Source organism: Podarcis pityusensis, assembly GCF_964106645.2.
Source record: "Podarcis pityusensis genome assembly, chromosome: 13".
In the NCBI taxonomy this organism is placed as follows: domain Eukaryota; kingdom Metazoa; phylum Chordata; class Lepidosauria; order Squamata; family Lacertidae; genus Podarcis; species Podarcis pityusensis.
In genome coordinates, this window is record NC_138038.1 from 9,179,067 (window position 1) to 9,240,014 (window position 60,948).

A 60,948-nucleotide genomic window follows, 5' to 3' on the forward strand; every position below is an offset into this window, starting at 1 on the left:
TCATAAAGACCAGGCAGGCTTTCTCCCAGGTAGACATATGTATGCTAATACAAGGAACATTATAGATATACTGGAACTTTTGCAAACAAACATAAACACTAAAGCAGTTTTAATCTTTATAGACGCGGAGAAGGCCTTTGACAACATATCCTGGAAATTCATGAAGGGGAATCTAAAAGAAATGGGAGTGGGACGGGGGTTTGAGAATGGGATTGAGGCAATATACTCAGAACAAAAGGCTAAACTGATAGTTAACAATGTGGTTACAGAAGAGTTCAAAATTGAAAAAGGTACACGACAAGGCTGCCCGATTTCCCCACTACTATTTATCTCGGTTCTGGAAGTGCTCCTGAACATGATTAGAGGGGATCGGCTGGTGGAAGGGATCCAGGTCGGAGCGAAACAATATAAACTTAAAGCGTTTGCAGATGACCTAGTTCTGACATTACAGGAGCCGGAATCTAGTACGAAAAGAGTATTACAATTGATTCAAAACTTTGGTCGAGTGGCGGGATTTAAATTAAATAAACAAAAAACCAAGGTATTGGGGAAAAATTTGACAGATACTGAGTCGGAACGGTTTCAGAGGGAGACAGAGTTAACGGTGGTCAAGAAAGTGAAATACCTAGGGGTAAACATAACAGCAAAAAATCTGAGTTTATTTAAAGATAACTATGAAAAATGCTGGTTAGAAATTAAGAGAGACTTGGATAGTTGGTCAAGATTAAAACTTTCTTTGTTAGGCCGAATAGCTGCCATCAAGATGAATGTATTGCCAAAAATGTTATTTTTATTTCAGACACTACAGATTGTAGACAAGACAGAGTGTTTCCGGAAGTGGCAGAAAGATATTTCCAAATTTGTCTGGCAGGGCAAAAAGCCCAGAATTAAGTTTAAGATATTAACGGATGCGAAAGAAAGAGGGGGCTTTGCCCTGCCAGACCTAAAGCTGTATTACGAAGCGGCAGCTTTCTGCTGGCTAAAAGATTGGCTACTTCTTGAAGATACGGATGTATTAGATCTAGAAGGTTTTAATAATGCATTTGGATGGCATGCATATTTATGGTATGACAAGGTTAAGACAAACAAGGCCTTTAAGAACCATATTGTCAGGAAAGCAGTATTTAATGTCTGGATAAGATACAAAGACTTATTGGAGAATAAAACTCCGAGGTGGCTGTCACCCCTAGAGGCTAAGGCCCGAAAAAGAGCCAATATGGAGGCCAATTGGCCAAAATATTGGGAGATATTAGAAAGAGATGGTAACAATTGGAAATTGCAGAGTTTAGAGAAAATGAAAGATAAAGTGCGAGACTGGTTACACTATGCTCAGATTAAAGAAGTATTCAAAAATGACAAAAAGTTAGGATTCCAGGTGGAGAAGTCAAAGTTGGAAACTGAACTGTTAGAACCTAAGACTAAAGTACTTTCAAAGATGTATAATTTGTTGCTGAAATGGAACACACAAGACGAAATGGTCAAATCGGTAATGATAAAATGGGCACAGGATATTGGGCATAATATTATGTTTGAAGACTGGGAAAGGTTATGGACCTCTGGGCTGAACTTCACTGCATGTAATGCTTTGAAGGAAAATGTAATGAAAATGATATATAGATGGTACATGACCCCAGTCAAATTGGCCAAAATATACCATTCGTCTGACAATAAATGTTGGAAATGTAAGGAAAATGAAGGAACTTTTTTTCACCTCTGGTGGACTTGCCCGAGAGTGAAGGCCTTTTGGGAGATGATATATAATGAGTTAAAAAAGGTGTTTAGGTACACCTTTACTAAGAAACCAGAGGCCTTCCTCTTGGGCATTGTCGGCCAGAGTGTGTTAAAGAAGGACAGAACATTTTTCATGTATGCAACAACGGCAGCAAGGATACTGATTGCTAAGAACTGGAAAACTCAAAATCTACCTACGCTGGAAGAATGGCAGATGCAGCTGATGGACTATATGCAATTAGCTGAGATGACCGGCAGAATTCGAGACTTGGGAGAAGAGAGGATGGAAGAAGACTGGAAGAAATTCAAGACTTATCTGCAAAAGTATTGTAATTTGGCTGAATGTTGATTGGGATGTCAGAGTAGAAGTAATTGCCTACCACTAAATTAGATTTAAGTTTAAACTATACGCTAATGATCAAATCCAAGATTATGAACAAAATGATAATTTGTTTGGAAATAATTCTTTAACGATGTAAGTGTGTGCGGGAGGCGTGGGGGAGTCCAAAGTAATGATGAAAAGATGTCAAATAATCAATGTTATTTGTTTAAATATGTTTATGTATTGAAAAACTTGAATAAATATATATTAAAAAAAAAAAAAACAAATGTCTGACGCGGCTTCCAATAAGCCGTGCCTTGGTTTTCGAACATTTTTGGAAGTCGAACTGACTTCCGGAATGGATTCCGTTTGAGAACCAAGGTACGGCTGTAATATGAACAAATCCTACCTACATTTTTAACATCATGAAAGCTGTTTGGAAAGAAATGCTTTTATTCAGAAACGAGCCAGCCCCCACCTAAACCTAATCTGAAACACCCTCCTAAGCTAACCCAATCTATCTGCTCTTTCCTCACTAACACCTCTAACTTTCCTTCCTCTCTCTCTCTCTTAATGCCTCTCTTCTGATTCCATCACTGGACACTTCTGGCAGCAAGAGATGTCACGAAGGAGGGCTGGCCACTGTTCCCTGGACAACCCACCATCGGAACTTGATGCTCCTTCAGAACTTTCAGACAGAAAGTTGGTCTGATGGTCTGCCAGGTTGCTTCAAAGTTCAACATTTCACTCCATTCCCCTATCTCTGTTTCGTGTTCCAAAGGCACTGGAACAGGCCCTATAGATGATTTCCCTTATGGCAGTGTAACACAAGGAAACTTAGTGAAACGGGCATAAAAGGCATATTTTCAGAGCCCAGCACAGTGGGCCGGGGGTGGGGGCACTTGGAGGAAGGGTTTAGAAGCAACCAAAATGTCACTACACTGGCTTGGGATAAAAAATGACCACAACTTTATTGATTCCAGATGTAAGCTGGTTTTGGCATAGGCATTAGGTATGTATCCTGAATCAGCCAACTCGATTGCTGAGTCATAACTCCGTCAGGGTTGATCCTGGGGTTAAGGATCCCTCCATGTCTCAGATCAAATAGGGCAATTCCACCAGAACCCTACCCTTGGAGCCTTTTACCAGGGTGCCCCATATTTTGATCCCCTAGGTTTTTGACTAGATAGATAGATAATCCAAAGACCAGCTCACGTAACATAACACAATAAAAACAGCGTTCATAAAGATAAAATATACAATCGGAGCAGATTGCAGCAATAGCTCATAAAATTGAGATATATACATACACCTATACAACTGAGATTTGGGCTACCATAAAAAAATTGACCTTGAGGTGCCTCAAAGAGCGACTTCAGCATTTACCTAGTGAGCTATTTTATTCTAGAGGGTGATATGTGTTAAGTTGTGGGTGAACATATCAGACAACACAGCGATTCTTCAAACAGCTCTTGTTTATTCACAGGCCAGAGCAGAACTGAACTGAAGGGTTCAGCCAGCGTGCTTATATAGAGCTCCACCACAACGCAACAGTAACCATTTTCTGTAACTATCCAATTACTGAACGTCACTTTCAATCCCTTATTTGCATATGTGGACCTGAGTGAAAACTATCTACAGTATCCCCCTGCTGGCCCAGGGTGAGAACTTCAGTACATAACAATCGGTGCCTCCAGATATGGGCGCAGAATCTGGCTACCAGCCAGGTCGTCTTGTGATCTTTGCCTAAGAGGAGAGAATTAAGTTTAGACTTGTCTGAAAGATCGGCGAGCCTCTTCAGCAAAGGATCAATGGTGTCTCTACAGATCTCAACATAAAAAGGACATCTAAAAAATATATGTTCAGGGCTTCCTATTTCCCCTAATGGGCAGGCGCAAAGTCTCTGTGCGTACAGGACTCTTCTATAGGAGTCTACCAGAACCGGTGAGGGCAAGGCTGAGCTTCTAGCAAGAGCAAAAGCACTTCTTGCGTTTCTGGATGTGAGGAAATACAGATATGTTGCTGGAGCGGCTACATATCTCCCATTTTCTATGATTTTATAATCGGGGACCCTTGTACAGTCCTGTTGTCTCTCCATGTCCATGATTCTTTGCCTAACCACAGATCTAGCGTGGCCTAGGCCCATAGTTATGAGGGTTTGGGGGGCAAGGCTCAGTTTCTGAAGAGTGTTTAGAACTGCTGTCTGCCTGTCAGACTGAAACTGGTCGCTCAGAATCAATGGGGCTATTCCTCGGGGAAGCAGTTTCAGAGTTGTTGTTGTTGTTTAGTTGTTTAGTCGTGTCCGACTCTTCGTGACCCCATGGACCAGAGCATGCGAGGCACTTCTGTCTTCCATTGCCTCCTGCAGTTTGGTCAAACTCATGTTCATAGCTTTGAGAGCACTGTCCAACCATCTCGTCCTCTGTCGTCCCCTTCTCCTTGCGCCCTCCATCTTTCCCAACATCAGGGTCTTTTCCAGGGAGTCTTGTCTTCTCATGAGGTGGCCAAAGTATTGGAGCCTCAGCTTCACGATCTGTCCTTCCAGTGAGCACTTAGGGCTGATTTCCTTCAGAATGGAGAGGTTTGATCTTCTTGCAGTCCATGGGACTCTCAAGAGTCTCCTCCAGCACCACAATTCAAAAGCATCAATTCAGTTTCAGAGTTAGCCACTTATATATTGATGTGAGACTAATATGAGCTTCGACTTTCATCATGCCTGTTTCTAGTCTGACCCATGCATCTGAAATGCATCTAGGAACTTGTAGAAGGGTTCTGAGGAGTTTGGATTACACTCTTACAAGGGGAATGAACGAGGAGGGTAGGTTTTTGACTAAAGGATCCAACCCAATGTCTTTCTGCCAAAGTAGGGGCAGTTGCTATGAGGATAGCACACCCCCCAGACCGGTCCAATTTGTCTTCAGGCAAATTCCTCCCTGGCCCCGAATACAGCAACTGAGTAATTCCATAGCAAAGCCATACACATGCAATGCCTGCGTAACCCTTGGGCAGAGCCGCAGGATGACCAATTTCGGACGGCACTGCCTGATCACAGTGCAGCCAGTTTTTAGGCCCCGGCAGCGGACCTGACAGAAGACAGGCTCTGCCAGGTCCACTGCCAAAGGACCACCCCTGAGACCACTAGGGTCATGATTGGCCCAAAGGAGTTTAAATTTTGGCAGGCAATCCCACCAGCCCCCATGGCTGAACAAGGCCAACTGGGATGCTAGCTGGTTGCATGGACTAGAAAGTTGGCCTTGTTTGGCCATGGTAAAATACATCTTAGTGTATTTTTGATCTTTGTGGAAGCCACCCAGAGTGGCTGGGGAAACCCAGCCAGATGGGCGAGGTACAAATAATAAATTATTATTATTATTATTATTATTATTATTATTATTATTATTGTTATTATTATTATTATTCTCCTGTGGCTGTGTGGGGTCTCAACGGCCGCTGATGTCTGGATACAGAAAGTGGTCTTTCTATTTTTGTGCCGTCCTCCAGAGACATACCAGACCTCCATACCAGACTGGTACATTGATACCACCCACTTTCCTATCTCGAGCCTGTTATAAAAAGAAAACACCTTAAGTCTCTTTCGTCTTAATCAATCCACCTTTGTAGATTAGTTGAGTCAGTCATGTTCACAGCGAGTGCTATTTTTAACTTTGATGCTTTCTAGCCTCAGATATGAGTCACATTCTTGTACAATTTAGATTTTGATTGTATGTCTTTGTAACTTTTATCCGGTTGCTCTTTTTAAAAATACAAAAAGCCATTTGTATTTGTTGTACAGTGGTACCTCGGGTTACAGACACCTCAGGTTATAAACACTTCGGGTTACAGACTCCGCTAACCCGGAAGTAGTACCTCAGGTTAAGAACTTTACCTCAGGATGAGAACAGAAATCGCGTGGCGGCCTTATAATTGCACACATGTGCTTAAAGGTGTGTGGACAATGCCTGATAAAATCTCCAAAGACAGGAATTTCAGAAATAAGACTTCTACTATTCAGGTGTGGGGTTAATCTTCAGAATTCTGCTTAAGCTATTTGTTTTTCTCTGTGACTGAGCAGAAGTAGAATGAATTAAAAGCTACAATCTATGTTATGAACAGTTACAGTCACCATGCAAATGTGCTTAATTTGCACGTGGAACACATCTATTATATATCATAATCTGGTCTAACGTAGTGTGGGTTTTTTTGAAGGTATGTATATCTTGCCTAGGGATGTGGGTGGTGCTGTGGTCTAAACCACTGAACCTAGAGCTTGCAGATCAGAAGGTCAGCGGTTTGAATCCCCACGACAGGGTGAGCTCCCGCTGCTCAGTCCCAGTTCTTGCCAACCTAGCAGTTCGAAAGCATGCCAGTGCAAGTAGATAAATAGGTACCGCTCCGGCGGGAAGGTAAACAGCATTTCTGTGCACTGCTGTGGTTTCGCCAGAAGCGGCTTAGTCATGCTGGCCACATGACCCGGAAAAAATGTCTGCGGACAAACGTCAGCTCCCTCGGCCAGTAAAGCGAGATGAGCGCTGCAACCCCAGAGTTGTTCGCGACTGGACTTAACTGTCAGGGGTCCTTTTCCTTTACCTTTATATCTTGCCTACACTCCCAAGCAGGTTCATGTTTGTTGTCGTTGTTTAGTCGTTTAGTCGTGTCCAACTCTTCCTAACTCCATGGACCAGAGCACGCCAGGCACTCCTGTCTTCCACTGCCTCCCGCAGTTTGGTCAAACTCATGCTGGTAGCTTCGAGAACACTATCCAACCATCACAGGTATGAAGTTTACGGCATGTAATGCCCTAAGAGAGAATATTATGAAAATGATATACAGGTGGTACATGACCCCAGTCAAGCTTGCAAAAATCTATCATTTGCCCGATAATAAATGCTGGAGATGTAAAGAAACTGAAGGTACATTCTTTCACCTTTGGTGGACGTGCCCAAGGATTAAGGCTTTCTGGGAAATGATATATAATGAACTGAAAAAGGTATTTAAATATACCTTCCCGAAGAAACCAGAGGCCTTTCTTCTGGGCATTGTCGGCCAATTGGTGCCAAAGAAGGACAGAACTTTTTTTATGTATGCTACAACAGCAGCAAGAATACTTATTGCAAAGTATTGGAAGACACAAGATCTACCCACTTTGGAAGAATGGCAGATGAAGGTGATGGACTATATGGAATTGGCAGAAATGACTGGCAGAATCCGAGACCAGGGGGAAGAGTCGGTGGAAGAAGATTGGAAGAAATTTAAAGACTATTTACAGAAATATTGTAAAATTAATGAATGATAGAATGATGTTGGATAGTAATTAAGCGGTTTCTAGCTGTAATGCTTTAAGAGAATATGAAAAAAAGGGTTATAAATGGGTTAAAATCTAATGGTAAGGATTTGCTGAACCAATAAATCAAAGTGGAATACAAAAAAGGGAGGTACGAGGAGGTCCGGGAAACAAGCTAAAGGAAAATAAGTAACTGAAAATATGTGTGTTTTTAATTGTTTTTATTTTGTATTTTTCTCTTTTCTTTTTCATTTCTATTGTAATATTTTAAAAAAACCTTAATAAATATCTTATAAAAAAAAAAAGAGAGAACACTATCCAACCATCAATGGTTCATGTTTACATGAGTATAATCTCATCTTCACCCAAGGGACAAGCAAAGATGTCATGTCTGCTTGGGAGAAGGGTGCTAGATTTCTGCAAGACCTTTGAGTGACTTCCAAGTGCAGGTTGAATGGCTAGTGCCCTCTGGGCAGCTTATGTGCTTAGGGGACATCTTTTCAGTGCACAGTCTTCAAATGCAGCCCCACATAACTCCGCCTGTGTGTCAAACAAATGCAGCATTGTTTAATTTCTTTTTAAAACAGTGCAAACAGCGTCGAATGTTACTGGGCATTGCACGCAAGGCATGCTACTTAGCACTTTCACAGCTGTTGGCTCCTGACAGGCAGAAGCATGTGGTTTCTAAAAATACACACAAGAACACACATTATCTTTCCAGTAGGAGGGTGTAAAGTAAATGTTGTGGCTGTCGCAGGCACAATAATTTTCATTTTGGGGGGAAATAATATTGTGTTATTTCATTGGGCTAATGAAACAAACTGTGATCCTACAGGACCAAACTCTCCCCACCCATCCAAGGACACTTTGAAGCTGTTGTTGTGTCTCCCGCCCCCTTTGCTATGGAAATTTGGTGTTAGTTGGGAGGTGCCGAGGCAGACCATTTATAGGATTGGTCATCTGGAAGCTGGGAAGCCTTTAAAGAGCAGGAGTGATGAGAGATTTGAGTCACTTGGAAGCCCTCGTCTTACGAGCTTGGATGCTTTGATATAACAAGAGGGGGCATGGAGAACGTGGACGTGTTCACCTGCGAAGCCAAAGGCAGGGGGCTGAAGGCAGTGAAGGAATTTTGGGCAGGAGATGTCATTTTTGCAGAACGAGCATATGCTGCAGTTGTATTTGACAGGTAAGGAGGACCAAAATAAAATGGAAGTGTGTTCCTGAAAATTTGGACCTCGCTGCTGACAGTGAATGGAAGAGGAAGCTGATGTGGAAACAGCTGGCTTTAATTCATCACAGTCTTAGCAGGGGGACTGCTGTGACTCCTTGTCTAATTTACTAATGAGAAGCATTTCAGGAAGAGAGATGCATTTGGCTGTTAGCTAGAAGGTTAGTGGTTCGAGCCCACCCAGGGACAGCTGTGGGCAGGATTCCCGTAAGGGGTTGGACTTGATGACTCTCGAGGTACCTTCCAGCTCTACAATTCTATGATTCTGGTGGCGCTGTGGGTTAAACCACTGAGCCTCTTGGGCTTGCCGATCAGAAGGTTGGCGGTTTGAATCCCCGTGACGGGGTGAACTCCTGTTTCTCGGTCCCTGCTCCTGCCAACCTAGCAGTTCGAAAGCACATCAAAGTGCAAGTAGATAAATAGGTATCACTCTGGCAGGAAGGTAAACGGCGTTTCCGTGCGCTGCTCCGGTTTGCCAGAAGCGGCTTAGTCATGCTGGCCACATGACCCGGAAGCTGTATGCCGGCTCCCTTGGCCAATAAAGCGAGATGAGCGCCGCAACCCCAGAGTCGGCCGCAACTGGACCTAATGGTCAGGGGTCCCTTTATCTTTACGACCCTATAGCCAGAATAGAGCTGGTGCAGAGTGGCAGCTCAAAGACTGAGCTGCGTCAGAAAGTTCCCAGTTAAATTCTCACCTCTGCTGTGATCTCACTGGGTGGCCTTAGACAGGTCACTCGTTCTCAGCCTCAGTCTCCCCCATCTGTGCCATGGGGATAATAATACTGATCTGCCTTACATGGCTATAGGAATTACTGAGATATGAAAATGCTTTAGCATTCAAAGCATTGCATGGTTGGCAAACATTTATCACCATGGTCACCTGCCACCAGCAGTGTCAAGCATATGAATGACTTGCTTGTACTATTCCTCTGAGGCTACCAGATTGCGTGCTACAGGGATATTTCCGCCCATAGCTGTCAACGTTTCCCCTTTTTTAAGGGAAATTCCCTTATTCCGAATAGGATTCCTCGCAAGAAAAGGGAAAAGTTGACAGCTATGTTTCCGCCTCTCTTTTATTAATACGTTTACTGTACTGAATTTTACAGAGATATGTCTCTCAAGGGGTGGGAGTAGGATTAATCGACCTTTTTATTTATTTTATTTTATTTTATTTTATTTAACAAGATTTATATAACAAGAAAACCTCTAAGCTGTTTACAGAAATATAAAACTTTAAAAATCTAAATTAAAAAGTCTAAAACAGGAACTTAAAATCATTCAAAATCAACAGCAGCTACAAAAATTAGAAAACACATGTAACTTCTGCATGTCTTGCCCAAAGACCCCCAAGATGCAGTATACCAATGAATATTTCCTCATTGAGTTCCTACTTTCCCTCTTATTCTCTCTTTTATTCCTTCTTCTCTGCTACTAAGTGGATGCTTAGTGTGATTGTTTTCACATAAATATATTATGTGATCAAGGATTCCCCCAAATTACTGGGAATTAATCAATTATTATTATTAATAATAATTTTTATTAATTTCCAAGGAAAAGGATATAAGCATAACATTGTCAAAACAATTGGTCCCCCCTCTCCCACCCTTCCTCTGGAACAGAAGACGAATGCAGCAAATTTGCACATAAACCTATATGTGTAGTTGGCAGATACCAGCCATCAGGGCGCTCATTTGAATACTTTATAAAGGGATGCCATGTTCTAGCAAAATCATCCATATCAGTTGCATCATTCGGGGTGTGAACTCTTAGTGCGTTTCTCAGATACTTCCTGTTTCCATGGTGTGATATGAAACGACCAAGTCTTTCCCAATCTTTTGCTATGAGCAACCGTGTCGCTACAAGAAGAAAAACGATAAGTTCCTTGTGCAACAATTTATGTTGAGTATCTTAAAAAATTCTTGATAAACCCAAGCATGGGTTGCATTGTACTTCCTAATTCGCAATTTTGCTTGTTTCCGTAAATACCCTTTTCCAAAATGGTTGACCTATCAATTAACTGAAATGCTTTTTGAATTGAGCAGTTGTGATGTCCCAACTGGCTCCACTGACTCACTCCACCTTGAAACAAGGCACTTGCAAAGGTTTCTATAACTCCCTTCTCCCTGGTGTGAACACTATAACTCCTCTGTGCACTGTTGTCAGGAATGGTGAATTTGTAGTACATGTTCCCCTTAAGTAAAACCCAGCCTCAAGTGTCTTCCTTGAGACATTGATCTCCTGTTGCAGGCCTGTGTTAACAACCTCCCAGGGGGCTGCCTGTAAGTTAGTAAAGGTAAAGGTAAAGGTAAAGGGACCCCTGACCATTAGGTCCAGTCATGACAGACTCTGGAGTTGCGGCGCTCATCTTGCTTTATTTGCTGAGGGAGCCGGCATACAGCTTCCGGGTCCCCTGCTGTTGCTGACTACTGTATGCACAAACAGATGGTGGTAGTTTCCCCCCTGTGCTGTTGCACAACTTAGAAACCATGGCTGCTCGACTGAAGACTCATCTTACACTTTTGCTTTTTCCATGACTTTCCCCAGAACACAGGACATCCAGAATTGTGCGTGAGCCTTCTTTTGATGAACATTTAATCTGGCTCATTCACCCTGCATGGAAGAAACCAACCATGGCTGGGGATCTGACCATGTGGTCTTGGTCTGCTAGTTTTAATCACTTGAGACGATTTTATTGGTCTGGCACATCACTGGGATGAATTCTGGTCTTCATTGTGAAGTGCGTACAGCTTTTCTGTTAAGGAACAAACTCCTTAACAGAATTGCTCGCAAGTGTCAAAAAGAAGCCGAGGCTGTCTTGGTGTTTCTGGGTAATAATCCAACACAGATTTAAGAATATTCAATTCTGTACTGAATCAGTGAGTTCCAGTAGCTTCTGAGAACAGAGAAATACATTGCACTGGGCCCAATCCTTGGTGCTTGCAACATATCAGTTGCACAACAGCAAAGAAAATCTAGGGCGCAAGAATGTCCAACATGTGAGTTGATTGCAAGGGATAGCCAGCCGTGCATTCCCAAATCTTTTCTAATCACAGGGATCTAAAAGTTATTGGTGATATGTCCACATGCCTTAGGACTTCAGTCTCTCCACTGAATGTAGCTGGTAGTCTCCAGAATGCAATGTACTGGAAATCAAGGAGCACATTCTAGAGCTTGGCTCTGTCTCTAATGCGTTGACAGCTTATTCCAGTATCTCACGTTACACTCAAAGCATTCATGTTGGGAGGGAAGCTATGGCAGCTTGTCATAATGTAATGAGCTACTGTCCTGTATCCAATTAAAAGCTTGCATCATTGCTTCGGAGGATTATGATGAAGCAGTTTTTAACGGATGAGATATTGTTTGGTAAAATATAATTGAGGTAAAGGTAAAGGTAAAGGGACCCCTGACCATTAGGTCCAGTCGTGGCCGACTCTGGGGTTGCGGCGCTCATCTCGCTTTATTGGCCGAGGGAGCCGGCGTACAGCTTCCGGGTCATGTGGCCAGCATGACTAAGCCGCTTCTGGTGAACCAGAGCACCGCACGGAAATGCTGTTTACCTTCCCGCCGGAGCGGTACCTATTTATCTACTTGCACTTTGACGTGCTTTCGAACTGCTAGGTTGGCAGGAGCAGGGACCGAGCAACCCGTCGTGGGGATTCGAACCGCCGACCTTCTGAGTCCTAGGCTCTGTGGTTTAACCCACAGCGCCACCCACGTTATGAGAAACCATATATAACTATATATGTGCCATATATAACTATATATATATATATATATATATATATATATATATATATGGTGATGGGAAACCATATATAACTCTGAATATCAGTGATCATACCCTTTAACCAAAGCACAACTATTTTGTGTAATGTCAACCCTGATATAGCCAAAGGTTAAGTATGCAGACTGAATAGCTCCACACTTAACAATGCTATCCTGTTTGCTATTTTTGTGTGAAGATTGGGGCATTTGAGGGTTAGAGTGGTCTGATCTCCCCAGAGTCATGTGTTATGTCTTTGTCCAATTTGAAATGCACCACAAATTTTGAAACAAGGAAGCCTTGCTGCAGAACCTAGCAGTGGGGCATAAGGTGCAATCGTATCTGCATATCTACTCTGTAATAGGGGCAAATGAATGGGTCACTTTGGGTCATAGCTGTCAACCGTCCCTTATTTAGCGGGAAACTCCCTTATCCCAGCGCCGTGTCCCGCTGCTGTCCCTTATTGATGATGTCCCTTAAATTTCCCGGGTTTCATGCTTGCCCAGTTCGGGATCCTCCGCCGCGCGAGACAGAGCGCACTGGTGCCGTCGTCCTGGCGCGAGGAGTTCCATCGGCCCATCCCTGCCCGAGAGGGGGGGAGGGAGAGAGACTCTCGCCCACGCCGCCCACGAGCCTGGAGGCGGCAGCGGTGGTGGCAGCTGAGGAGGCGGCCTGAGGGAGGAGGAAGAGGAGGGGATGGGGAGGGACGCAGAAGGGCGGCGCTTCAGTGGCCACCGCGGCACCGCAACTGCCTTATGCCAGATTGACAGCATCTGTCAATCCTACCAATGTATGTAACTCTTTACAATAGCAAAATCCCTTATTTTGGCTGCTGATCCCTTATTTTCGAGGCTGCTGGTCCCTTATTTTCAAATCTGTAAGTTGACAGATATGCTTTGGGTTTCTATCAGTTTCTCAGTTTTCCAGTTCTTCACATTTCTGAATTACCGGTAGTTGGCCAGTTCTTTTTAATTTCCTTGTGGAAATTTGTGAGTATTTCAGTGGCAATTTCTCTTAATGCACACCTTTCATTGCAAGCAATTTCCCTTAATATAATTCATTTTATAGACTTTCCCCACTAATAAATGCCTTCCAATAACAGACCAATCTTTGGACACTTTATTTGGTTGGAGCACTGCACCACAAAATTCAGAGAAGCATGAATTTCAAAGGATCGCTGTGTTTCGGTTTACATATTGTTTTTCAAATTACAAATTGGGTAGGGTTTGCATTAAGATCCTAACCATATGGAATTTCCCCACCATCCCTACTTGGTAGTAACAACTGGTGCACATCTGGGAAATGAACATTTTAAAAGCTTCGAAAATAAAATGTTAAATGTTAAAAAATAAATGTTCACTAGATGGTGAGGCACTACTCTGTGAGAGGGAAGGTCTTACTGTTTTGTTCTCTCCCCTGCCCTCAGTTCTGTAAAAGTCTACATGAACACTCCTGCCAGGAGATGTCATTTCAATATTCTATATATCTTTAACTGGATACCTCAGGTTACAGACGCTTCAGGTCACAGACGCCTCAGGTTACAGACTCCGCTAACCCAGAAATAGTACCTCGGGTTAAGAACTTTGCTTCAGGATGAGAACAGAAATTGTGTGGCGGCAGCGAGAGGCCCCATTAGCTAAAGTGGTGCTTCAGGTTAAGAACAGTTTCAACTTAAGAATGGACCTCCAGAACGAATTAAGTTCTTAACCTGAGGTACCACTGGGATGCACGTGGCGCTGTGGGTTAAACCACAGAGCCTAGGACTTGCCGATCAGAAGGTAGGCGGTTCAAATGCCTGTGACGGGGTGAGCTCCCATTGTTCGGTCCCAGTTCCTGGCAACCTAGCAGTTCGAAAGCATGTCAAAGTGCAAGTAGATAAATAGGTACCGCTCCGGCGGGAAGGTAAACGGCGTTTCCGTGTGCTGCTCTGGTTCGCCAGAAGCGGCTTAGTCATGCTGGCCACATGACCCGGAAGCTGTACGACGGCTCCTTCGGCCAATAAAGCGAGATGAGTGCCGCAACCCCAGAGTCGGTCACGACTGGACCTAATGGTCCCTTTACCTTTACCTTTACCTTTACTACTGTAAAACCCTTTTTCTATATTTTGTTGATCTGAAATTATTTGCCAAAGGGGATTGAAGAGGCATGGATAGAAGCGGAAAGGAGGGGCAAAGTGTAAGTGGGGCCTTCCCAGCTGATCTTGGGGGGCTGGGGGCTGAGTGAGGGCTGCTTGGCATATTCCTCACTTGGGTGGCTACCTGGAAGTTCCACCATCTTGCTGGAGGTCTCCCTTGCTTCGAAGTGGCACTTCAGAGGGATAGTTTCCTGTGTGGGGTCTGAAGTCTGGCACCTATGAAGACTGAAAAATGAGTGAATAATAATAATAATAATAATAATTTATTATTTGTACCCCGCCCATCTGGCTGGGTTTCCCCAGCCACTCTGGGCGGCTTCCAACAAAGATTAAAAATACATTAAAATGTCACACATTAAAAACGTCCCTGAACAGGGCTGCCTTAAGATGTCTTCTGAATGTCAGGTAGTTGTTTATCTCTTTGACATCTGATGGGAGGGTGTTCCACAGGGTGGGTGCCACTACCGAGAAGGCCCTCTGCCTGGTTCCCTGTAGCTTTGCTTCTCGCAATGAGGGAACTGCTAGAAGGCCCTCGGCGCTGGACCTCAGCGTCCGGGCAGAACGATGGGGGTGGAGACGCTTCTTCAGGTATACTGTGGTATACTGTGGCTGTGGGTCCCAGGAGTCAAGTTGTTGTTACTGGCATCCATCTGTCTTGAGAGACAATGGAGTGGGCCACCAGGGGAGAAGTCAAACCTTAGAGACTTACTTCTCTGTGGCACAAGCCTGGGCAGCGTGGATGGAGGTCCTGAGCTGCTCCGACGACAGGACCCCTCCTCTCAGCCTCGCTGATGTGGTCCAAAGGAAAGCAGAGCAAAACGTTTGGCCCCAGTTTAGCTGCATGAGTTGCTGGAAGGAGGCGTACAAGGCTCCCTCAGGTTTCCATGCCCTGACAGGTTCTGCTGCCAAGTCAGCACTCAAGCAGAGTGTGATGGCCTGGGATTCGGACTCAGAGGTTGAACCTGAGGAATCCCAGCCTACACAGGAGTCCCCGCCTCCAGAACCAGCTGAGCCGGGCCTGGGGCCTGAGCCTGAAGGGTCCTCACCTGTGCTGGATCCTCAGGTGCAGGCACCAGCTGAGTCTGCTCTGGCCCCTGAGGTGATGGAGGACCCATTGCCTGCAGGTGCTCCACTCTCAGCCCTGTCAGGTGAGGAGGAGGTTGCCTCTGGGTCCGGTAACCCTCCAGACTCTCTTGAGCTGCAGAGGCTCAGGGCAGAGGGAACTAAGTTCCCGCAGGAGGAGTGCTCGCCTCCAGGCCAGGAGAGGCGAGTCACCTGTGAACCGGGGCCGCCCTATGCCTCGGGGCAGATAAAAGCCGGCCAGCCCCAGTCCCAGGTTGTGGGAGCAACATTGTTGGTAACCTGTTCCTGCCAGCACCCTGTCCTGCTGGAGCTCCTGACCTCACCCAACTCCTTGCCTTGGACCCTGCTTCTGCCTTGACGGACAGCCTACACACCACACCCTTGACCCCGGACTGGACACAGACCTCGCCGCACGGTAACCCCTCCGGGACCAGCACACAGAGACAGGTAGACTCAGAAAAAGCTTCTTTAAAAAACACACACAAAAAACGGACATAAATTTCTTGCAGATAAGTTGAGCAACCCACACAACGTTCCATTTCCCCCTGTAGGATTAAACCAGGCAAGGGTTAGAGGGGGAACCAGACTGTTCCATTAATACAGTTTCCCCTTAAGATACGTTCAGTAGACACACTGCCTTCCACAGAACTCAAGAAACTCGGCCACGGTGAAGTGATGCAAACCCTGTACCTCAGGGTAGCTAATGTTGTGTTTACTTTTGGTGTGGTGGTGACAAGATGTCCTGCTCTTGGCCTCAGGTGATCTGGGGAACTCTGCTGTGACAAGTAGCGCCCACTCACAAATGCGCTAAAAGACTAGAGTCACATCAACAGGGATGCAAAGGGTCGCTGGGCCATTCCTCAAAGGACAGAGGAGGGCTATTAATAAAGTTGTAGGGCAGGGGTGAGACGTGACTGACCCACAGCTCCTTGTCAGGAAAGGGATGCTCTGCGGACGCAACCTTGTATCTGTGTGATGGTTGCGTCTAAAACTCTGCCACAGCGAATGCTTTTAGAATACATCTGAAGGCATCCCTGTTTAGGGAAGCTTTTAATGTTTGATGCATTACTATATTTTAATATTTTGTTGGAAGCTGCCCACAGTGGCTGGGGAAGCCCAGCCAGATGGGCGGGGTATAAATAATAAATTATTACAGTGGTACCTCGGGTTAAGTACTTAATTCGTTCCGGAGGTCCGTTCTTAACCTGAAACTGTTCTTAACCTGAAGCACCACTTTAGCTAATGGGGCCTCCTGCTGCCGCCACTCCGCCAGAGCACGATTTATGTTCTCATCCTGAAGCAAAGTTCTTAACCTGAAACACTATTTCTGGGTTAGCGGAGTCTGTAGCCTGAAGCGTATGTAACCTGAAGCGTATGTAACCCGAGGTACCACTGTATTATTATTATTATTATTATTATTATTATTATTATTATTATTAAGCGAAGCACCCACGCTACACCAGCACTGCATTTATGACGAAGGAAGAATCCTCTTTCAAACCCTTTGTCTTCCCAATTTTCTTATTTTCCCTCACAGTCCCCAGCACACCCTGTTCCCTGTGACTGGAACTTGCCCTTATCAAAGATGGCAGCATGCCAGGCAGTTGTCCATCCTTGACCCCCCTTCACGTGTTGCTCATAAGAAAAGGGGGGGGCACCACACGAGTACTAACATAACACCGGTCTTGAAAGACCTACATTGGCTCTCAGTACGTTTCCGAGTACAATTCAAAGTGTTTGTGCTGACCTTTAAAGCCCTAAATGGCCTCAGTCCAGTATATCTGAAGGAGCGTCTCCACCCCCATCGTTCTACCCGGACACTGACGTCCAGCTACAAGGTCCTTCTGGCGGTTCCCTCACTGCGAGAAGCCAAGCTACAGGGAACCAGGAAGAGGGCCTTCTCGGTAGTGGCACCCGCCCTGTGGAACGCCCTCCCACCAGATGTCAAAGAGAACAACAACTACTAGACTTTTAGCAGACATCTGAAGGCAGCCCTGTTTAGGGAAGCTTTTAATGTTCGATGCATTACTGTATTTTAATATTTTGTTGGAAGCCGCCCAGAGTGGCTGGGGAAGCCCAGCCAGATGGGCGGGGTATAAATAAATTATTATTATTATTATTATTATTATTATTATTATTATTATTATTACTACTAGGATGGGCATGTAGCCATTATCTCTGGGATGAGAAGCATGACCTCATGCATTAGCATAGTTGTCCGCAAAGCAAAAAACCTACATGTGAATAGCTGCTTGCCCATAGGCTTCCATGCAGCCTGCCAGGGCCGGCTCACCCATGAGGCAACATGAGGTGACTTCTTCAGGTGGCAGGAGCAACCGGGGCAGCAGATCCTGGTGTAGATCTTTATCCCCCCGTGTTCTTGATGTTCTTTCCTGGTGGGGAGTTGGGCACTATTTTGTGGTTCACCTCAGGTTTCTTTTCCTGATTTAGGTTCTGTTCCAGCCTTTTGCTCGACTATGGAACCAGCAGAAAATAAGCTACAGAACTGATGAGAGATGATAGTTGATGATATTTTAATACAGGTCTTTGAAATGAAGATGTCGCACCTTTGCTCTCAGAAGTCACCGAAACCTTGTTTGTTAGGCAGGCTCCACTACCTTGCGTGCTGACAAGGTCGGCAGATTTATATGGTCTATTTTTTTCTCCCTGGCAAGCTGTCGCAGCCAAGACTTGGAGAAGGGCAAGTGCAGTCGCCGTGGGTTTCGTTTCAGGGACTTGAGAAGTTCATGTCCAGTGAACTTTCTGAGGAGGGGAGCTTCTGCATCCTCTGAGTCAGATGACATAGGGAAGCTGTAGCCCTCCCAGGGTTGTAGGACTTCAGCTTCTATGTCTGTAGCTCTTGTGATGGAATACAACAACATGTGGAGAACTGCAGATTCCTCCTCTCTAGAGACGAAACACTGCAGGAATGGTCATCTTCAGCATACCTGCCTTATGTGATAGAGCTCTGGCCCAGCTTCCCATCCATGCACCAGTCCATCTGTCCATCTGTCCATCTGTCCATCTATCCAACACACGGAGGCACAGAACATGCCCATGCCCACCAGGCCTGCCACAGCATCACATATCCCAAATGCCTGCACATTGAGCGCCAATGTTGAAATATATTTGCTAACAGCTGCATATGAATGGGCTCTCCACTCAGGCAGGAAACTTCTGTAGTCAATGCTTTCAAAAGCTGTATCTTTACAAAGTCCACCTTGCAGCCACCCCCCTTTGATCAAGGCTAGCCGTCTTATGGTGGTGCGGGTGGCACTGTGGGTTAAACCACAGAGCCTAGGGCTTGCCGATCAGAAGGTTGGCGGTTCGAATCCCCACGACGGGGTGAGCTCCCGTTTCTCAGTCCCTGCTCCTGCCAATCTAGTAGATTGAAAGCACGCCCAAAAGTGCAAGCAGATAAATAGGTACCACTCCAGTGGGAAGGTAAACGGCATTTCCATGAGCTGCTCTGGTTCACCAGAAGCGGCTTAGTCATGCTGGCCACATGAGCCGGAAGCTGTACGCCGGCTCCCTCGGCCAATAAAGCGAGATGAGCGCCGCAACCCCAGAGTCATCCGCAACTGGACCTAATGGTCAGGGGTCCCTTTACCTTTACCTTTACATAACATAAATGTTCTGTGGGGAGGTTACACTCAAAGTCAGTGCCAAATTGATTATCTCTGAGCAGAGATGGAAGGATCGGTTGGATATTCTCGGTTTCTCGTACAGTTCTTCATGTCCCTGCAGCAATCTGCAAATTCTCTTTCTAAAAATCCCCACGGAAATTTGGTTTGGGGTGGGAACTGCTTTTGGGAATGAGGGTTGGTACAGGAGATAACGTTTGTCATTTGTCCAAGCTGATGGGCTCAGAAAAATGACCTAGGTTCTTCAAAGATTTAAGAGCTCATGTAATTTTCTACTTAACCTAAGGTGAGCTTAGGGGAGCGCACCCACCATTACTCTTCTCCCAAAGTAAACTATTTTGTGATTAAACATTTTTGATGCTCTGCACTGAGGAAGGCAGGAACAAGTTTCAAAACCACTGGGTGAAATGTTGCAGAAGTGCACCCTCTACTTCTGCAGCTGCCTTGCTGCCTATCTAGTAGGTTTTATTACCGGTATGTATGCCGGTGCTTTTATCGTATGCTGGTCTGTGACCGTATTAAAGATCTGGATTGGACTGGAAGTGCTTATGTATCTCAGTCGGGCGCTGACTTACATGGCCTGCAATGCACTTGCAACAACATGGTAATGTGATATATAGTATCTCGGACAAGTGAAGTAGTGATCTAATAATTCCTTGCATTAATCCTAGCAACAATGCAGTGAGTCGTGTGACTTATTTTCAGGGAGATGTGAAATAGAAGTGCAGTCATGCAACTCATTTCTATGTATGTTTGCTCACAAATAAGTCCTAAGGAGTAAAATGGGATGCAAGTGTCCCTCCTGCATTACAACTTGTGTTTATCATAGCCTCCTCTAAGATGGTTTATTTCTTCGGGCAGCAGTTGCAGTTGTTTTTATCCCAAGCCTTTGTCTCCTTGCTGCCATATATGGAGACAAGCTCTGCTGCCCCTTTTCGCCCTACTGACTTGGCAGCTGATGGAAACCAGAACTTCTTGAAGTGGCCGAATCTCAGTTTCTTGTTTTCCCAGTCCAAAGTTCACTTTCTCACCGTTTCACATCAGTCTGACTTTTTTGAGAGTCCTCTTGAAAATTCACCCGCATTTTTAGTTCCCATTTCGTTTGCAATTTTGCCAAATACACACATAAGGTAAAGCTAAAGGGACCCCTGACCATTAGGTCCAGTCGTGACCGACTCTGGGGTTGTGGCGCTCATCTCGCTTTATTGGCTGAGGGAGCCGGCGTACAGCTTCCGGGTCATGTGGCCAGCATGACTAAGCCGTTTCTGGCGAACCAGAGCAGCGCACGGAAACGCCGTTTACCTTCCCACCAGAGCAATACCTATTTATCTACTTGCACTTTGACGTGCTTTTGAACTGCTAGGTTGGCGGGAGCAGGGACCGAGCAATGGGAGCTCACCCCGTTGCGGGGATTTGAACCGCTGACCTTCTGATCAGCAAGTCCTAGGCTCTGTGGTTTAACCCACAGCGCCACCCGCATCCCTTAAATACACACATGCTTGCAAGCAATTTCCCAGAACACAATGCATCATTGTATGTTATTTTTTACTTTAGTATGCCTTTTGATAACTACATCACAGCATTTGGAGAAGTGCTGGAAAACAGAGGGATGGACTTGGTTAGGGGGCAGAACAGAACAAAATAAACTTATTATTTATTTACCCTTTCTAATGCACTGGAACTTCAGTTTTTGAATGTAATCCATTCTGGAAGACTGTTCAACTTCTGAAATGTTCAAAAAATGAAGATCAATGGGCGGTCAGCAAAATCCATTGAAAAATTGAAAAACATGCAGTGCAAGCCTTTGACTTCTGAGGCACTTTCGAAAACGGAAGCAATTATTTCCAGGTTTTCGGCATTTGGGCTCCAAATTGTTTGGCTTCTGAGATTTACGATAATTTTTATTGTCATTGTCCCATACAGAACAACGAAATTGAAAAAATCTACATCAGACATTCAAAAACCAACAAGCCTGCTATCCCAGCCTGGTTAACCCCCTAAAAACTCTGACACCCCATAATTAAATACAATATACTCCCACAGAGACTACCTTACACTGCGTTTAAAACCAAAATCACATTTGGATAAAAACTGTTTCTCAGGCGGCTAGTCCTAGTCTTTACAACCCTGTACCTTCTTCCAGAAGGCAGAAGCTGAAAGAGATCATTTCCGGGGTGCGAACTATCCTGCACTATCTCTGCAGCTTTCTTATGACACCTGGAAGCATAGATTTGATCCAGAGTGGGAAGAGTGCACCCAATTATTCCCTCCGCAGTCTTTACAACCCTGGACAGCATTGTTTTTTCCCCTGACTGTGCAACTCCCAAACCACACACAGAGACCATAAGTTAATACTCTCTCAACAGTACAATGGTAAAATGGCATCAAGAGGTCCTTTGAGACCTTTGAGATGCTCAAAAACCGAGGTTTCACTGCATGTCTTTTCCTGTTTTGACCTACATATCTCCTTCCCCAATTCTTTAAGCATGCTGGAGCAACTCCAGAAAGTTGTCTGTTAAGTCTGATTATGAAGATAGTTTTGCCTGTTTGTACAACATGAAGCGTAAGGGACGCGGGTGGCGCTGTGGGTAAAACCTCAGTGCCTAGGACTTGCTGATCGTAAGGTCGGCGGTTCGAATCCCCGCGGCGGGGTGAGCTCCTGTCGTTTGGTCCCAGTTCCTGCCCACCTAGCAGTTCGAAAGCACCCTTAAGTGCAAGTAGATAAATAGGTACCGCTTTATAGCGGGAAGGTAAACGGCGTTTCCGTGTGCTGCGCTGGTGCTGGCTAACCAGTTGCAGCTTCGTCACGTTGGCCACGTGACCCGGAAGTGTCTTCGGACAGCGACGGCTCCCGGCCTCTTGAGCGAGATGAGCGCGCAACCCTAGAGTCGGACACGACTGGCCCGTACGGGCAGGGATACCTTTACCTTTACCTTTACAACATGAAGCAGCTGTGTGAAGTTGTGGCTTGGATACAGAATTTGAACACACTGCTACTGAATAATGGAGCCTCTCAGAATGTGGCCTGACGAAAGGAGCCCTTGACGGAAGCATCCCAAACACCTCACCACAAGACAAGGTTAAAATGTAATTTGGGAGGAAAACAACAGAAGTGCCCAAGCAAACACACACAAAGCAGGGAGTGCCAGCAGTGACTGGAAGGATGTTTGGTTCTTTTAAAAGTGCAACCACAGGGAAGTGTGTGGCAGTAACAAGAGTCTATTGTAGTTTATTCCCCTTGGGTTTTTCATGTTCCCATCCAAACGGAAAGCTACACTATAGCTGTAGGTTATGAGAAAGCTAGAGCAATAATTCGCCAATGAATTTGGGATGTGGAACTGCAATGCCACGTGAGCGAGATGAATAAACACCTAGCAATAAAAGATAATGGGAGAGGATTTACCCCAGCAAATTATTTGTCAAAATTACAAATACAGTGGTACCTCGGGTTAAGTACTTAATTCATTCCGGAGGTCCGTTCTTAACCTGAAACTGCTCTTAACCTGAAGCACCACTTTAGCTAATGGGGCCTCCTTGCTGCCGCCGGGCCGCCGGAGCACGATTTATGTTCTTATCCTGAAGCAAAGTTCTTAACCTGAGGTACTATTTCTGGGTTAGCGGAGTCTATAACCTGAAGCGTATGTAACCTGAAGCGTATGTAACCTGAGGTACCACTGTACCCAAATACAGACGGTCATTTACCCTCGCTGCCATCTGCCTTATTGCAGGGCAGATTCGAGGGTAAACCATACGTTGAACGAGTCTGCCCCTGCGGCTATATCTGTATTGTCTCTGTTACACCCAATTGCAATTCAATGTATTCCTGTTGTGTTTTATGATTTTCCTGATATTGTAAGTGAGTCTGTGACTGTAATAATAAAATTCATTCATGTTCCCATCAAGTTCTGTAGGGCAAAAGCCTCGCTTCTTGACACTGGGCCTCATCCTGAATTCTTTCCTCATCCATAGAATCATAGAATCATAGAGTTGGAAGAGACCACAAGGGCCATCGAGTCCAACCCCCTGCCAAGCAGGAAACACCATCAGAGCACTCCTGACATATGGTTGTCAAGCCTCTGCTTAAAGACCTCCAAAGAAGGAGACTCCACCACACTCCTTGGCAGCAAATTCCACTGTCGAACAGCTCTTACGGTCAGGAAGTTCTTCCTAATGTTTAGGTGGAATCTTCTTTCTTGTAGTTTGGATCCATTGCTCCGTGTCCGCTTCTCTGGAGCAGCAGAAAACAACCTTTCTCCCTCCTCTATGTGACATCCTTTTATATATTTGAACATGGCTATCATATCACCCCTTAACCTCCTCTTCTCCAGGCTAAACATGCCCAGCTCTCTTAGCCGTTCCTCATAAGGCATCGTTTCCAGGCCTTTGACCATTTTGGTTGCCCTCCTCTGGACACGTTCCAGTTTGTCAATATCCTTCTTGAACTGTGGTGCCCAGAACTGGACACAGTACTCCAGGTGAGGTCTGACCAGAGCAGAATACAGTGGCACTATTACTTCCCTTGATCTAGATGCTATACTCCTATTGATGCAGCCCAGAATTGCATTGGCTTTTTTAGCTGCCGCGTCACACTGTTGGCTCATGTCAAGTTTGTGGTCAACCAAGACTCCTAGATCCTTTTCACATGTACTGCTCTCAAGCCAGGTGTCCCCCATCTTGTATTTGTGCCTCTCATTTTTTTTGCCCAAGTGCAATACTTTACATTTCTCCCTGTTAAAATTCATCTTGTTTGTTTTGGCCCAGTTCTCTAATCTGTCAAGGTCGTTTTGAAGTGTGATCCTGTCCTCTGGGGTGTTAGCCACCCCTCCCAATTTGGTGTCATCTGCAAATTTGATCAGGATGCCCTTGAGTCCATCATCCAAGTCGTTGATAAAGATGTTGAATCCACAGCAGATCCACAGCAGTTATTAACCGACATCAGAAGCTCTGTCCATTTCAGCTTCCAAGTCCCTGCCCTGTGATCTATTAAAACATGCATCTTTAAAACCCACATTGCTCTCTTGTCTGAAGCCCAAATTATGCTTGGCACAGGGCCAGTTTAAGCTGGCCAGTATGGGCACACTATTTCTGAAGACCAGCAATGCCCACAGAGGTTTTATCACTGTTCCAACTTCTCTGTTGTCTGGTAGGTTCCCTATTTCTCTCAAGCCAAGGAACCATTTCATCATCTCTTAAAAAGTGTTTACTAGTTAACGCTTTAAAACTCAAATGCCCACATTTCCACGTGCAAACCGTGATCTATAATGGAATCTGAAAGGCAGAGAGAGGCTGGTTTGCAGCTGTTGTGTCACCTTTGACTAAATGTCCCCTACATTTGAAATGGAATTTATGGAGACAGCTGGTTCTTGTGCAAAGAGCAGCTGCAGCCAAACCGTTTTCCATGGCCTGAGAGGTGACAAAGGTGTTCTACAAACCGTTAAACAAGCACCAAGTTTACAGAGACAGAAGTGCAGCTCATTATTCCATATACAGTGGTACCTCTGGTTATGAACTTAATTCGTTCCAGAGGTCCATGCTCAACCTGAGGTGCCACTTTAGCTAATGGGGCCACCGCCACACGATTTCTGTTCTCATCCTGAGGTAAAGTTCTTAACCCGAGGTACTACTTCTGGGTTAGCGGAGTCTGTAACCCGAAGTGTTTGTAATCCGAGGTGTTTGTCACCCGAGGTACCACTGTAATACTCAACTCTCTGTATGTATAACTCCCAGTTGATCCAATTCCATCACCCGTTAGGAGTCTGACAGATTTGAGCAAGACATTTATGTTTTGTTTTGTTTTTTTATGAATTTTATTAGTATTTTCCACACAACAACATGAAAAATATTGAAAAATAACAATACACAACACACAAAACCCAACATTCGATAAACTAAAAAAGCAACAACAACTAAAAAAAAACAACAAATCCATATATTACTTATTAATAATAAATACAGTGGTGCCTCGCAAGACGAAATTAATTCGTTCCGCGAGTTTTTTCGTCTAGCGAATTTTTCGTCTTGCGAAGCACGGTGTCGGGAAAGTTTTGGAAAAGCTTCAAAAATCACCAAAGTCTTCAAAAACCTCAAAAAAGGCTACCACACCGCGTTCTATGAGTTGCTCCTCGAAGTCAAGTCGCAACTGTATTAACGGTGTTAAGAAAAAGGAAACAAACTTGCAAGACGTTTTCGTCTTGCGAAGCAAGCCCATAGGGAAATTCGTCTTGCGAAGCAGCTCAAAACACGCAAAACCCTTTCGTCTAGCGAGTTTTTCGTCTTGCGAGGCATTCGTCTTGCGGGGCACCACTGTACTAAAACAAAACAAAACATTGACTTCCACCAATCCCACAGCACCTCCTTTATGTCTCATTGTGTCTTCCTGTTTTCCTTATCTCTATCCTAACATCTAGATATAAATCCCTCTTTCTTATCCTTTCACTTCACAAGGTTATTCCAGACTCAGCCAGATTTCTGTCTTCAAACCTTGACTTTTGAGGTATTCATTTAGGCACTCCCATTCTTTTTTTACTTCACGTTTTGGTTTTTGTCTTATTATGTCTGTCAGTTTGGCTAATTCTAAGTATTCTGAAAGCTTACACAACCACTCCCCCCTAGTGGGTAACTGATTCCCTTTCCAATACTTAGCCACCCGGATTCTTGCTGCAGACGTTGCGTATAAGAAAAATTTAGTTTTGTCTTTTGGAATATCTTCATTTAAAATTGCTAAAAGCAATGTCTCTGGCCTTTTACTATATGATATTCTTAATATTTTCTTTTATTTTTTCATGGTTGAGCAAGACGTTTGTAACGTAAAGTGTTTGCCTGCCTGCCTGTGTGAATAGCAGTACATCACAAATGCATTACATCTTAGCCTGCCCCAGAGATCATTTGGGAAGTCCAAGCAAACAACTTTGGCAGCCTAGGGGCCAAACCCCCAACACAGTTTCATTTGGCTCCTCGTGATCCTATAGCCAATGAAATGATTGTCCACAGATTCACCGGTACGGAATATGTGTGTAGAGGTGGGAGGGAGTGTGGATGGGGAGCCCCTTCTTCCAATAGTTCCACTTTCTGCTTGTGATATCTCATGAATATTTTGCTCCTTTATAAACTGCGCTTTATAAATGCATGGTGCAATGTTATGAGCAGTGGTGCACAGATACCTAGTATTGCATAAACAGTATAAACCATGGAGTGCTGAGACTGGATCATGAATAATGTGCTGCTGCCACTGTTGGCTGGTATATTGTGTTCCGTATAAGTTGAGGTGTGTTTAGGAGTGGAGGATGGTTGCGGATTAACATACAGTGGTACCTTGGTTCTCAAATGCCTTGGTTCCCAAACGCCAAAATCCCAGAAGTAGGTGTTCCGGTTTGCGAACATTTTTCAGAAGCCAAACATCTGATGCGGCTGTCGGCTATTGTTCCCGGGGCACCTGCACCAATCAAAAGCTGCGCCTTGGTTTTCAAACAATTCGGAAGGCAAATGGACTTCCGGAATGGATTAAGTTTGGTGCTTTTGTTTTTGCTATTTATTTTGCGTTTTTGTTTTTGAAGTTGTTTCGGTTTATTTGTTTTTGTTGACTGTGTGGAACCCAGTTCAGTTATTGATTGATTGATTAATTTGATTGTGTGACTGTGGAAATGGATAAAAGCCTCCCATCCAAACAATGACTATCATCAGTGGAGGTAAGAAAAAATAATAATTTTAATTTTTACCATCTATAAATACTGTCTTATTTATTTTATCATACAGTACATTGATTATTGCTTTCATTTTATGGATCGATGGTCTCATTAGATAGTACAACTCTGTTAGGATATTTCCGTTCCACCTTAAAAGGGAGCAGGCTTTGTGAGTCAGAGTCTGCGTATTTCCTGTTTCCACAGGATGTTTATGTTTTATATTGCTTTCGTTTCTCTCTCTGTGTGTCTGGAGGCACTGATGCAGGCAGTCATGTTTTTCTTTGTTCTGACCAACGCTGAATAAACTTGTAAATAATGCTCTCCTGCGTGCAACTTCTGCTGTGCATTATCTGCTGATAAAGAGTGTGCATCGGCTCTAGAATGTTCTGGAGCTCATGTCGCTAATTGCTGATACTGCGTGTCTACGGGAGATCGATGGATCGTCCGGCAGCCGGCTTGGGGGCCATGATGGACTTTATCTCCCTGGCAGTATCCCAACAAACTCATGTTAAATTGCTGTTTTAGGGGTTGTTTTTAAAAGTCTGGAACGGATTAATCCGTTTTCCATTACTTTCAATGGGAAAGCGTGCCTTGGTTTTGGAACGCTTTGGTTTTGGAATGGACTGCCAGAACAGATTAAGTTTGAGAACCAAGGCAAGGTACCACTGTACTAAAATGTCTTGGGCAAAGCCTGCCCAAGGCTAATGTTTCTTCTGTTCTGTTTCAGAAGGTTCGCTGGTCAGATTTTTACAAAGCAGGATGTACAATGCAATCCATGCCTGCATTTATTAACAATCTTTAAAGATACTCAGTTGAAATTATTGCACAGGGAACTTATTGCTTTTCTTCTTGTAGCAGCAACATAGCAAAAAATGGCGAAAGATTGGATCGTCTACTTTATCACACAACAGTATGGACAATTGCTTTATCTGAGAAACTAGCTCCTGCCCTGAACGATGCAGCTGATATGAATGATTTTGCTAGAACATTGCATCCCTTTATAAAGTATTCAAATGAGCACCCTGATGGCTGGCACCCACCAACTATGTATATAGATTTATGGGGAAAGTTGTTGTATACAGTATATGGGAAAATTTGCTGTTTAAGAGGGGGGAAACCAGTTGTTTAGATAATGTTATGCTTATATCCTGTTATAAAATTGAAAAGGTAAGATTGGGAGGGTATTGTGGTATTTTACCAGTAAGAGACAAATTGCACTCCCACCCACCCCAATGGCTACAAATGAGTCTGCTTCCTTGTTTATTTATTTATTTATTTATTTATTCATTCATTCATTTCATTTCATTATTTCATTTCATTTCTATACCGCGTTATATTTTTAAGAAAAATCACAAAGCAGTTTGCAGAATATTAAAACACCAATCAAACAATATGAAGAAAGTCAAATATAGAGTATACAGTCAAAGCAACATAATTAACAGAAAACTAAAACGTTATCTTAAAGATTTCAAAATAAAACATTACAAAGGAGGTCAGCTCCAGAATACACATTTAACACTGTGACGTTAACATATATGAGAGAGTGCTGGAGGGGAAATTGTTAAATAGGTTGCTCAGACAGGACCCAGGGGGTGGAGTCAGTGGGTGTATAAAACTAGTTCTGGGAGGAGTTTGTTGGGAGTTGTTAGTGGGCAGTTGGTTGGTTTTAGTGGGTTGGCTGGTAGGGAAAGGCAGTTGGAGAAGCAGTTGGTAATAGAGAGACAGTTAGGGCAGTGGGTTCTTGAGTGTGGGGAGGTAGAAGAGATAGAGAGAGGAAAATAAGACTAAGAAAGTAAAGAGCAACAACTTTTGGAATGCTGTAAAAGTTTTGTTTGTGTCTGAAACAAAATACACTCTTCTTTATTAATTGAAAAGCTGACTGAGACTGAAGTGATTTTACCAGGGAGGACCTGGTTGGTGGCAGCGGATTAGTGGTGTATGGGTCAATAGTCCGTGAGACGACCGGGGGCTCCGTACGAACGCCACAAACACAAACCAAGTTAACAACAACAACAAAACTTACACATTTTTTAGACACCATTGTTAAGTGAAGTCAAATATAAAATGCACATTGAAAACAGCATAATTAACAAGAGAATAACATATTATCGTAATCATGGCAGGGCTGCTTGGCAGGCACCAAAAGGTGGGGCAAAAGAATCCAGTAGTTGGGGTTTGTTGTCAGGCATAGAGATGTCCCTCTGGTCTCACCAGGAACCTCTCTTCCAGCCTCACGCACCTGGTCTGCCACACCTGCTTTAAGCGCCACGAGAAGCTCCAGCGCTGCGGTCAGTGCAAGTTTGCCCATTACTGTGACCGAACCTGCCAGAAGGACGCCTGGGCGAACCACAAGAACGAGTGCTCTGCCATCAAGCGGCATGGGAAAGCGGCCAACGAAAACATCAGGTGCGTGAATAGGCTGGTCGGCAACGAATGTGTGTAATTAATTGCTCAAGGGCTATTAATAATAATAATAATAATTTTTATTTATACCCCGCCCTCCCCAGCCAAGGCTCAGGGCGGCTAACAAGCAATAATAAAAACAAGTTGAACGAATACAACTTAGAAACAAGATTAAAAGACAACATTAAAACATTGAAACATTAAAATGCAACCTCATCACAGGGGAGAAAGGAAAAAGAAAGAGGGGGAGGGGATCAAACTGGCTCCAAGCCAAAGGCCAGGTGGAACAACTCTGTCTTACAGGCCCTGCGGAAAGAAATCAGATCCCACAGGGCCCTGGTCTCATGAGACAGAGCGTTCCACCAGGCCGGAGCCAGTGTTGAAAAGGCCCTGGCTCTGGTTGAAGCCAACTAACTTCCTTAGGGCCCGGGACCACTAGGGTGTTGCTATTTATGGACCTTGAGGCTCTCCGTGGGGCATACAAAACGTAGGTACGAGGGTCCTAGGCCGTGAAGGGCTTTAAAGGTCAAAAGCAGCACCTTAAATCTGACCCTGTACTCCACCGGGAGCCAGTGCAGCTGGAAAAGCACTGGGTGAATATGCTCCCATGGCAGAGACCCCGTGAGGAGCCTCGCTGCAGCATTCTGCACCCGCTGGAGTTTCTGGGACAGCTTCAAGGGCAGCCCCACGTAGAGCGAATTACATTAGTCAAGCCTGGAGGTGACCGTCACATGGATCACTGTGGCCAGGTCAGGGTGGGAAAGGTAAGGGACCAACTGCTTGATGTGGCGAAAGTGGAAAAATGTCGCCTCGGCTGTTGCTGTAACCTGTGCCTCCATGGAAAGGGAGGCGTCAAGGATTACACCCAAACTCTTAACGGAAGGCAATGGCACTAATTGGGCCCCTGCAAGAGAAGGGAGTTGGTCCCTCATCCCCATGCCATCCCGACCCAGCCATAGGACCTCTGTCTTCGAAGGATTTAGTTTCAATCGGCTCCCACGAAACCATCCAGCCACAGCTTCCAAGCATCTGGTCAGTGTGTTCGGGGCCGAGTCGGTGTGGCCATCCATCAGCAGATAGAGCTGAGTGTCATCAGCATATTGGTGACAACCCAGCCCAAAGCTCCGGATAATCTGGGCAAGGGGGCGCATAAAGATGTTAAACAGCAACGGGGAGAGAATTGCGCCCTGTGGCACTCCACACACCAAGGAGTGGCGCGACGACATTTCCCTCCCTAGTGCCACCCTCTGTCCCCGACCAGAGATAAAAGAGCACAGCCAGTTACGGGCTATGCCCTGTATCCCCACATCTGCGAGGCAGTAACATTATCCTCACCCATGGATTTGTGCTCACGCAGGTTTAGCCATGGACAAACAGAGGAAAAACACAATGGGGCACAATCTTGTCCAAACCTTACCTGTACAACGCTGCCAATCATTGTAGACCAGGGGTTGGCAATGTGAGGCCCATGGGCCGGATGCGGCCCACGAAGACCATTTTACCAGCCTACAAGCTGCCCCCAAACTGAGCCGCCTGCTTGGCGAGTCCCCTGTGCACTGCGACCAGCACAGCATGGCCCGGAGACTCATCAAGTGGCGCCGGAAATGGTGTCTGCACATGTGCAGATACCAGAAATCACGTCTGCACATGTCCAGATGACAAAAATTGCTTCTGCGCAGGCGCAATTTTCGGCACCTGGGCATGCGCAGAAGCGATTTCCGGTGCCACGGACATGCGCAGATGCAATTTCTAGCATTGCACTGCGCCAGTCCAGCCCACGGACGATCTCCGTGGGAGTGATCCAGCCCATGGCCGGTAAACCTTGCAGACCCCTGTAGACAGCATTAGGCCAGCTGGACCAATCAGCTGGACTGATTCACTATGAGATGACTTCCTATGTCCCTATAACCACCCCATGGATTTCCAACTTGGAAATCCCTATGGGTGCATCTACTTCTTTCCCCAAAACTCATAACCTTCTGGAAATACTACTAGACTTCTAACCACAAGGTTTCTCCTTGAAGGATCTCGGTCTGGGCCACAAGGACTGAAGTGAAGCATTTAACAAGTCTTCTGCTCCTTGTGCTCTGTCCAGGGTCCTGAAATATCTGTCTAGGCTGCTTGGCGTCTTGTTCTTCCTACCCAACCCATGAGCGCGGTCTCTCCACAACATGCAATGAGTACTGGTGACAGTAGGATCAGTATTAAGAACTATCACTTGTTAAACAGCTTTTCAAACATCTGCAGGGGACCCAGATGTTTTCAGGGGTAGATCTGGTATAGTCCCACAACCTGATGAGAACGAACAGAGATCTGTGTTCTGCATGTGATGTGGCAATTTTTAAAAATATTTCAAGATGCTGTTTATTTTTATTTCTTTATTTAGAAGAATTTATAAACCGCTTACGGGAGGGGGGTTATTGGTTTGTTTTCCCTTTCCCTTTTGTTTTATTATGCATTTTGTGTTTCCATTTTGTGTTTTTATGTTGCGAACTGTCCCATGATCTTCAGATGAAGGGCGGTATACAAATTTAATAAATAAATAAATAAACAGTAAGCAGTGTACACAAAAACATGATCATGGTGCACTGACTCTAGAACACCTTCTCAAGGCAAGCCTGCCTGGTTCCAAGCCTGCTGTATTTTGGGCACCAGTTGAAGACTTTTAAAAATTAGCCCAATTATTCTAAATATTGCCATTATTCATATTTAAATATTGCTTAACGGCTGCTGCTCTATTATGTTTTATATAATATATTATATTATTATATTATATATATATATTATATATATTATATAACTTATTTATAAGCCTCTCTGAGAGCTCTTTAGGCTAAAGCAACGGCATATAAATGCCTAAAATAACAATTGCTAATCAAGGACAGTTTGCCCTAATTTCTATTGTGGGCACAATGATTTTAAATTATGTTTGCCACATAACCAGATACCGTATTTTTTGCTCTATAAGACTCTTTTTCCCTCCTAAAAAGTAAGGGGAAATGTGTGTGCATCTTATGGAGCGAATGCAGGCTGCGCAGCTATCACAGAAGCAAGAACAGCAAGAGGAATTGCTGCTTTCGCTGCGCAGTGATCCCTCTTGTTGTTCTGGCTTCTGAGATTCAGAATACTTTTTTTTTTGTTTTCCTCCTCCAAAAACTAGGTGCGTCTTATGGTCTGGTGTGTCTTATAGAGCGAAAAATACGGTATTTCCTTCTGGAGGCAAATGACATCAGTAAAAAGAAGGTGGGGAATGTCTTATTTTTCCACTGTCCACCAGTTATTATTATTTTTAACTCCTGTAATTAAATAATAATAATAATTTAGAAACCTCTGCTAACATTAAATCTTGAAACAAGAAGATACTGTATCTCAAGATGTTAAGAGGAAGATATCTTAAGCTACCGTCAGGAATTTGCACTTGTTCTCTATCAGGTTCAGCCACTGTGGGGTTCCTTTATCAACTTGTCCTATTTATAGAAGTGGCTAAAAATACTCCATTGTGATACAGGAGACGGGAAGGTATTGTGAGCTGTAATGGAAAGTATGCTTCAGGCTATGGAGTTAGTGCTTCTGGAAGGTTGCCAGCTGTGACTGTGTTTGTAGCAGGAGGGAAATACCAGCATGAATTTTCCATTCTCAAATGCACAGAGTGAAAATCTGCTTTTTTTAGCAAGACCAAACCAAGAAGGTCTTCCTTTCTATACTGTTAATCTGATGATCCAGTCAACATCGGTGAACACAATGCCAAACCCTGGTCGATGCATTAACACTCACTGGATCCCAGTCAAAGTTCGGTTTTGTTCAGTAGCAACCCCAGAGCTACAGGGAATAAAAGCTTACAAATACCAAGACAAACCACAAGCTACTGAACATAACTGAAATAATTTAAATGTAAATTATTTACCGTATTTTTCGCTCTATAAGACGCACCAGACCATAAGACGCACCTAGTTTTTGGAGGAGGAAAACAAGAAAAAAAAAATATTCTGAATCCCAGAAGCCAGAACAGCAAGAGGGATCGCTGCGCAGTGAAAGCAGCGATCCCTCTTGCTGTTCTGGCTTCTGGGATAGCTGTGCAGCCTGCATTCGCTCCATAAGACGCACACACATTTCCCCTTACTTTTTAGGAGGGAAAAAGTGAGTCTTATAGAGCAAAAAATACGGTATACCTCACCATATCTGGCTGGGTCGTCCAAGCCACTCTAGGTGGCTTCCCACACATATAAAAACATAAGGGCTGCCTTCAGATGTTTTGTTCTTTATCTCCTTGACATCTGATGGGTTTATTGCTATACACAGCTGAATTGAAATGGAAAATGGAAATGCTATGGAATGTAGAATGTACAGTGGTTCCTCAGGTTAAGAACTTAATTCGTTCTGGAGGTTCGTTCTTAAGCTAAAACTGTTCTTAACCTGAGGCACCACTTTAGCTAATGGGGCCTCCTGCTGCCGCCACACAATTTTTGTTCTCATCCTGAAGCAAAGTTCTTAACCCGAGGGACTATTTCTGGGTTAGTGGAGTCTGTAACCTGAAGCGTCTGTAACCTGAAGCGTCTGTAACCCGAGGTACCACTGTATACAGAAAATGGAAAATGGAATATATATAGCAATTAATACAAAATCAGGCAAGATATTATCAAATGATTATCAATTGAGTATGGTCTACATATGGATTAACAAATGGAATGGAATGACAAAGCAATAGGTCAAAGCCAGGGGTCAGCAACCTTTTTCAGCCGTGGCCTGTCCCATGTGGTGGACCAGACTATATTTTGGGAAAAAAATATGAACAAATTCCTATGTCCCACAAATAACCCAGAGATGCATTTTAAATTAAAGGACACATTCTACTCATCTAAAAACATGCTGATTCCTAGACAGTCCTAGGGCTGGATTGAGAACGCGATTGTAGCTGTGAGAGACAGAATAACAACAGGAAAACCCCCAGAAGACAAAAGTCAGAGATTCTGTCTCTCACAGCTACAATAAACCTACCATTAAAATTACGGACTGGTCATTTCTTCGTCAGAGGGCAAATGGGCAAATTTAGCAGGGGATCAAATACTTATTTCCCTCACTGTATGTTCAAGCAGAGAGAGCCCGCCCCCATTACGCCACCGTCGCAGGGGAGAGCAATGACGACCTCTCACCGTACGGCCAAAGCCTCCCCTAAACACAACCCCTTTAACGGGGATCCCTGGTATTGCTGCCGCAAAGAGGAGGGGGGTGGGTCACCGCTGCACGCCCCCCCCCATTCAGGGAAGATAGACTAAAGGGTTCCACCCAAGGCCTGATACCGCCAAAGTTGTGACTTTTTGCTACGGGAAAGGCAAACCTGCCAATGCAGGAGAATTCCTTTCCAGCCCTTCAACAGCGACCTTGACGTAGCAGCGCCCGCGTACCAGCGGAGAAAAGGTTAACCTGCAAAAGAAGTCTTAACTGAGGGTGGGTAGGGTGGGAGAAGCTCTGGAGCCAACTGACGATTCCCAGGTAAGGTCCTCCCCCTATTGTGTGGGCAGGTAGTCCCTCCCCCTACCTGGCCTGATCACCTTGGCAACGCCTCCCCAGGCGGGATTGGGCAACTGGCTGAGGTAGGTGGAGACCTCCAGGTATCCCAACTGGGGGAAGGCGAAGCCAAGCCTGTGCTAATGGTGCCACATAGGGTCCAGGGGGCTGCGTGCAACCATGCAAAGGGTGCCCCCCATTTAATGTGGGGAGCGGTTACTGTAACTCCTTAAGGCCCAGTGGTTAAATGCACATTTTTGACCTACTAGGTTGGCTGCCCGAATCTTGTGGAGAATAGAGAAAGAAGGAGGAGGCCTGACAGAGGGATGCTTGGTTTCCATTGACAACCTACAGAACCACGTGGATCACTTTGGAGACGAAGAGAAGAAGGAGATGAGGATCGACCTGGAGAGCTTCTTGGAGTTCTGGCCACCTGACAACAAGCAATTTGGCATGACGTACATCTCTCACATATTGGGTGTGGTATGTCTGCCTAGTGACCCAAGCCTGGACGAATAAAGGAAAAGCTACAGTAGTTAGATTGTGCTGCTCATCCCATCATTTAGTGCCACCTTATGTAGGCATAAGGGCCTCTGTTGGAGCTTTTGCGTGTGCTGATTCAGGTTATACAACAGAAGGGCTCTAATGTGGGTTTTGTGTGGTTCTCAAGACCCCAGCTGACTAACCTTGCTTCAGATTTTGGAGTACTTGTAAGGCAAGAAAACCAGGCTTCCTTGTCCTCCTAGGTCTTCCCTGGTATTTTAACATCTTCTATACTTTTTGAAGTCCACTTATTTTGCAAGCTGGTTTTAACCCTATTGGTCTCTTTTTTTTAATAATAGCTGGTCAGGGTTTTTTTTAGCCCTCTGTTCTAAACCACTGAGCCTCTTGGGCTTGCCAATCAGAAGGTTGGCAGTTCGAATCCCCGCAACAGGGTGAGTTCCCGTTGCTCAGTCCCAGCTCCTGCCAACCTAGCTGTTTGAAAGCACGCCAAAAAAAGTGCAAGTAGATAAATAGGTACCACTCCAGCGGGAAGGTAAACGACGGTTCCATGCGCTGCTCTGGTTTCGGTGTTCCGTTGTGCCAGAAGCGGCTTAGTCATGCTGGCCACATGACCCGGAAAAACTGTCTGCGGACAAACTCTGGCTCCCTTGGCCTGTAAAGTGAGATGAGTGCCACAACCCCAGAGTCGTTCGCGACTGGACTTAACTGTCAGGGGTCCTTTACCTTTGCCTTTTTCATATGATGAGGCTGTTTTTGCTCTGGTTATTCTTTAAGTATGATGTAGTATTTTTTACATTGCATTAGTTTATATCATTCTGTGCTGGCATCATCACTTTACTGGTATGCGACCTTTCTGCAAAAAACTCATGCTCAAAGCTTGTAATGACAATAACTGTAATACACTGTTAAACCTACCTATTGAATGTTGTGACGAGAGAATTTTGACTAACAAAGGCAATGAATGGATGCATGAATTAATTAATAGTCAAAGAGCAGCTTTGCCAATGGGCAGCCTTAGAACCCTACCCTAACCACAATTCACTATTAGCTGGTCTGCAGAAGCTTACCAAATTTTATTCAAGATGTAGAGAAAGAGTGCGCCTGTAGGAAAGAAAGGATTATTTCCCAAGATTGTACACATGTGAGAGGTTCCAATATTAAACATACTGTTGGATTTTATATATGGAGGGTTGATTCTAATGCTAGTCATACTCATAGCAGACCTATCATCATCATCATCATTTACATTTATATACTGTTCTTCATCATACGATCTCTGGACGGTTCACAGAATAAAATACAGGCTAAAAACAAGGAAATCCATTAAAGCAAAACAGCAAAACAATTACCTCCCTTCCCACAGACACATTTAAAATTTAAACACATTTAATCAGCCTTGTTGAAGAGGAACACTTTCACCTGGCACCTAAAAATATATAATGAAGGTGCCAGGCGAACCTCCCTGAAGAGAGCATTCCACAAGCAGGGATTCACATAGTTTAGTAGACCTAAGTTAGTCATGCCCATTCATTTCAGTGGGTCTCTGTCAGGGAACTGCCATCGGAAGGAAGGGAAGTGAAAGGGCTCACACAGGTTGGGAGAGACTCAGCAGCTGAAGAGGGAACCAGTAGGGGGAGAGGAGCTGGGCTGAGGGAAAGGGAGCTGGAGGGATGGCTCAGAGACACTTCCAGCGAAAACAGTGGGGAGGTTTCAGGACCTCCTGTAGGGACACCCACTCCTCGCCGGAAACTGTCACGCAGAGAGTCCAGAAGACGTGTTTCCGTTAAGGAGCTTTTATGTTGGAAGCGATTCCGAAAGCAACCACTGTCGGAATCTGCCAGCGACTGACGGAGCCATGTTTAAGGGGCTCCGTTACAGACAGAGGTTTGCAAACTTGACCAAACTCTGAGGGACTAGGATTTTACACACAAGCAGCTCATCGTCCCATCACAGCATTCCGACAGTCTTCGTGAGCAGCTTGTGCAGGAGAAGGCATCATGAGCAACCCAGCCGGAACCGGAGAAGCAGGAGCTGGAGCGGGTCCAAGCCTGGAAGAAAGGTACCGGGTGTTGGAGGTCCAGCTAGCGCTGCAGACGGCGAGGCTTGAGGAGAGGAGGGCTCAGGATGCAGACAAAAAGGGGAAAGACACCCAGCTCGTCAGAAAGGTACCAGGATTGGTGCAGAAGTTTGGGGGGGAGCCCAAAGACTATCATGGCTTTCGGACAGAGATGCAATATGCCCTCAATCTGCAGTTTGATGAATTCCCTGACGAGGAATCACGAGTGGCTTTCGTGATTGGGCATCTTGAAAAGGGGGCGAGAGACTGGGTTAGACCCCTGATGGCAGCGAATAGTGACGTCCTAAAGGACACGATGAAGTTCTTTCGCGCCATGGATCTGATGTTTTCCAGCGATATTGAACAGGGAGTGGTCCGCAGACAGTTAATGGCTTGCAAACAGGGGAGCCGATCTGTCCGTGAATACTGGACTGAGTTCACCATGTTGATCCATAAATTGGGGTGGGATCTATCGGCGGAACCCATTCAAATGCTCTTTGAAGAAGGGCTTTCTTCGGCTGTGAAAGACGAACTTTCCCGGGCGCCCAGGGCGGAGTCTATGGACCAGCTGACCAAATCAGCGCTGACCATAGGAGCGCGCCAGGAGGCGAGAGCATTGGAGAGGCGGGAAGGGAAGGGGGAACGTTGGAGGGAGCTTCGCATTCCAGACATTCCAGAGCCAACTTTCCCGCCGGCAGAGCCGATGGAAATCGGAACAGCGCGCGCGCGCGCAGTTTCAAAGCCCAGTGAGGGGGGAAAGAAGGAGGGAAAAGGCGCCCGGAAATGCTATCTCTGCCAACAGCCAGGTCACTTTGCCAGAGTCTGCCCCCAGAGGAAGGAATGGCAAGGGATGGTAGGAGCTGTGGAGGGAAGAGAGGAAGAAATACCGAAGCAAGTAAAAGCCAACGCCTGGCTGCCACCGTCGGGGCACAGCAGCCAGGCCAAAGAGCAGTGAAAGTGCCCACGCCAGAACCTCCTAAACCCGCCCTAGTGATAGAAGTGGCGCTAGAGCTGCCAAACGGACACCCTCTAAAGATAAAGGCGCTGTTGGACTCAGGCAGCTCCTGCAATTTCATGAGCAAAGAGTTTGCAGCTGAACACCAGATACAGACGATCCCTTTAAGCAACCCCCTGCAGGTGACCACGATCGATGGCAGGGAGCTGTTGGGAGGAGAAGTCAGCTTGCAGACAGTCCCAATGATAATGAAGGTGGCAAGGCACACCGAACTGATAGCGTTTAATGTGGCCACCTTGGGAGGAGCTCCCATTATATTGGGGATGAGCTGGCTAGCGTTACATGATCCGCTGGTGGGCTGGCATCAGAGAGTGGTTTCTTTTGGTTCAGCACATTGCTTAGAACACTGCAAAGAGGGAAAGGGTTTGGCAGGGGCCCAAGCCACCCTAGCAGGGACTGAAGTAACGGAGAACGTGAAGGTACCACGACAATACGCAGATCTCCGCGACGTCTTCAGCGAAAGGGAAGCTGACCAATTACCCCCGCATAGACCCTTTGACTGTCAAATCAATTTACTCCCTGGGGCACAGCTCCCTGTAGGCAAGCTGTACGCCATGTCAGACAGAGAGATGCAGGAGCTAAGAGAGTTCATTGACAAGAACCTGAAGAGAGGGTTCATCAGAGAGTCCAGGGCGGTGGGGGGCAGCCCAGTGTTTTTTGTGGATAAAAAAAACACGAACAAGCCGAGGCTTGTGTGTGACTTCAGGGCCTTAAATGCAGTGTCAGAACCAGTGGCTTTCCCTATGCCCAGGATTGACGACATTTTGACAAGGGTCAGGAAGGGAAAGATTTTTACTAAACTGGACCTAAGGGGGGCGTACAACCTGATACGAATAAGGAAGGGGGATGAATGGAAAACCACCATGTTCACCCCTTTGGGGGCATTTGAATATTTAGTTATGCCCTTCGGCCTACAAGGAGGCTCCGCGTGCTTTCAATCGTTTATGAACCACGTCCTGGGGCCTTTGCTTTACAAGAATTGTGTGGCCTTCTTAGACGACGTGTTGGTGTATTCTGAGAATGAGGAGCAGCATGTGAGAGACGTCAGAGAAGTGTTGAGCAGGCTGCAAGCCAACCAGCTGTGGGTGAAACTGGAGAAGTGTCAGTTTCATACCAAGGAGGTGGAATTCCTGGGGTATCGCCTGTCAGACAAGGGATTGGCCATGGATCCCGGCAAGGTCCAGGCGGTGCTGGAATGGAAAACACCCAAAACAAGGAAGGATGTGCAGAGGTTCCTAGGATTTGGGAACTTCTATCGTAAGTTCATCCGAAACTTTGCCCACCTGACGGCGCCCATTACGGACTGTCTCAGCAGTAAGAAGAAGTTCGTTTGGACTGAGGAGGCGGAGCGAGCATTTGAGGAACTAAAAAGGGCCTTCGCCTCGGAACAACAACTCCTGCATGTGGATTTACAAAAACCGATGAGAGTGGAAACTGACGCATCAGACAGAGCTATTGGGGCGGTGCTTCTGCAGCCAGGGAAGGAGGAGTCAGAGTGGAGACCGTGTGCCTTTTTTTCGCGAAAGCTGAACAAATCCGAGAGGAACTACACGGTGTATGACCGAGAACTACTAGCCATTCATGAGGCGTTCCGGAGATGGAGGCACCTGCTAATTGGCGCACAACATAAGGTGCAAGTGTGCACTGACCACAAGAACCTAGAGTATTGGAGGACGGCACGAGTGCTCAACCAACGGCAAGTGAGATGGGCCCAGGAGTTCTCCAAATTTAACTTTGAGATTTGTTACGTGCCAGGCCCAGAGAACATTAGGGCGGACGCTCTCTCACGCAAACCTGAATATTTGGAGGGGGAGGGAGCACCCGAAGAGAGACATGTCATTCCAGAGGACCGCTGGGTGTGTGGGGCGGCATTGGTGGGACAAAGAGAACTGGTAGAGGAAACAGAGAATGATGAATACGCCCAGAATAAGCTCAGAGGTCTTAGGGGTGAGGGAGAGGAACCAGGGGGTTTCGAGGAAAGAAATGGAGCTTTGTATTACAAAGGGGCACTGTATATCCCTGAAGGAGACTTAAGGGGGAGGGTACTCAAGCAGTTGCACGACAGCCCCACGGCGGGGCATTTTGGACAACACAAAACCATGTGGTTGGTCACCAGGGAATTTTGGTGGCCTAAGGTGAGGGAAGATGTACGGGAGTATGTAAGAGGGTGTGAGCAATGCCAGCGAGCCAAAGGGGAGAGGCGGGCACCGGCGGGGCTATTAGAACCCTTACCAACCCCAGAACGACCTTGGGAGGCAGTGTCGATAGATTTTATGACTGATCTGCCGAAGTCCAAGGGGAAAACAGCCATCATGGTGGTGGTAGACCTACTAACAAAGATGTGCCACTTTGTAGCCTGCTCGCATGCAGTCACGGCGGAAGAGACAGCGAAGTTATTTGTAGAACACATTTTTAGGTTGCACGGGGTGCCATTGAGGGTGGTCTCAGACCGAGGAAAACAATTTACTTCCAGGTTCTGGAGGAAGCTCATGAGCTTACTGCAGGTGGAGGTCAACTTTTCGACTGCCCGGCACCCTGAAACCAACGGGCAGGCGGAAAGAGCAAACGGGGTCCTCCAGCAATACCTGAGGTGTTATGTCAATGACAGAGAGAATGACTGGGTAGAAAAGTTGGCGCTGGCGGAATTTGCCTACAACAATGCCGAGAATGTGTCCACAGGGATGAGCCCCTTCTTGGCTAATTATGGGTGTCATCCCAGGGCTTTCCCAGGGGGAGAAGGGGAGAGATGGGGTGTCCCGGCAGCCGAGCATTTTGTAGAAGAAATGGAAGCAATCCATCGTCAGCTCCAACTCAACTTAGAAAGGGCGAAGGAAGAATACAAGAGGCAGGCAGACAAGAACCGAAGGGAAGGTGAAACCATAAGGGTGGGAGATAGGGTGTGGCTGTCAACCCAAGGGTTGCCGTTCAAAGGAGGTTGTAAGAAATTAAGACCCAGGAGATTGGGTCCCTTTGAGGTCATTCAACAGGTCAACCCAGTGGCTTTCAGGCTCCGGTTACCCAACCACATGAAACTGCACCCAGTATTTCACAGGTCGTTACTGTCACCGTATGAGGGGGGACGAGAAGGGATGGCCACTCGGGGACCGGTCATAGAAGAAAGGGAATGCAGCAGCCATGTGGCAGAAATCCTCGACGCCAGATGGAAGGGGGATCAGGTGGAGTATTTGGTAGCGTGGGAAGGAGAACCGGAGTCAGAAAACACTTGGGTAATGGCAGAAGATATCAATGACGAGGTATTGATAGAAACGTTCCATCAAAGGTTCCCAAGGAAACCTCAGCCTGTGGAGAGGTTCCGGAGGGAATACTTTGGGACCACCGATGAGGAGGAGGAGTTGGAAGGATTCTCGGAATCGGAAGGGGAAGGGGAGATGGACTCTGAGGAGGAGGAGTACTTCGAGACCAGGAACCGCAACAGGTGGAGAGAAGTGTTCGGGACATCGGAAGATGAAGGAAGTTCATTCCGGGGTTTTGCCTCCTCACCGCCCGTAGAGGAGGGGGCGAGAGGGGATGAAGGGGGCCCTGGAGGGGAGGTGGATGTCAGGGAACTGCCATCGGAAGGAAGGGAAGTGAAAGGGCTCACACAGGTTGGGAGAGACTCAGCAGCTGAAGAGGGAACCAGTAGGGGGAGAGGAGCTGGGCTGAGGGAAAGGGAGCTGGAGGGATGGCTCAGAGACACTTCCAGCGAAAACAGTGGGGAGGTTTCAGGACCTCCTGTAGGGACACCCACTCCTCGCCGGAAACTGTCACGCAGAGAGTCCAGAAGACGTGTTTCCGTTAAGGAGCTTTTATGTTGGAAGCGATTCCGAAAGCAACCACTGTCGGAATCTGCCAGCGACTGACGGAGCCATGTTTAAGGGGCTCCGTTACAGACAGAGGTTTGCAAACTTGACCAAACTCTGAGGGACTAGGATTTTACACACAAGCAGCTCATCGTCCCATCACAGTCTCCTCTGAGTAGGAATAGCACTGGCTACTTGGAGATTTTGTTGCAGACCTTGTCCTTTGCTATGCTTTGGGGTTGCATGGCAAAATACTTCTGTCCTACCTCTCAAAAGCGACGTGGGTGGCGCTGTGGGTTAAACCACAGAGCCTAGGGCTTGCCGATCAGAAGGTCGGTGGTTCAAATCCCCACGATGGGGTGAGCTCCCATTGCTTGGTCCCTGCTCCTGCCAACCTAGCAGTTTGAAAGCACGTCAAAGTGCAAGTAGATAAATAGGTACCACTCCAGTGGGAAGGTAAATGGCATTTCCGTGCGCTGCTCTGGTTCACCAGAAGCGGCTTAGTCCTGCTGGCCACATGACCCGGAAGCTGTACGCCGGCTCCCTCGGCCAATAAAGCGAGATGAGCACCGCAACCCCAGAGTTGGCCACGACTGGACCTAATGGTCAGGGATTCCTTTACCTTTACCTCTCAAAAACCATCCAGGAAATAGTCCTGAGAATACAGAACTTGGCTGCTCCTGTTCTGGAAATCCACAGATCCCCTAATCTGTCTTGCTCTTCTGTTTTGCGGAACAGATAAACTGCAATGGCTTCACTCTGAGTGATCAACGGGGACTGCAGGCAGTTGGTGTGGGTATCTTCCCAAACCTTTGCCTGGTGAACCATGACTGTTGGCCCAACTGCACGGTCATCTTTAACAATGGCAAGTAAGTCATCTCCTTCTGCGCATCAATGTGAGAAACTACGCTTGTCAACTCAGGGAATTTCCAGAAAATTAATCTACTCTGAGCTGAGAGGTTGCCTGGCCCTGTTGATTCGTTTTTTTGAGCTGCATGAAAATACGTTCTTGTGAGCGTTTCTGTTGGCTTCTAACATTTCATTGGGACCTAGTCACTGATAAAGATCCTATCAGTTCTTGGGGCGGTGGGGAGAAAACGTATTGGAAAATGGCAAATTTCCACAGCACGTGGGAAGGTTCTCCTCTGCAAGACCCACTAAAATGATTGGGAGCTGTATGTGAGCATTACTATATCAGTGGGGTTTGCACCGAGAACACTGCTAAGGGTTGTGCTCAGAATGTGTGATTTTGACAACCCTGCAGAACAATCTTGGGTCTTGACAGATAAGTTAGGGGAAATGGATAACGTGTGAAGTTTAAGCGAACACCAGAATGAAGCTGCCAAATGTTGGTCTTCAACACATCGGCATATTTCCCCACAAATCCTTTTCGGTTCATTTCTAACACAATTAAGCAACTTTGTGCATGCATTTGTGGTTCTGCAGGCTTGTTGTCATGCAAACTGCATAGCTTTGCAAGATGGAAGCCCCTCTTCACCCCCCCACCCTAAAAGCAGACAGGTGGCACCAGCCTGGGTTTTAAAGAATCTGCAGCTGTAGTTAAAGGCATAGCTGAAATATCTTTCCTCCAAAACCAAAAGCTTGTAACAGAAACTATGCATTTATCTGCCTGGCAGATAAGTGGTGCCATAATCAGAATATCCTCAGTAAGGAAGGAGATGGTTTATACCAACAGTCTGATCTACAACTACTTCTTCTTTTTTTACATTTTATCCTATTAGAGAAGTTTCAAAACAGTCAGACTAAAATATTGGGACAAAAGCATATCACAGTTTGAACAGAACAGAAACAGGAAAATGTAAGTCACAGGACAGATCTGATACCAACTAGTGCACGGGAAGTTGCTGGGCTGGGGAATTCATCTCATCTTTGCCATCACAATATTGTTGGTTCTTCCCAAACAGCAATTTTTTTAAAAAAAAAAATCTTCCCCGAAAGCTAGAGAGATCATCCACCAAGTAGCATCAAGGCACAGATCCTATGCTGAGCTTTCGAAGACCTAAGTAAACACTCAAGTAGTTGTTATGAAACAATCCATTAGCAGCCTGTTCAGTTTTTAAAGAGAGAGAAAAACTGTGGACTTGGCTATACAGCTTGCAAATAAATGTTTAAAGTGTGTTGCAAAGTGCATTATAAAAATGTGACAGTAGATGGCGATGGCGAGCTATGACAAATTCAATATATTTTTTTGAAAACGTTATTTTAAAAAGCAACGTTTTAAATATGTGTCTAGATTCCCCCTGTGTTGAGCAGGGGCAATTGGGAGTGAAGAAGTGTGTAACCATAGAATCATAGAATCATAGAGTTGGAAGAGACCACAAGGGCCATCAAGTCCAAGCCCCTGCCAAGCAGGAAACACCATCAGAGCACTCCTGACATATGGTTGTCAAGCCTCTGCTTAAAGACCTCCAAAGAAGGAGACTCCACCACACTCCTTGGCAGCCGTTCCTCTGTCTGTAGTTTCTCCAGTCCCAATGGCTCCCTCGCGGCTGCTCCCCCCATGAGATTTCAAATGGTTCTTTGTCGATTGAGAGGAAGGAAGCTTCCAAATGGGTCTTGAGATCTCTCAGCCAGGCAGTTTAACGGCACAAATATGAAAAGCACATTCAATTGTACAAAACATATAGGGAGGGCCACTGATAAAATCCATTAAGAGCCTGACGGAATGAAAAGTCTTTAGAGCCCATTTGCATAGCTGTCAACCGTCCCTTATTTGGCGGGAAACTCCCTTATCCCAGCGCCGTGTCCCGCTGCTGTCCCTTATTGATGATGTCCCTTAAATTTCCTGGGTTTCAAAGGAAGCATCTCCTCTCCCTCCCTCCCTGCCGGTCAGGGAGGAGGGAGGCTCCAACTGTGTTGCTTGGCTGCCCGGCCTGCCCCCCTCCGGCCTCCTCTCACCAGCCTCAGCCCCTGGGAGCCCCTCCCCGCTGGGACTGGCGGCAGCCTCAGGCCCTTCTGCCGCCATCCTCCTCGCGGCCGCTAAACTGAGCGTCTCTGCCGGGGCATCCCCTCTGCCCACCGCCGCTGCCGCTGCTCCTGCTAGGCCGTACTGCGGCTGCGCCGCCAAAGAACCCAGATGAGATGGGCAGCCTATGAATTGCTGAGGAGCCTTGAAAGAAGAGCGGGGGCAACTATAAAGAAAGCAGTTCAGAGAGAGGAGGAGGCGGCAGGTGTTCCAAGGGCTAACCATAGAGGGGGAAAGCGGAGGAAGGACCACAAGCGCTTCTCCCATAGATTTGTAGTGGTAGACTAGCATAGATGGTCTTATCTGCGGGTTTACTTCAGGCGCTATTCCCCCCCCCCGCTTCCTCCTGCCCCACCTGACGGAACTGAGAGCTGCAGATGGAGGACGAGAGAAAAGATACAGAACTGCAGCAGCATCTTTGTAGCTTGGACTTCGTTTTGCGCGAAAAGTGGTTGCTGCTTGTAGTTATTTAATTGCAGTGTTTCCTCAGCTGGTGTCTTGAGCAGCAACCTCTGGAAATGAAGGGCTAAAAACCGGCGCTGCTCTCCAAAATTATCTGGTCCCTTTTAACTTCGTACTTCAGCTGGTTGACTAAAATCCCTTATTTTGGCTGCTGATCCCTTATTTTCGAGGCTGCTGGTCCCTTATTTTCCAATCTGTAAGTTGACAGCTATGCCCATATGAAGGCTGCAGGAAAGGGGTGGCAATTCCGTTGCCTGCCGATAGCCTTGTAAAGTCATGGAGGAGAGTGCTGTGGCTTAGGACTCCAACTTGCAATTTGATATGCTACCTTCACTGCTGCCTCTGATCTCTACCTTGGCCCTCGAAAGCTGTATGCTAGCATTTGATGTACTAAATGTATGGATTCCATTTGCTTTTCTTCCTTTCTTTTTTTAGTGTGTTTACCTCTGTCAAACTGCAGATGTCTGTTTCTTTCTTTCAGTCATCAGGCTGTAAGATCATTGTTCCACACCCAGATGAGGTGGGTTGGCCTTGATACCATAATATTTCCCCTTTCACTGCTATCCCGCTCGAACACCCCCCGTACCGACCCCAAAGTCCCACAGGCAGTAATAACCAAGTTACAAAGATGACTTTGTTTTTACTCTTTCTACCGCCTCTATGCAAAGTCCCACTAAACCCAACCCTTCATTTTGTAATCCCTGCATTTGTAGAGTCTTTCTTTAAAAAAGTAGTCATTATGACAATAATTCCCCTTCTCCTCTGACAAACTTCCCCATACCTCTTAATGCCTGCTCCAATTTTTTCTCTCCAATTCTTTCATTGGCAATGATAGCATGAGAATTTCTAACGATGGTAACCGTAGTAGATCCAGTAGATCTTTTATTACAAGAGCAAATAACGTGGCATTGTCTGATACTCTGATTTTGGCTGCATTGACAAACACTTTCGGGCCCCTGTTTAGAATTACAAAACCTTAAAAGCGATTAAAATGGCAAAAGCCGCAGGTGTTTATAATATCAGTTTAGCTAGTTCTAGGCCGCAAGGCGACACCTGTTTCTGCTGAGGTCTTCCAAGCAAAGATCAGCCCTCTTGGTGGATCCTCTTTCTTCATGTGGGAATGAGTAGATGTAGATCCCATGGGGACAATCCAGCCAAAGTTAAGTAGTTTAAAAAAATATGTCTAATTTTACGTATTAACTTAATAACACAATAAATGCTAAATTTCATTCATTTCAATGGGAGAGAGTTGAGCACATGGTGTCTTGGACTGGCTAGATGCAGAGGTACGGTGGAAGAAACCAGCTGGGGAACCCCCAAGGGACGAAAGCTCAGAGAGTGGAGATTGGTGGTGGGACAGGGATGAATGATCAGAGGGAGCAGATTGGGAGGAGGAGGTGTCGGAAGATGAAGAGGCAACAGGGCTTAGTGAGCAGGAAGAGGCTGTGGCAGAGCACAGTTCAGACTCCGAGGCAGAAGCAGAGGCTGGGGAGGAAGAGGGCAGGGTGCTGAAGAAGTGAGGGTGTCTCCTCCTGCTACAGTGTCCAGCTCCTCTCCACCTTGTCTCCCAGAACATGGAGAGGGTGGAGAGGGCAGAGTGAAGAGAGAGAAGGCAAAAGAACCTCAGGTTGCTTGGGGAAGGAGATTTGGGGAGCTGTAGAAAGGAAAGGATCTTCAGTCCTTGAAGCTTCTTCATTGGGGGCAAAACCTACAGGCTGTGCTCATGAGCCTTGAGCTGTTTTGTTTCTTTGAATAAAGATTTAACTTCACTGACACCTTGTGAGCTATTGCTGACCTGTCCCTGACTCCTTCCTTGACACCTGGTGAACTCTCCCTATTGAAATCAATGTGTGATCTTCTTCTTTTAATCCTTTGCCATTCATTTCATATTACAATTTTCTGGTGTGCTCACCCTTGCCACTGGCTCCCTTTGTAATGATAACAAAAATTAATAAACCTAAGTACCTCAGTGAAGAAGGGCTTGCCAATCAGAAGGTCGGCGGTTCGAATCCCCACGATGGGGTGAGCTCCCATTGCTCGGTCCCAGCTCCTGCCAACCTAGCAGTTCGAAAGCACGCCAAAAAAGTGCAAGTAGATAAATAGGTACCGCTCCGGCGGGAAGGTAAACGGCGTTTCCATGAACTGCTCTGGTTCGCCAGAAGCAGCTTAGTCATGCTGGCCACATGACCCGGAAGCTGTCTATGGACAAACGCCGGCTCCCTCGGCCTGTAAAGCAAGACGAGCGCTGCAACCCCAGAGTCGTTTGCGACCGGACTTAACAGTCAGGGGTCCCTTTACTTTTACCTCGGTGAAGAGGGAGGGAATGGCTGGCAAGAGATCGTGTGCTCAATCAATTACAAGCAGCTTAAAAACACATGCTTAGAAGGGCGAAGTCCTCTGGGCAGGCTGGTCCATGTGCTTTGGAGTGTGGAAGCAGGCACATCAACCTCCTGTCACTGGTTACCTCCTCCCTTTGCAATGAGGGGAGAGATTTGGGGGCTGTGAAAACTGTAAGGGTTCTTCCAAGCATTCCTGGCGGTCAGGGCCTGTCCAAGACATTTTGGAACCACAAAATGGTATCCCTACGCCCCACCAGGGAAGAAGGGGTGGGTGAAGTTCTGCACTGGGGACAAGCAGGGGAATCAAATCAATCTTACCAGATGGTTGAAGTGGGAATCCAATCCAAGGGAGGATCCTGCTCTCAATCATGCCTAAGGATGGGAGGAGACCAGCAGTGCCTCCTCTTTGCCCGTGGGGGGCGCTACCAAGGAGGTGGCAGGACATGCCTCCAAGCAGTGTCCCACAGCTGCCCGAGTTGGTTGGCTCATCTTGGGTCATGGGTGCAAAGTAGGCTGTCAAAACTCCAATGATTTACAAGGGAAACGGTTGCTTGCATGTCTCTAGATAGAATAGCTGATTGTATATTTTAAAAAAGGCCTTTGTTGGGAGATATTGCATGCTAGAAACTTAAGTCTCCACAACTAACACATTGTTGTCTTTTTAAACCTGTGTGTATCTAATTATGAACATGGTTAATGTGGCATGTAAAGGAACATCCTTTAAAAAAAAAGAGAGAGTGGTGCTTTCAATTGAAAAGTTGCGATTGAATTTGAGTGCACTGTGGCAGATGTTTGCTATTGGTCCCTGCAAATCAGGGCTGGGGAACGCCATCATCCTTGACCATTAGCTAGGCTGGCTGAGACTGATGGGAGTTGGCGTTCAACATCTGGAAGTCTACCAGTTCCTTGGCCCTGCAGCCAATGAGCAAGCACTCATAGATGTGTATTCTTCATCTCCCCAACAAATCTAGGGTCCTAATGAACTGTTATGGGGTAGCACTGTTGAAATAAACAGCTATGGACCTGGTCAGGGAACATTGTGCAGCCTTCCTGAGCTATATGCCTAAAATAAATGAATTTTTTAAAAAATTAAACAACTCTTGTGGTACCTGAAAGTCTAGCACATTTACCACTGCATAAGCTTTTGTGGTCTCTGTCCCACAATAATAAAATTGCCATAATAAATGTGTCGGTCTTTAACTTGCCAAAGACTCTTTATTTGTGGCAACAGACTAACACAGCTACCCCTCTGGAAATTAAGGGGAAAGGTGGGGGAAACTGAAAGATCTTTACATGCAACATGCTTAGAAGAATTGTGGCTGAAAAAATTTGACACAATTCTGCAATTTGGGGAATCCCAAAGCCTATTTAAGCAGCCCTATTGAAATGACAATACTGTAGAACACATTATGTTTCGGATGGTATGGTACAAAAACACAGAGATGTGTTCGAAATGGAGATCTTTCAAAATGCATTCTTGTTTATGGATGGCATGATGTACCTGTGAGGACAGCCCAAATGCTGGCATTCCCATGGGGGGCAAAATAAGAATGTTTTCTTTCCACATTCCCCATGCATTCTCTCAAGCCTGATGCCTTTGTCCTGGAGAATGATCGAATGGTGCATCAGTTCAGCTGCTAAAGCTCAGGGAGTCTGCCTTGAGTAATGCCTTGAGTAACCAGGTGGATTCAAATTTAATAAATAAATGGGATTCCTCTGGTGAACCTGGTGTCCAGCTGTGCAAAGGCTCAGCTTCTTACCATGTAATCTGGGTGACCCATGTCCTAAAATCAGACCCAGTGCTACCTTCAAGTGATTGAAGGTTGAAAGGAAATTGGGAAATGATGCTGTCAGCGAGAGGGAAAGTGCTGACAAAGATATGACCTGTGTGCGTGAGCAGCAAAAATAGAAACCCACTGACCAGAAAATATATATTGGTGCTCTGAGCAGATGGTCAAGGCTGTATGTATGCTATGATCATATGGAAACCCAGAAAATGCACGCAATGTTCCATTAGTTGCACAACTAAGGCAGCTTTCATTTCAAAGCAACAGCTCTGATTTCTGATTCCTTGTGATGTACTCTAGCAGAAGTAGGGGGAAAGAGTGAGGTAGGGGGAAAAGCCCAATTAATTATGCAAAGTAACAAACCCCACCAACATTTTATTGATTTGCATACATTTATGCAGGTAGCCAGGGGACGCGGGTGGTGCTGTGGTCTAAACCACAGAGCCCAGGGCTTTCCTATCAGAAGGTCGGCGGTTCGAATCCCCACGACGGGGTGAGCTCCCGTTGCTTGGTCCCAGCTCCTGCCCACCTAGCAGTTCGAAAGCACGTCAAGTGCAAGTAGATAAATAGGTACCACTCTGGCGGGAAGGTAAACGGTATTTCCATGCTCTGGTTCGCTGAAGCGGCCTAGTCCTGCTGGCCATGACCCGGAAGCTGTCTGTGGACAAATGCCAGCTCCCTCGGCCTATAGAGCGAGATGAGCGCCGCAGCCCCAGAGTCATTTGTGACTGGACCTAACGGTCAGGGGTACCTTTACCTTTTATGCAGGTAGCCAAATACAGCCTTCTGTCATGCAGGATTTGTGTTACCTTGGTACAGGGTTTTGGTTGTGTGGAAAGGACGCACAGCTCTGGGAAGGAATCCTTTCGTCCTAGGCATTGTGAGTGGTGGTGGATCACTCCTGATATTATTATTACTGGAAAGCTACACAGACAAGTCTCTGGTGTTTATCTGGCGCTGCCTCTTTGCTTGTTTGACACCAGGATCGAGTTGCGTGCTCTGGGTAAGGTCTCCGTCGGGGAAGAGCTGACTGTTTCCTATGTAGATTTCCTCAATGTTAGTGAAGACAGAAAGCAGCAGCTGAAGAAGCAGTATTATTTTGACTGCACCTGTGAGCATTGCCAAAAAGGAATCAAAGATGACCTGATGACGGCTGTGAAAGAGGGGAATGAAAAGGTATGAGACTGAACTTGAACTAGTTCCTTCTACTTGGACTACTGCAATGTGCTCTACGTGGGGTTACCTTCAAAGGTGACCCGGAAACTACAACTAGTCCAGAATGTGGCAGCTAGACTGGTGACTGGGAGCGCCGCCGAGGCCACATAACACCAGTCTTAAAAGACCTACATTGGCTCCCAGTATGTTTCCGAGCACAATTCAAAGTCTTGGTGCTGACCTTTAAAGCCCTAAACGGCATCGGTCCTGTATACCTGAAGGAGCGTCTCCACCCCCATCGTTCAGCCCGGACGCTGAGGTCCAGCTCCGAGGGCCTTCTGGCAGTTCCCTCATTGCGAGATGCCAAGTTACAGGGAACCAGGCAGAGGGCCTTCTCAGTAGTGGCACCCGCCCTGTGGAATGCCCTCCCACGAGATGCCAAGGAAATAAACAACTACCAGACTTTTAGAAGACATCTGAAGGCAGCCCAGTTTAGGGAAGCTTTTAATGTTCGATTTATTACGGTATTTTAATATTTTGTTGAAAGCCGTCCAGAGTGGCTGGGGAAGCCCAGCCAGATGGGCGGGGTATAAATAATAAATTATGATTATATTATTATAAAATGAATTTCTGAGCTCTGGCTGGTATACACAATCAGGAATGTAATTGATCCTGGAGTTTTGCTAATGAAAAGATAGTTGGGTTGCCAGCTGGGCACTTTTGGAAAATTCTGACAGGAAGAGCTAAAGAAGCACATTTGAATCGTTTCCCCTTGCCTCTTGCAGCCATCCAAGGAAGTGGTGAAGGACATCATCCAGTTCTCCAAGGAAACCCTGGAAAAGATTGATGAGGCTCGTACCGAAGGGATATACCACCAAGTGAGTCACAGAAGGCTTGGTCCTCTGCTTATTAATGTGTTGAGGAAACCCAGACAATTACATCTCACGTCTACCTTATTTTATCACTAGGGACATGGTGGGAGAAAATTATTGTCATGATCCCCATCTGCCTGCCCAAAATAAGGCTCTGAGTGATTGGGAAGAACAATGATAGAATACATGAAAATAGTTCCTTCCCTTAACTTAACAGAAATATTTAGCTGCCAAGCAAAGTTTAGGGTTTTACCATTTGTGTATAAAGCCCTAACCAGCCCAGGTCCTTTTTTACCTGAAAGGATGCCTCCCCCTAGGAACCTTGTACCTACGGGACCGCCCCTCCTGGTATGCCCTGAGGAGGACCTTAAGGTCCATAAATAGCAACACCTTAGTGGTCCCGGGCCCTAAGGAAGTCAGATTAGCCTCAACCAGGGCCTTTTCAACTCTCTGTCTCTGCAGGATCTGATTTCTTTCTGCAGGGCCTGTAAAACAGAGTTGTTCCACCTGGCCTTTGGTTTGGAATCAGCCTGATCCCCTCCCCTTCTTTCCTTTTCCTTCTGTGATGGAACCCGTATTTGGGGACTTCCCTGGCTTTTTTCTGGCCCATGTAGGACCAGTCTGGATAGCTGGCCTTGGTGGAGATTTGACGTTTTCTCCCCCCAAACAGTTTTTGATCTGGGCTTCTACTGAATTGAGGCTGCATTTTAAGTTGTATTTTAATCCTGTTTTTAAGTTGTATATTAATCGATGGTTTTTATACCTGATGTTAGCCGCCCTGAGCCTGGTCTTGATGATGATGATGATGATGATCATCCAACTCAGGTGGATAAGTGGTGTCCTCTTGTGGGTACCACATACTCCAGGAATTTGTTTAATGGGTACCTGGGACTTTTAGTGTGAGGGTTGAGTGCAGGATGGGGGACCAAATTACCCCAGAAAGAGCACGGTGTGTCCCCCACCAGTGGTACTTCCCTTCCCCTAACACACCAAACACCCCCTTCCCCAAACATGATAGTGTGCTAGCTGACAATGACAACTGTACAGGAAAGGAATAGCTATCCTCTTGGGAAACAAAATATCATTTTGGATATGTGAGTTAAGCGGTTACCCAAACCGGTCGTATATGTTCCAACTCCCTTGTAAAACATCATGTCTTCAGAGCTATGCATTGCAGAAGCAGATTTGTTCTGCCACAAATGTACCTCTTTCTATGATGTTCCTTTCTGTGTGTGGTTTGTCCTAGGTTGTGAAGCTGTGTCATGAGTGTCTGGACAAGCAGGACCCAGTGCTGGGAGACACAAACCTTTACCTACTCCGGATCCTCAGCATCATGTCGGAAGTCCTCTCTTACCTCCAGCTCTTCGACGAGGCAGCTGGTTATTCAAAACGAATGGTGGATGGTTACATGTATGTATATCCATTTTATTCATTTCTTTGGAATATCTCTAGGCTGCTAAAAGTTACCAAGTATTGTAGCAGCGTACAGCCGCAATAAAAATGCAACAAATAAAAATGATTTTGAAACAGTTTTTCAAAATGAAACATGATGCTGACTGCAAGCCAACTCACCTTTCTGTAACAATGTTGTTGTTGTTGTTTAGTCGTTTAGTTGTGTCCGACTCTTCGTGACCCCCTTGACCAGAGCATGCCAGGCTCTCCTGTCTTCCACTGCCTCCCGCAGTTTGGTCAAACTTATGCTGCTAGCTTCGAGAACACTGTCCAACCATCTTGTCCTCTGTCGTCCCCTTCTCCTTGCACCCTCCATCTTTCCCAACATCAGGGTCTTTTCCAGAGAGTCTTCTCTTCTCATGAGGTGGCCAAAGTATTGGAGCCTCAGCTTCAGGATCTGTCCTTCCAGTGAGCACTCAGGGCTGATTCCCTTCAGAATGGATAGGTTTGATCTTGCAGGTCCATGGGACTCTCAAGAGTCTCCTCCAGCACCATAATTCAAAAGCATCAATTCTTCGGCGATCAGCCTTCTTTATGGTCACGCTCTCACTTTCATACATCACTACTGGGAAAACCATAGCTTGAACTATACGGACCTTGGTCGGCAAGGTGATGTCTCTGCTTTTTAAGATGCTGTCTAGTCTGTAACAATAGGGGAGCTTTAAAGCATCCAGTGAAAGCTGTACAATGTCATAACCTGCTTAGGTTCACCTGGCAGTTCCATCCTTTCTCTGCTCTTCCGTAACTTATTTGCATATATAAACAATGCAGTTAATATATTCCTTGTTGCCAGTACAGTGGATGCTCGGGTTGCGAACGTGATCCATGCGGGATGTACGTTCACAACCTGCAGCGTTCGCAACCTGCAGCGGCGCGTCTGCGCACGCAGGGGTTGCAATTCGGCACTTCTGCACATGCACAAAGCGCGATTTAGCGCTTCTCCGCATGCGCGACTGCCGAAACCCGGAAGTAACCCGTTCCGGTACTTCTGGGTTTCGGTGCAACCTGAAGCGTCTGTAACCCGAGGTATGGCTGTAATGATTCTTTTTATGATGCTACCAAAATGTCCATCATCAGGTCAAGTATGTGTGTCTTTTTCAAGCAACTCTCTTTTGGGCATGAACTGAGTAGGTGCGCAATTCATAGCGATCTATTCCTGTTTTACCCGGGGGTCCCCTGTTGGTGCAGTTTGGACCGAGGGCTGGCAGCAAAGCTGTCCGCAAGTGAAGAAATGGAGTCAGTTCAGTGGAAGAGACAGGGGAGGCACCAGTGCTATGGGGGCCAGCGACGGAGCAAGCCGATTGGGCACCTGGGGCATGTGCCCTGTTCCCAGGGGCGGGGCCAGCTGCCCGTGGGGTGGGGCAGGACGTTCTGCGGGGCCTCTGAGGAGTCTGCCTGCCTCCTCCCACTCAGCCGCCCTACAGCTGAGGGGGAGGCTGTGGGCAGATGAAGCCACCGCGTCACTCCCAGGAGAGACATGTGGCTCAGGCGCGCTACAGGCCCCGCAGTGAGTGCTGCCTGGCATTTTGTCACCCCCTCAGTGGTGACACCTGGGGCGGACCGCCCCCCTCTTCCTCTGCCCCTGATGGGGGCTAAATCTCCCCCATGCTCCTGGTGTTTTAAGAGTCTGGGGCAAGAGGCAGGCTCCCACCCCCTTCCTACGGCATCCTAGATTGTAACTGTTTACTAGTCCCTTAGCACTTACTGGGAGCCATAGAGAATAAAGTCTATCGCTGTCTGCATCATCCAATCCTTGATCATCACCATCCAATCCAACCTTTATGTGGTCATGTGCGAAATCCCTGGCAACTAGCTGCTTGTCTTATCCTGTCTTGTCCGAGCACAATTCAAAGTGTTGGTGCTGACCTTTAAAGCCCTAAACGGCCTCAGTCCAGTATGCCTGAAGGAGTGTCTCCACCCTCATCGTTCAGCCCGGACACTGAGGTCCAGCTCCGAGGGCCTTCTGGTGGTTCCCTCACTGCGAGAAGCCAAGTTACAGGGAACCAGGCAAAGGGCCTTCTCGGTGGTGGCACCTGCCCTGTGGAACGCCCTCCCACCAGATGTCAAAGAGAAAAATGACTACCAAGCTTTTAGAAGACATCTGAAGGCAGCCCTGTTTAGGGAAGCTTTTAATATTCAACAGGTTATTGTATTTTAGTGTTTTGTTGGAAGGCACCCAGAGTGGCTGGGGAAGCCCAGCCAGATGGGCGGGGTGATAAATAATAAATTATTATTATTATTATTATTATGCATCCCAAAGATCCGTGAAATTACATTGGCAGGATCCCAAGGGGCGCCAGGCTTTCATGCTCCCATAACCGTTTACCCCACCTTAAGCTTAGTATGTTCACTTTTTGAAGACCTATCCATCAGTTCAGCATGCGCCTCCAACCCTTCAACATCACAGCTTCCAAGACACGGTCCAAAGGCACAGCAGCAATGGTTGTGTAGTCCCAGAGGCCCAGCATAACTTTCCATCCATTATGGAGGCTGTAGTCATTGGTGGAAGGAAGAATGGAGTCAAACCTCCTTTTTAGGACTGAACCCTCCATGAAGCAAATCACCACATCTCCAACAAGCTGGAAACCCAAGCAAGGATCAATATATATGCCCCAGCACTGATTTGCAAATGTCAAGTGGCTTCCTTGTGTATTTCCCCTAGGAAACTCTACCACCCAAACAACGCACAGCTAGGGATGGCGCTCATGAGAGCTGGAGTGACTCAGTGGCATGCTGGCCTCATTGAAGCAGGCCATGGGATGATTTGCAAAGCCTACGCTATTCTTCTGGTGACCCATGGCTCCACCCACCCAATTACCAAAGATTTGGAGGTAAGTGACTCGTGGTATTGTGAGGCTCCAGGAACGTAGAGTGGTACCTCTAGTTACAAACTTGATTCGTTCCAGAGGTCTGTTCTTAACCTGAAACTGTTCTTAACTAGAGGCGTGCTTTCGCTAATGGGGCCTCCCACTGGTGCGCGATTTCTGTTTGCACCCTGAGGCAAAGTTCTCAACTCGAGTTAATTGTACAGTGGTACCTTGGGGTACATACGCTTCAGGTTACAGACTCCGCTAACCCAGAAATAGTGCTTCAGGTTAAGAACTTTGCTTCAGGATGAGAACAGAAATTGTGCGGCAGCAGCGGGAGGCCCCATTAGCTAAAGTGGTGCTTCAGGTTAAGAACAGTTTCAGGTTAAGAACGGACCTCCGGAACAAATTAAGTTCTTAACTTGAGGTACCACTGTATTCCTAAATTGGAGAGGGAAGAAGTCTGTGTGGATGGAGGGGGGAAGGAAGGCTGAGAGAGACAGACAGACAGAGCTACAGTTACCTGAGGCCACCTGGTGAGATCACTGCAGAGGTGAGATTTGAGGTGAGGACTTTGTTTCAAATGGCAACTGTCTCTCCCTCTCACCTCAGTCACTATGCTTCACTAGCTACATTAAATACACAAGCATCAGGCTGTTCAGTAAATTTACAGTGTTACCTCAGGTTACAGACGCTTCAGGTTACAGACTCCGCTAACCCAGAAATAGTACCTCGGGTTAAGAACTTTGCTTCAGGATGAGAACAGAAATCGTGTGGTGGCAGCGGGAGGCCCCATTAGCTAAAGTGGTACCTCAGGTTAAGAACAGTTTCAGGTTAAGAACAGACCTCCAGAACGAATTAAGTTCTTAACCCGAGGTACCACTGTATTTGGAGATTGTTCATAGGGAGAACAAATGATGTTGAAGTCCCTCAAAACTGGATCTCCTTGCCAGCTGCTCCAAGTGGCAAATTGTTTCCAGGCATCCCTCTGGAAGGTGCATTAGCTACAGCCATTCAGCTCTGTTCACATATGCAGAAGGGCCAGACAGACTGCACAAGCGAGCCAAGTGATCACTTGGCCTTGCAATATTTACAGCAGGGGTTACAACTCCCATCTGTCCCAGGCAGCATGGCCAATGGTCAGGGGTTATGAGAATTACAGTCCTGCAGTATGAAGGGCCACAGCTTAGTCACCCATAAAAGTAAAGGGACCCCTGACCATTAGGTCCAGTCGCGGACGACTCTGGGATTGCGGTGCTCATCTCGCTTTACTGGCCGAGGGAGCCAGCGTACAGCTTCCGGGTCATGTGGCCAGCATGACTAAGCCGCTTCTGGCGAACCAGAGCAGCGCACAGAAATGCCGTCTACCTTCCCGCTGGAGCGGTACCTATTTATCTACTTGCACTTTGACGTGCTTTCGAACTGCTAGGTTGGCAGGAGCAGGGACCGAGCAACGGGAGCTCACCCCGTTGCGGGGATTCGAACCTCCGACCTTCTGATCGGCAAGTGCTAGGCTCTGTGGTTTAACCCACAGCGTCACCCGCGTCCCATTAGTCAGCAATAGGGGACCCAAATATTGCCATCTGCAATGCAAGAAATTAATTATTATTATTATTTCTTCTTCTTCTATACTGCCTCTCATCCAAGGATCACAGGGCAGTTTACAATACGAAAACAACAAAAGACATACCATAGTAGCAAACAAAAACATTAACACCCTCCACACACACAATAACACCACCACTACCTGTGTTCGAAAATTGCCAGACCACTTGCGACCAAGTGAAGATGCCTGGGTGACTGGATGGCGCCTGACATCTCCACCATCTTGGAGGTGCATGCCTGGGGATCCTTGGGTCTTGTCAGGGAACTGCCATCAGTTCAGGAGGGAGAGAAGAAAAGCTGGATGGATTACAGAGAGCCCCCAAAGATCGTGGAAAGCAGCTCTTCCTCAGCGGGGGAGAGTAACCACACCTCCAGTGGAGAGGAGCTGCAGGGTTCGGAGGAGGCGAGGTGGTGCCAGGACACTTTGCCTGGGCAAAGCGGGGAGGGGAGAGGTCCACCGTTACCCACGCCCTCCTTGCGCAGTAAGCTTTTGTGCCGAGAGGGGAGGCGCAGACTGGGCGTCGAGAAATTACTTTGCTGGGGAAAGTTTAAGCCCCGCCCACTCACGGATTCTGCCAGTGAATGAGTCAGCCACAGGAGAGTGGCGCTCTAGACAGATAAAGTTTATTTTGCATCAAAAGCAAGACTTCACAGCCGAGCAGGGAGGTACCGTATTTTTTGCTCTATAAGACTCACTTTTTCCCTCCTAAAAAGTAAGGGGAGATGTGTGTGCGTCTTATGGAGCAAATGCAGGCTTTGCAGCTATCCCAGAAGCCAGAACAGCAAGAGGGATTGCTGCTTTCACTGCGCAGTGATCCCTCTTGCTGTTCTGGCTTGTGAGATTCAGAATATTTTTTTTCTTGTTTTCCTCCTCCAAAAACTAGGTGCGTCTTGTGGTCTGGTGCGTATTATAGAGCGAAAAATACGGTATTTGCCTGCTTGCTCTCAAGCAACCCCTTGGAAACCTAACAGGTCTTGGCTGTTTTAACACACTGGCAACACCTCCTGTAGAATTATATCCTCTATATTTTATCTGCACAGTCAGAATGAATTGCTGGAACAAAAAAAACTCATATTGAAAAATATGACTTTCGAGTCGTCTGGCCCCCCAAAATGGCAACTAGGCATTCTGTTTTGGCAACTGTAACCCTGATTTAAGCAGCCATTTGGCACCTAGCTTGTATATCTGAGTTTCTAACACTGCCCACTAAACGCTCTGTCCGTAGCCTGACCAGTGGGATCTCAACTTGAATAGAAGAGCATGTTTCTAGCTGACACTTAAAAATGTGTGGACTTTATGAAACATCAGAAGCCACAGAGTAGGGGCTAAATGAGAGTTACATTGGCCTTTATTAGTTTGCATAACCCCTAAGAGCAACCGCTTGCGGTATGACTAGCAGAAGCAATGTAAGTGATGGAAGATTATCATAATGAAATTCAGATTTTTTAAAAACTTGTTTTTGCGCAGAGGATGCACAACGTGTAGTATGACAAGGCAAAATGTTAGCAGTTTGCGATGGAAACTGGGTTTCAGGGATGAGGGCTTCCTCACGCATCGCAAGCAGACTCTCAAGAAATTAGCTTTGTATCTCTTTGTCTCCATCCTTTCAGGCCATGCGTGTTCAGTCAGAGATGGAGCTGCGCATGTTCCAAGAGAATGAGTTTATGTACTACAAGATGCGAGAGGCAGCTCTTCAGAACCAGACAATCCAGGTCATGCCTGAGCCCGCCGCCAACGAGATTTCACCTGGCATCTTCCAGAAGAAATAAGAATGGGATTGTTGGCCGGCCTGGAGGCGTCTTGTTGAATCCCGACAGCTGGTGCAAATCAGCCATTTTGGTTCTGAACAGGAAGGAAGTGCCAAGGAAAGTGGGGGTTTGGTTCTGAATGTCCGGCTCTCCTGAGGACAGCGCCAGAGAGACATGCTTTTTCTACATGCCCAGCATGTTGAGTTAGAAACATTTCACAGGAGGAATCAAAGCCTACATTCACTCATTTCAATGATCAATAAAGTTATTATGATACTTCAACACTTGTTTCAGTCACTTGTGTTCGGCTTACTTATGGAAGAACATCACTTTGCCACAATTTGTACATCCATCTCAGATGGAGGTTACATTTATACTCTTATTCCTTAAAAAGCATTTGAGTGTTAAGATGTTCCCTTAAGTGTGTCCCAAGTAAAGTAAAGTAAAGGTAAAGGAACCCCTGACCATTAGGTCCAGTCGTGGCCGACTCTGGGGTTGTGGTGCTCATCTCGCTTTATTGGCCGAAGGAGCTTCCGGGTCATGTGGCCAGCATGACTAAGCCGCTTCTGGCGAACCAGAGCAGCACACGGAAACGCCGTTTACCTTCCTGCCGGAGCGGTACCTATTTATCTACTTGCACTTTGATGTGCTTTTGAAGTGCTAGGTTGGCAGGAGCAGGGACTGAGCAATGGGAGCTCACCCCGTTGCAGGGATTCGAACCGCCGACCTTCTGATTGGCAAGCCCTAGGCTCTGTGGTTTAACCCACAGCGCCACCCGCATCCCATTGTGTCCCAAGTACCACCCTTCATTTGCACCAGGCCTAATGGCAACCGGCATACCAGTTTAGCTTAGGTCAGGGGTTGACAATGTTTACCTTGCCTGGGCCGGATCACTTGGGTGGAGATCCTCTGTGGGCGCCGGAAATCGCTTCTGCACATGCCCAGACGCCGAAAACTGCGCCAGCACAGAAGCGATTTTCGGCGTCTGTGCATGCGCAGAAGCGATTTCCGGAGCCACGGAAGAGAGTCCCCACACAGTTTAACGCAGGTTTAACGCAGCATGCCGGGACTCGCTGAATGGGCCACTCGGTTCTGGGGCGGCTTGTAGGCCGGTTAAACGGCCTCCACGGGCTGCTTCTGGCTCATGGGCCACAAGTTGCAGACACGTGGCTTAGGGTTTCAGAAGATAACAAATCTGGGGATTCTTAGTTAAAGCAGCATTTATTTCCACTTAGTCCCTTCCTTTTTCTGGCTGAATGTCTGTCCTAGCAAAGCTATCCAGCTTTTCCGATGACCTTATGGGTGTTCAAAGGCCTTATGGGTGAAACCCAAAGTCCTCTGCTGATTCCTTCCACTCACAAGCCATCAAGCATGAATCATAAAATATCATAGCTGTCAACGTTTCCCTTTTTTAAAGGGAAATTCCCTTATTCTGAATAGGACTCCTCGCAAGAAAAGGGAAAAGTTGACAGCTATGTAAAATATTAGGAGATTAGGATTGCCATATTTCAAAATGTGAAAAATCCAGACAGAAAAGTTGGTGAGCTTGTTTTTTGTTTTTCAAGTTTTGGCCAAAGAAAT

The 60,948-nt window shown here is 46.3% G+C and overlaps 1 protein-coding gene across 2 annotated transcripts; it reads left to right on the plus strand.

Moving 5' to 3' along the window:
- Window positions 1-8,324: 8,324 nt before the first annotated feature.
- SMYD1 (SET and MYND domain containing 1) lies at window positions 8,325-59,649 on the plus strand. Of its 2 annotated transcripts, XM_080976852.1 has the most exons (10): window positions 8,325-8,520; window positions 29,100-29,276; window positions 35,048-35,261; window positions 42,892-43,022; window positions 46,083-46,121; window positions 50,711-50,903; window positions 51,668-51,760; window positions 53,001-53,164; window positions 55,869-56,037; window positions 59,230-59,649. In XM_080976852.1, the coding sequence occupies exons 1-10, from the start codon at window positions 8,399-8,401 to the stop codon at window positions 59,386-59,388; spliced, it is 1,461 nt and encodes a 486-aa protein (XP_080832978.1). In that variant the 5' UTR covers window positions 8,325-8,398; the 3' UTR covers window positions 59,389-59,649. The 2 variants fall into 2 exon arrangements, with proteins under 2 accessions (XP_080832978.1, XP_080832979.1); XM_080976853.1 differs by lacking the exon at window positions 46,083-46,121.
- Window positions 59,650-60,948: the final 1,299 nt, after the last annotated feature.

What these genes read in the sequence shown, in the direction of transcription:
- SMYD1 (XM_080976852.1), top strand. Translation starts at nt 8,399, where the DNA reads ATGGAGAACGTGGACGTGTTCACCTGCGAAGCCAAAGGCAGGGGGCTG. An exon ending in GCGGCCAACGAAAACATCAG is followed by an intron (nt 29,277 to 35,047) that starts GTGCGTGAATAG and finishes TTGACCTACTAG; the next exon opens with GTTGGCTGCCCGAATCTTGT. An exon ending in TGAAAGAGGGGAATGAAAAG is followed by an intron (nt 50,904 to 51,667) that starts GTATGAGACTGA and finishes TGCCTCTTGCAG; the next exon opens with CCATCCAAGGAAGTGGTGAA.